General features: G+C 37.6%; 2 protein-coding genes across 3 annotated transcripts; one reads left to right on the forward strand and one right to left on the reverse strand.

Moving 5' to 3' along the window:
• Window positions 1-16,859: 16,859 nt before the first annotated feature.
• On the forward strand, window positions 16,860-37,958 carry stmn4l (stathmin-like 4, like). 2 transcript variants are annotated; one of them, XM_051924625.1, is made up of 7 exons: window positions 16,860-16,968; window positions 18,351-18,406; window positions 27,847-27,942; window positions 29,879-30,084; window positions 34,458-34,649; window positions 34,766-34,783; window positions 37,450-37,958. In XM_051924625.1, exons 1-7 carry the CDS (start codon window positions 16,862-16,864, stop codon window positions 37,456-37,458), a joined length of 684 nt encoding a protein of 227 aa, XP_051780585.1. In that variant the 5' UTR covers window positions 16,860-16,861; the 3' UTR covers window positions 37,459-37,958. The 2 variants fall into 2 exon arrangements, with proteins under 2 accessions (XP_051780585.1, XP_028654971.2); XM_028799138.2 differs by lacking the exon at window positions 37,450-37,958 and having other exon boundaries at window positions 16,861-16,968; window positions 34,766-37,072.
• Window positions 37,959-43,405: 5,447 nt separating this feature from the next.
• LOC127527067 (interleukin-17F-like) lies at window positions 43,406-54,434 on the reverse strand. The gene is made up of 3 exons (XM_051924627.1): window positions 54,335-54,434; window positions 48,585-48,730; window positions 43,406-43,866 (listed from the first exon to the last, which is right to left on the reverse strand). The coding sequence occupies exons 1-3, from the start codon at window positions 54,365-54,367 to the stop codon at window positions 43,647-43,649; spliced, it is 399 nt and encodes a 132-aa protein (XP_051780587.1). The 5' UTR covers window positions 54,368-54,434; the 3' UTR covers window positions 43,406-43,646.
• Between the last annotated feature and the right edge of the window lie 17,655 nt (window positions 54,435-72,089).

Raw genomic sequence — 72,089 nt, forward strand, 5'->3', positions numbered from 1 at the left:
TTGCATATTATCGAACTGCTGGAGGGATGACTTCATCACTTTGTCCTCAGTAATAATTTCAAAACATGAGTAACTGATGTATCATTCTGAAGGTCACTCCTCACGATGATGTCATTTTTATTACTGCAAAACATACTTGCCAATGCATTTATATTAATGTGTCAATCACAGTAATGCATTACTGTATAATTGGAAATCTACAGCAACTGTTTTCCGTAACTAAAAGGGAGATTTTTTTTTAGGTGACATCATTTTTAGGATTATTACTGTTGAACTAGATACACTGGAAAAAGAGTGTCTGGGCTAATGACTTTTTTCATCACAGTTATTAATTTAAACTATTGGTTAAACAACATCTCAGAATTGTAAATATCCATCCATCCATCCATTTTCCAAATTGTAAATATTTTTCAGATTAATTTCCTGTAAAGTTTTTCTGTTTGTTTTCATTTTCCACATTCCACTAAAAAATATGTAAAATTACCAATACCTCTGACCTATGCATGTAGTTTATAAAAGTTTTAAGCATTCATTTTCTTTAAAATGTAGCTCTAAAGATGTCCAATTCGTTAAACTTTCTATCTGCTTGTTGTGCTGAACGAAATGTGCTGAATTGGACTAAGTAGGCAGTTCCATCTCCAAAAATGGACTTCAGCTCCTCCTGTGAAATTCACAGATGCACTCAAATTAGCCATTGGATTGAATTTCTTTATCATGTCTTGAAAACCCTCCATGGATCCTTTCAATGGACTGGACCTGTGGGAGACGCAGTCCAAGCCATAACAAAATATTCTTCCTGATCCAGAGAATGTGTAGCCCCACTCTGAGATTCTCCCATTCTGTCAAGCTCTTCACCTTACTTCAGAGAATGGCAAGCTATTCTATTGCCAGTGGTTAAGCAGCAGCACAATGTTCTCCCATGGGACACATTAACTATGAACAGGCAGGATGGAAACCAACAAGAGTGCTAATTATGAATTGTGGCTACCCTGACTTTGGAACAAATTATCTATCTATCTATCTATCTATCTATCTATCTATCTATCTATCTATCTATCTATCTATCTATCTATCTGTCTGTCTGTCTGTCTGTCTGTCTGTCTGTCTGTCTGTCTGTCTGTCTGTCTGTCTGTCTGTCTGTCTATCTATCTATCTATCTATCTATCTATCTATCTATCTATCTATCTATCTATCTGTTGTGAGATAGATTGCCGAAACACGATTGACATATCTGTTGAGGGTTGCTTGTCCCTCAACTAGGCAACTGCAGGTTGTCTTTTTTGTTAATTTTGCAAGCTTGCTATTGACAAGACATGGTCCTTCAAGCTGACATATGAAGGATTTGTGGAACAATATTACATTGGAGTCCTGCGGTGGGTTGGCACCCTGCCCAGGATTGGTTCCCTGCCTTGTGCCCTGTGTTGGCTGGGATTGGCTCCAGCAGACCCCCGTGACCCTGTGTTCGGATTCAGCGGGTTGGAAAATGGATGGATGGATATTACATTGGAAGTGCTCCTGTGAAAAACACAATTCAGCAATTGATGACTAAGTTGTATAATAACTGGTTCTGTGAGCAATGCACAAAAGCCATGGTAACCTTTCTTTTATAATCTAGAGGTTTTTGCCAATATTGAGGATTATATGGAAAGAAGTTCTTATAAGTCGACTTAGCAATTATCACAAAAAAGGTCATGTCATGATTAGTGGGCTACTTTTTCTTGTGCCACAGGGTATAAGAAACAATAAACCCAAATGCTGTTCATCACTTACTCCTCTTACTTCTGTCCCAAGTTCTGTACTAAACTAACAGGAACTGTGGGGAGGAAAACAAAACACTATGGGAGCCACCTCAGAATATTAATGTTCTATGTAAAATCAAACAGAAAGGTTGGGGTAGAAGAATATATTGAGAAGATTTTAGTTGGGAACAGACTGTGTGGCTGACAAATAAAATGTGTCTATCATTAAGTATATCCTGATTAAAGAAAAGTAAACATTCATTTCTTGTTGATTTGACCATGATGTTAATTTATAAACTAATTGGTGGTCTTCTTCTGGGTTAATGTCATTTCTAAGAAGGAGAACACAGGTAGGTCATCAAGTTTCGAGTATAAAGACTTCACCCCTTATAATGTCCCCTTCAGTTTATTCCTTGTAAAGTGAGGATGGTGGTCACACTCCCAATATCTTATTGTTGCCATTAAGTTTGAAGTGGTTTGTTTTTCCTTGACTGGTAGATTTTATATAACAGATTGAAATTGGGTTTGATATATAGTCATGTACATCAATAGGCCACAATATTAAAACCACAGACATGTCAAGAGAATAACAATGACTATCTCATTGCAGTGGCATCTGTCAAGGGGGGTGGGAGGGGGGATTTATTAGGCATCAAGTGAACAGTCAGTTCTTGAAGGTGATGTTTTGGAAGGTTTGAAAATGGCCAAACTGTAATGGCTAGATGAGTGGGTCAGAGCATCTCCAAAACGGCAGGTCTTGAGGGGTGTTCCTGAGATTCAGTGGTTAGTACCTACCAAAAGTACTCCAAGGAATGACAACCGGTAAACAGCCTACAGGGTCATGTGTGTCCAAGGCTCATTGATGCATGTGGGAACTGAAGGCTAGCCTGTGATCTCACAGAAGAGCTACTATAGTACAAATCACTGAAAAAATTTATTCTGCCAATGAGAGAAAAGAATCAGAACTCCCAGTGCGTGGGGCTGCATAGCTGCAGACTGGTCAGAGTACCCGTGCTGACCCCTGTGCTCAGAAGAAAGTACTTACAATGGCCATGTGAGTGACAGAACTAGATCATGGAGCAATGGAAGAAGGTGGCCTGGTCTCTTGAATTATGTGTCTTTTATATGATGGGTGGCAGGGGAAGAGATGACAGCAGGATTAACTATTAAAAGAAGGCAAGTTAGCTTTGAGCAATGTTCTGCTAGGAAACCTTGGTTCCTGACATGTGGATGCTACTTTGACAACATACCTAAATATTGTTGTAGACGGCTCCAGCAGACCCCTGTGACCCTGTGTTAGGATATAGCGGGTTTGAAGATAACTGACTGACTGACTGACAATGTATACCCCTTCATGGCAGCGGTATACCTTGATTGTAGTATCCTGTTTCAGCATAGAAAATGTGCTCCGCCACACTGCAAAACTTGTTCATAAATGGTTTGAGGAACATTTTCAAAAAATTTAAGGTGGTGACTTGGCATCCATATTACCCAGATCTCAGTCCAACTGAGCATCTGTGGGATGTGCTGGAAAAACGAGTGTGATCCTTTGGACCCCACCTCGCAACTTACAGGACTTAAAGGATCTGCTGCTAAAATCTTGGTGCCAGATACCACAGGACACCTTCAGAGGTCTTGTGGAGTCCATGGTGGCATGAGGGGGATATCTACAAAATTAGACAGGGGAGTTTAATTTTGTAACTGTTCAGCATATGTGTGCACTGAAATGAGGACTGTTCATCAAAAGTTCAGTTAACATTGTAATAACTCATCTGCCAATGTGATGGGATATAGATGACAAGTATATATTTATAAAATATAAAAGTTTATATATATAAAATGCATAATGTGTGGCTCTACAATGCATAGAATGAATATGATTTTATTCAGTTCACTGCAAAATACTAGAAATTTGACATATTAGAACATTTCAATCGCATAGCGCACATAGCTATGGGGATTTTATTTCCCTAACCATGAATACAATCTTGTATTTGCATTTTTTATGGTGAATCTCTCATTCCTGCATTCTTATAAATGGTGATTTCTGAAACAATGTGAGAAGAGAACAGATTACCAGCTCCTTATATTCATAGTATTATAACTTAAGTTAAACTATTTTCAGTCTGTCATCTCAATACTGTACTGAGGACAAACTAAGGCAACTATTTGCCAGCTGACAGATTTACACACTGGAGTTAATCATCCATGACAACAAATGGCAAGTTCTAATGCTTACGGCAAACAGAAACAAATCACAGAATAACTTCATATTTAATGCCCTGCCTATTGGCTCAAATTAAATTTTGAGTTTGAGGATATAGGTTCAAAAGACCTGGACAAAATTAGCCAAAGTCCAGGACCATTTCAATAATTATCTGCACGTTTGTGATAATTTTGTTTGGGCTGCTGACTGTACAGCTTTCCTGCACACATGTGGAAACAGTGTGTCTGTGATAACAGTTAAAGTCAGATTATCTTGTTATTTTCTAGAAGTAAATATTGAATTGAGTTTGCATGTTCTCCCCGTGTCTGTGTGGGTTTCCTCCGGGCGCTCCGGTTTCCTCCCACAGTCCAAAGACATGCAGGTTAGGTGGATTGGCGATTCTAAATTGGCCCTAGTGTGTGCTTGGTGCGTGGGTGTGTTTGTGTGTGTCCTGTGGTGGGTTGGCTCCCTGCCTGGGATTGGTTCCTGCCTTGTGCCCTGTGTTGGCTGGGATTGGCTCCGGCAGACCCCCGTGACCCTGTGTTCGGATTCAGCGGGTTGGAAAATGGATGGATGGATGGAAATATTGAATTGAATTGACTTGAAAACTTTTATTGTCATTGTAAAATAATTACAACTAAATTACAAGCACCTGTCCAACTGTGTACAAAAAGCAAAAACGATACTACTTTTTGTGAAAAACAACCAATTTTACAACACATAATACACAAGCAAGAAAAAAAAACAGTAATATTATATGTAAAAATACAGTGTAACAGTAGGGGGCGCTAGTGCTCCCTTGAACCCTCAGGTACCACGCCAAACACCAGGTAAAAGTCCAAGACTCTTTATTTTTATAATAATTACGTGCACAAAGCACCCTCCACTCCACACTACTCATATAATCAATAAATAATCACAATTCCTCCTCTCCCAGACGCGTTGCCACCCTTCCTCCCAGCTCAGCTCACTCGTCTGGGGTTTCCAACAGTCCTTTATAGTCCATGACCCGGAAGTGTTTCGCCCTTCTGTCCATGTGACTTGGAACACCCCCGGGTCATTTAAAAACTCTTCTTCTTCACCCTGGAAGTACGTCATTTCCCCTGTCGCGGTTATTAAGACGCACTTCCGGGTTATAGGGCACATATAAGTCTTTGAGCCTCCCTGCAGCGTCCTCTGGTGGGCCACACGGTGTCCAGCTGGGTCAGGAATAAAAACTCCATTTTCCATGATTCCCTGCTGGTCTTCGGGGCACTCCCATGCTACAGGGAGAGCTCCATCTAGCGGCCTGGGGGTATTGGCCGGGATGAACAGCCGGCCATCTCCCACAACAGTTAAAAAGAAATGAGTGGACAATATCTTCCAGGGAGGACAGACAACAACTTGTGAATTTTTTGAGCCATGTTTATAACTCTCTGGAGAGCCTTCTTGTCTGTAGCTGTGCATCTGGTGTACCATACTATGATACAGTACTATAGTAAAGTATACTGTATAGTGCTGTTCTCGATGGTTGAACAATAAGAAACCACCAATAGTTTTTGCTCCAAGTTGTTTTTTCTGAGCACTCTCAGAAAGTGCAGCCTCTGTTGCACTTTTTTGACCATTGCTGTGGTGTTCTCAGACCAGAACAGGTTCTCTGAAATGTGGGTTCCCAAGAATTTGAAGATCTGCGCCCTTTCCACATGGTCTCTATTGTTGTAAAGAGGAGCTGTATCTGTGCTATTGCTGCTCTGCTTTCCGTTTGCACCAAACAAGAGCGGCTCGCAGTGACCCACTTTTTTATAGGCTGAAGGTGTACCAGAGGCTGAAATCCCAGCACAAAGAGGGAATGGGATGTCTGTGCACATCCACTGCTGGTGAAAATATTGACTATGTCCATACCATGATTCTGATGAACCAATGAGGATTCTTTAGTGGAAAAAAACAACAGAAATTGACTGATCAAGGTGGAAATGTTACCACTTTGACCACAGACACACCATGTTTCTATATGTGCATGGGGAAAGCAGTACAACTAACTCAAAAGTGTATATAATTATTGACTTACCCTCAAAGATGAATAAAAGTATGAAAGAAAGAAAATAGGCAGGGTCCAAGCACTGACACCAATGACCTCTGCTTGATTAACCATGAAACTGAAAGGATCTAAGATATAAGGTTATAAGACTGAAAATGGTGTGTCTGCATTTTTCTGATTTTGTAAATGTGTATTGATGCTGCGTTTTTCCTCCCATTGACTATTGTTCTATTGTATTATGAAAACACAATACATTTCTTTAATCCTTTGGAAAAACTGATTGAAGACATATATTCCAGCCAACCATATAGATTTCATGAGAACTACTAGATGGAAATGGAATCACTGAAGCGTCAAAATACAATGGATCATGTATAAAATGCATCTTGTGAGAATTCATATTTAGGGTTTTGCATTGTTTTTTTGCCTTTGTGGAAATCATATGTATAAATGTAGATTTTTTTTTTTGTGGAAACAGTAACCGAAAATTAGACAAGATTAAACCAGACACAGAGCAACCCAACTATTGAAACAAAATACTTTTGTACACTTTAGAGGCAGGAGGACAGTGTGGGCCCAGGCTGCTTTTTAACTTGTTATTGACAAGACAATGATTTGAGCAAAAATGAACTTGCAGCAAAAAATGTTATGCTTCTCAGAAAGAAATGTGAAACCTTGCTCTTTCTCAACCTCAGAAAAAAAGATGTTTAGTAGATATACAAGTCTTTCTCCCCCTTATTATTTCATCTCATCTGCAGTTGGCAGTGCCAACACAGGGACTACAATTCCCATAAGACAGAAGCAGTGTGCTGGGACTGATGGGAGGACAACTTGATCAGCATACATAAAGTTTAAATAGAAGCACCAGGAAAAGCAAGCAAGAACTCTTCTAAGACTAGAGCTAAGCATTTTCTTCTCAACCATATTGGATAAGAGTTTCATTTTCTTAGATTTTGCCTACTTGTGCATATTTTTGTTCTGCCATGGGTTGTCTGTTGCATTTTCAGAAGATCATTTTCCCCTGTGTATTTTCATATTGACCATTTTCTGAGTAATATATGAGTCCAAGAGGTGTGTGGTGTTGTCAACCCTTAGGGAGCAATGTTCCTTTCTTTCTAACCCTTAAAAACCTTTACAATAAAATAAAAAACTGTATTTAGTGAATCATATCATCGTGAAATCGCATGCAAAATTTAATTTAATGTCAATTTTGCATAACTTTACATAGATGGAAACTCGGCTCTTCCGCTCATCACTACTTATGATGTTTTTTGATGTTGCAGTTAACCTATGGAGTGAAATTTTGGCTGCTGGAGATTGTCGGTGATTTGTGTTGGTCAAGCATGCAAACAGGACTTTCATTGTATACACGTGATAATAAATTTGAAACAAACTGATTACACTACTTTCTTTTTATCAAAGCTAAGCCTTGAATTTTTGAAAAGCCCAATGACACCGTCCATCTGCATAGAATTACTAAGTTTGTTATATGAATTAACACTCAATGTTATGCACTTTTGGTGGAGTGTCATCTGCACACATGATTAGAAAAATACTGAGTAAATGAAAAAAAGCAAATTATATGATAAAACTAAGGCCACAAAAAGCAGAACGAAGCACAATATTTTCTATAGCATGTACTGAGCATTGTTCAGAATATAGTAGTAGGAGAATGACCGAGAATGTAAGAACAGGAGTAAAAGTAGTAACATTTGTTTCTTGATGGCAGACATTTATTCAGGATAAGGCAGGTCTAATTTTAGGCTTCTATACCAATACAGACCAGTAGTTTGCAGAAATCAACTCTCAATGAATTACCTTTGGTTTATAACATTAACAAATACCACTACTGGTACTGTCTCTTATACTGTAATACAGAGTCCTGCAGCAATTTCTTTGAAACAGCCTTCTATTGCAGATACTTTCCATGGTCCATATTTCTGTACACAGCAAGCCTGATAACATCAAGTTTCTGTTATACCCAGATCATTTTAAGTGTTTGATGTATTTGTACACTTTTTTACTTACCACCAGTCAAGTTTAAACTCTTTCCAGTCGGGCTCCTTTTCTGTAATTTGGCAGTGGTTCTACAATAGGCTGATGTACAGATATTGCTGTTTTTCATTTATGATAATTAGGGTCTACTTTGTTTTGGGATAATTCAGTATTTAGTGAGAAGTATAAGCTGTTCTTTCATCCTGCCTTGAGAGTTGTCATGGTGCTCTGTGCCTTCACTTGGTGAAGCATGCTGCGGACAAAAGACGTTTGTACTATTATGTTAGATCTCTGAGGTGGCAATGATAGATCGGCCATGTAACTCTGTGAAGAGGATTACTTGTGTTCTGTTTTGTATATTGTATTGTAACCCATTTTTTGACACCCATAGCACACCCAACCTACCTGGAAGGGGGTCTCTCTCTGAATTACCTTTCCCAAGGTTTCTTCCATTTTTTTCCCTACGGGTTTTTTTTTGGGAGTTTTTTCTTGCCTTCTTAGGGAGTCAAGCCTGGGGATGACGTCAAAAAAACATGGCCTGTTAAGGCCCATTGAGGCATTCCTTGTGTGATTTTGGCCTATACAAGAAATCAATTGTTATTATTGTAATTTCATAAACCAGGAAGTGCACACAACAGCAGGCAGAGAATCCTTCAATCTTGCACATAAAACATCTGTCATTTAAATTTCTATGGTAACAACATTTTCTTAATGCTATTAAAATGTGAGATGCCAGTGAGCTATTAAACAGCACTAAAATTTGAGATGCCAAAGAGCATAAACTCCTTCCTTACGATGTTAATGTTTGAGCTTAAAGCTAAATGGTTGAAAGTGAACGACTTACCTGGAACAACAGATATCAGATCAACCAAAGAACACACACATTATTTACACACTCCATAATCGTGTTGGTACTAGGAAAGATATCTGCAACTGTGGTGGCAGTAATTGGAAACCTCTATCTGTATTTTATTTCCTTATCTGTGAGTCTAGTCCCATTTATTTGTACCAGAAACAACAAAAAGAGTGAGGTATACATAACAGTCAATAACTGCTGTGCTGTGTTGCTTCCTGATAGTCACAGCCACCACTACACACATGATTACCAGACACATTGGATTCAGAAAGGCCAAAGCTGTTCATTCTAGTGTTTTCCAACTACACTTCGAGTCGTAACTGTTTACTGTTCATTCATTTATTCATTCCTTTACTTTTTAAACCTGCCTATCTATTATGAGGCCACAATGACCTGAAGCCTATTCCACAAGCAGTGAGTACGAGAAAGGCACCAGTGTTTGTCAAAGAGCCAATCAGATGCAGGACCCGCTCATTCACATAGGACCCCATTATGCTACTCTTGCATTAGTGTACATTTTTTGATTAATAATTAAAAAAAAATGAAGCAACATTACTCATTTCTTGAAAGATGGCATGAAGCAACAAAACTTAATAAAATCACACAGCTTCAGATAGTAAAAATAGTGGGATATTTCTGAAAAATCACACGTTTGTATTAATGAATGATGCCTTGATTTACTGAGTGTAGATTTTTATTTTAGTATTGCTTTTAAACTGTTTACTCCAAAAGACTGAAATCAGCCCCTTTTGATGTCACATGGTAGAGGAAATGTTTTAGCAAATGTTAAAAGTCCTTGGTGACGTCTGCTTGGGTGTTGAAGGTCCAATCATAGAATGTAAGAGATATGTTCAATGCGACCATTTTTTACAGTTCTTAAAAAGCCTAATGAATTTTATGATGGTCCATGAAATTAGGGTGATTTTACTATCTGTACTACTGATTAATTCATTTACTAAACCCATGCAGGTTTTCCAGGGAGCTGGAGCCTAACCCTGCAGCCGAAACCTGGCTTAGTAAATGTGACACTGTACCCCTAGCTGAGGCGTCACCAGATGGATACTCGTTCCTTCATAAGTCTAGAGATTCAGGTCGAGGAGGGGGCCTTGGAATAATTCATTGTAACAAAATGCAAATCACTTCTAAAAATTTAGCCAACTTTACATCCTTTGAAGCATTCATTTTAAATATTAAAACAGATTCCAACACAATTATAGTGCTAGTCTATAGACCACCAGGGCCGTATTCATTGTTCATGTCTGAATTTAGCAACCTTTTATCTGACTTGGCTATAAATTATGATCACGTAGTACTGATGGGGGATTTTAATGTACACATTGATGTGGAAACTGACACTTTTAGCAAATGTTTTACTTATTTGTTAAATTCAGTAGGATTTTGTCAGAATGTCAAAGGTCCAACTCATAATCATAACCACACATTAGATTTAATTATAACTTACAAAGTTGAAATTCAAAATTTAATTATTACTCCATTAAATGAAGTTATTTCTGACCACTACTTAATTACATTTGATTTGGTCCTGCCCTTGCGAACACACTCCCAGATTAAAACAAAGACAGTGCGGCATCTAGATTGTAATTCTGCTTCAAAATTTATAGATACTTTGAGTAAGTCGAGTGTAATTGTGGAAAACCATTTAGATCAGTTAACATCAAATGTAAACACAGAAAACAATTTAGATAAGCTAACATCACATTATAATGTGACCTTGAGAGATGCTCTGGACACAGTGGCTCCCCTTAAAACAAAAGTGATCAAAGCACATAGAAACTCTCCCTGGTTTAATGAAAACACTCGAGCTCTTAAATTAGAGTGTCGAAAACTGGAACGCAGATGGAGAACAACAAAGCTACAGGTCTTTCAAATTGCATGGACAGAGAGTGTTAATAAATATAAAAAAGCCCTCTTTAAAGCTCGGTCAGAATATTATTCTACATTAATAGATAGCAATAATAAAAATCCTCGGGCACTGTTTAGAACAGTGGCTAAATTAACAAATGGAAATTCAGATCAACAGTGCAAAATACCAACAGACATTAGCAGTACAGACTTTATTAACTTCTTCAATGAGAAAATTAAAAATATAAGATCCCAGATCTCTGCATCACAGTACAAACCAAATACTAGCTTAGCAGACCCTGTCTCACATTGCACTCAGCACTTTAGTAATTTTAATCCTGTAACTGAGCAGGAAGTCTTAAGTTTAATTTCTAAAATGAAGCCCACTACTTGTTCCCTAGATCCAGTGCCAACAAAACTAGTAAAAAGTGCAATGGATGTTCTTGCAGCGCCTATCCTAAACATTATCAATAGTTCATTATTGCATGGCACAGTACCTGATACACTAAAAGTGTCAGTCATTAAACCATTACTTAAAAAGTCAGACCTTGACCCACATATACTAAATAATTATAGGCCTATTTCAAATTTACCGTTTCTCTCTAAAATACTAGAAAAAGTAGTCGCCAGTCAGCTTCAGACACACCTTATGCATTACAATTTATTTGAGAAATTCCAGTCTGGTTTTCGCACTGGTCATAGTACAGAAACGGCACTAACACGGGTTGTAAATGACATTCTGATATCCTCTGATGAAGGAAACTCATCTGTAATTATGTTGTTGGACTTAAGTGCAGCATTTGACACCATCGACCATTCTATTTTACTGCACAGGCTAGAAAATGATGTTGGGCTTACAGGCACCGTGCTCGCTTGGTTTAGTTCTTACTTATCAAATCGATTCCAATATGTACAGAAATGTGCTGACAGTACTCCATCATTATACACAGAAGTTCAATATGGTGTCCCGCAGGGCTCAGTACTGGGACCTTTACTGTTTTCACTGTACATGCTTCCACTGGGATCTATCATTAGGAAACATAATGTTAATTTTCACTCGTATGCAGATGACACCCAGTTATACCTTTCATTTAAATCAAATGAAGTTTCTCCAATGTGGTCTTTAATTAGTTGTGTTAGTGAATTAAAGGAGTGGATGAATAAGAACTACTTGTCTTTAAATACAGATAAAACAGAGATGTTAATTGTTGGAGGGAATGATGCTGATCACAATAATATTTTGTCATCATTTAACTCAATGGGAATCCCAGTCAATTTTACTGAATCAGCCCGCAATCTAGGAGTTATCTTTGACTCTAGCATGTCATTTAAAGCGCATATTACAAAGTTGTCCAAAACATGTTTCTTCCATCTTAAAAATGTTAGGAAATTAAGGCGCTTTTTAAATAAACAGGATTCTGAGAAACTAATTCATGCATTTATCTCTAGTAGGATTGACTACTGCAATGCGGTGTTCACTGGATGTTCAAACTGTTCTTTATACAGCCTCCAGTTAATACAAAATGCGGCTGCGAGAATTATTACAAGAACAAGAAAATACGAACACATAACTCCAGTTCTTAAATCCTTACACTGGCTCCCGGTTAAGTTCAGGGCAGATTTCAAAATCCTTCTTTTAACATATAAATCATTAAATGGTCGAGGTCCGGCTTACTTGTCTGAACTTATCATGACTTACAAACCAGAGCGCACATTAAGATCTCAAGATGCCGGTCTGCTTATGATTCCAAGGATTAATAAAATAACAGTGGGTGGGTCGAGCTTTTAGTTACAGGGCCCCTAAACTGTGGAATGGTCTGCCTGCTACTATAAGAGATGCCCCTTCGGTCTCAGCTTTTAAATCCCGGCTGAAGACTCACTACTTCAGTTTAGCATATCCTGACTAGAGCTGCTGATTAACTGTACAGACTGCATCTCTGTTGTTAGTCATTAGCACTTAAACATAAGTAACATGACAGTTATAATTGGATACTAACCCTCACTTATTCTGTTTTTCTTCTCGGTACTCAAATGTGGCACTTGGTGCCACGGCCCACCTGCCAAGTTGTTTTGCCTGCCTAAGGAAAAGTCATCCCAGATGGAGGATCGCAGGAATCGTGGGAGAGAGGGGTCCTTTCATCGGATTGGCTGGCCCAGCACTGTTTCAGCTGTGGAATGGCCAAATGGGGGAGGCAGCTTGAAGGATGAGGTCTCCAGGACTCTATACAAATACAAATCTTATTATGGGATATATCATCTACTGTTAAATTCTGCTCTGTACTTCTAAAATTTATATATATATATATTTTTTTATTTCTTACTATATTGAGAAATTGTTCTGTGTACTGTACTGTATTGTATTGACCCCCTTCTTTTGACACCCACTGCACGCCCAATCTACCTGGAAAGGGGTCTCTCTCTGAACTGCCTTTCCCAAGGTTTCTTCCATTTTTCTCTACTAGGTTTTTTGGGAGTTTTTCCTTGTCTTCTTAGAGAGTCAAGGCTGGGGGGCTGTCAAGAGGCAGGGCCTGTTAAAGCCCATTGCGGCACTTCCTGTGTGATTTTGGGCTATACAAAAATAAACTGTATTGTATTGTATAGTATCAGATGCAAGGAAACAGCCCTAGGCAGGACCCCACTTAATCATAGGACACATTGAAACATATTCCTGTTTGCTTTGTGCAGTGTCTTCTTTGGAAGTTGCTAAATAAAATATTGATTTGTTGAAGGCTGAGTTGCCATTCATCCAAACATGCACATTTGTGTGGTGTTTGAGTAAAGGCATTCAATAAGTGTACTCTCCATAGTCTCAAGGTTGGAATTTTACCCAGCACTCCATCACTTGAAGGCAGCAGCACTAATCAGGGTATTGCTCGCTGTTGTTTTGCAGATATAACATTTTCATTCTGCAGTTATAAGCTTCCAAAGGTGTCATAGTGTACATATTTTTCTTTTAACATAGTATAACTACTTAAAATATAAATGCATTTAAATTGTACAGGCTAATGCATTTCCCATCTTTGGTGATGGGAAGCCATAAGGTGGTTGAAAGTTCTCACAGCAGTTAAGCTCACCTTGTACAAGTTTTTCTTTATTAACTACTTATCAAATGTGTTCACTAATCAGGTTCTGTGATCCTTGCTTTTTTGTAACATTTCACAACATCTTTCAAAAGGCATTGAATTTACTGTTGATGACACTGAATGAACTGCCATTGTCCACCTAAAACTTGCACATCTCATGGCTCTGTGAAGATTTTCCTGATTACACTGAAATGCAGAAAGGACTGATGTGATGTGAATGTGTTGTAGTACTGTGTGTATTACTTAACTGTATGCATTGCAATGAATTAAGCACAATAACTGTAAAAAATATTGTAGCGGTCGGGGGCCGCTAAGATTCACACCGTCAAAGATGACGGTGATTTATTTATTTTAATTGAAGAGATCCCAGGAACGTCCCCAGCCTTGGATCGACCCACACACACTCACAACAGAGACAATAAAGCACACTGGGAAAGGCAAACAATTACAAATATAATGACCCGAAATAATTAATGAAAACAGTAATACCACCCCTGACCCCTTCGGCGATATTACATATAAACACAAACACCACACAGCAAAGTCCATATAAACCAACCCGGATGAAGATGAAAAGTGACCAAGTTAAGTCCAGCGATCTGTATGTTGAAAAGGAGAAGGAAAAATACAGTCCTACCGGTAGTTACTGATGATGTGGATGAAATCAGATGGTTGATTCAGGAGCGCTCCACTCTTCCGGAAAACCAAATAATCCAACACAGTTCTCAGTGCACAGGTAGACAGACAATCCAGACCCCAACAAACGAATACAGTCCAGGACAAAAAGATTAGAGTTCCAATAACAGCAGGCAGAAACGACAGATAACCGCAACACACACCCCACCAAAACAAAACAAACTTTTTTTCTCTCTTTGCCCGCTGCCCTCCTTTTAACTACCTGTGGCCACCTTTGACCCCAGCAGCCCCAGCAAGGACTGCTAGGAGATGCAGTTCTTATAAAGTAGCACTGCTACAATATGAAATATATGGAGTTTTTATACTACATACTGTATATTTTGTGTAAGCTTATGTGTAAGATTATCTCTAATCATTGATGTTTGCATGTAGCTGTTAAATTTCTCCTACTTCAAGCATGCTGGTCTTATCAATGGCCTTCCATGCTATGTCCAGTTTGACAATGGGTAAACCTTTCAATCCCTCCAGGTTGGCTTTCCCTCGAGTCGGCAATTGTATGTATTAATTTAAAACTTAGGACCTCCAAAATAAGCCTAATGCCCATTATAACTTATGCTATATAAAACTTGGTGTAAAACTGAACAGAATTTAGGAAATACCCCCAAACGGCAAATGTACTCACCTGTCCTTAATAATCAAGCGTTGCTTTTAGTTGGTCTCCCAAGTTTCCTGCTTGTGTGCCATCAGTGCAGTGGGTGATCTGTTTGGGGATTCTGGCCTCAAATCTTTTTAAAACCTTCAGTCTCGCTTTGATATTCCTTCTTCCACCCTTTTCTACTACCTGCATCTTTGTTTAGCGCTTCAGCAGATGGTGTCTCCCTTACAACTCCTTTACCCTATAATCCCCTTTAACCACTTGCTGGTTCCTTGTCTCCTCTCAGAAAGCCTGTCTCTGTTGTTTACTCATTGTGATGTAAGGCTTTGTGTAACCCTTACCTCTCAGTGGTCTCAAGATGTCACATTATCTTCTCCTATTTACTGGGATGCAGTTTTTAAAAATGTCAAGGAATCTGAATCATCAGTTTACTGACTTTAGGTCTGTACACAGGTTATGTTTTACTCCTCATAAGCTGCATTTAATGGGTCTTAGCCCAGATTCCTTCTGTCACACATGCTCCTGCGATGCCCCTGGGACATTTATGCATATGTATTGGTTTTGTCCTCCTGTGTTGGCTTTCTGCTCTCTAATCGCTTGTTTCCTCTCTTCAGTGCTACCAGTTCCTAATCCTCTATTGCCACATATTTCTGTACTCTTAGATCTTTCAGGCCTCCAGCTCGAAGTCACATGTCTCAGTACGGTAGCTACTAAACTTCTTCTTGCCCCTTGGTGGAAGACCTCTGATCTAATCTCACTGGCTGTCAACCTTTTACAACCCGATTTTTTTAGAGCTGTCTGCATCATAAACTAATGGAGCATCCAGTGAATCCATTCATAGCTGGGCATCTGCTGCCTCCACAGTTAAATCCTTTATGGGCAGAGACTCCTGATGCAGGCATTCCCTTTATCATGTGTGGTGGTGTCGTTGGTTGATGAGGCCATGGTTTGTGGTGGTGTGGTATGGGACTGTGTGGGTTTTTTTTCCACGTGTTGTTTGTTTCTCATTTTCAAATATTATCTAATTTATGACGTTGTTAAATAAAATAAACAACTGATTACAATAAATAGTATGTTGCTCATTTTCCTCCATAAGAGCATTTAATTTGGGTTTTCATATAAAAGTCTGCATCCATTATTTTTAAATCAACTGCAATTTGTCATTACTGGAAGCTGTCCGTGGTATGTGGATGTATTCATCAATCCCACCATTTAGTAACCCATTTTTTTCTAGCTCAGGGTCACAGTAGAAGGGAATACAATTTTAATAACAATCATGGATGCTAGGGTGCTAGTAATCACAGAGATATAAAACTGGTGTTATTTATCTATATACTGTTTAATGTAAAATTTTAATTTCCCCTTGGGGACAAATAAAGCATAATCTAATCAAATCTAATGGGCATTGTTATTGTTTAATATATCAATTGTAAATAGCATCTGTCAAATCATTGCCTACCTTTTTTACAATAGAAATAATTTTATGGATCATAACATTATGTTATTATTTTATAGGTAATGGTTTGAAAATAAACAGGAAAAATAAGAGTCATTCATTAATACTATATTGGACAAAGGAAGTCATTACACTTGAAGCAAATTACATGCAAAACATACCAAATACTTGTGCGCTCTGAAATCTTAAACTACCAAAGCATTGTTAAGAAGGAAACATATGCCAGATAGTCACTGTCTGATAGTCACCAAAGTGTTAAATGGGCAAGCCCCTTTTTTTTTTTCCTTCTTCCCAAGCTGAAGGATGTTGGCCAATCCTAATGAGATAATCTGTCAGCCAATCAGAAACCTAGAAGATGATGTCATGCTGCAAGCCTGGCTGTGGTGCTGAGGCTGAGAGCCGTCTATTTGAACAGTCACTTAGAGCAAGTGATCGGGTGCATCTGTGGAGACTCACCAGGAGGTAAGTGTGGTCTGCTACAGAGGATAAGAGGTACAACCTGAATACATTTGTAACAAGCTATTATAATGAAAGCTTGATTTGATTTTAAATCATGTAGCATTTTGAATTCTCTATGCATTTTGGAAGGGATACATGATAAATTCTTATATTTTAAACAGTCAGTTGTTTACATGTAAATGTCATATAATCAATACAAACTAAATTGTATTGAATTACCTGTTTAAATTCATTTGATATTTATGGCAATTTTTATTTAAACAATTATTTAAAAACATGTGTAGTATTTGTCTTTTGAGTCTAGCCAGTTGGAATAACAAATGAAATGGCAAAATGTTTTAGGTATGGGGCTGGTGTTATCCCTGAATCGTCTCCGCATGAATTTAATATTGTTATTACAGAAACCCTAAACTGGGATTAAGCAGGTTTGGTAAATTATTACCATTATCATCACCCATCCACCCATTTTCAAGGAGCTGGTATTCTTCTCATTGTTATTATAACATAACAATGTAAGATTCTAAAAAATTCTTAATCCATTTTAAGGGCTAGTGAACCCTAGTATTATTTTTATTATTTATTATTATCAAGAGAAAGAAGAAAGAGAAACGTATATACAGATATATTAATTATAAAACATTTTCTTTTGTAAACTATTGCCAATTACAAAGCAGAGTTTGCTTTGAGGAAAATTAATGAAAAAATAATTAGGATCAGGGCGCCTCTCTAAATTGGTAAATAACTGAGGCAGTGAAAATAATTTTTTTGAGGACATTCCGTTTTCATTCTGGTGCATTTCATTAATATAACCATCTTTTTCAATAGCAATGGGTTGGATGATTGTTTTCAAGTCATTTAACTTTTGAATTTATTAAGAAAAAAATCTTTTTTTTTTTTTTTTTTTTTAGAAAATTGTCTAATTTTAAGAGCAACTGCTTATGATTATAGAAATGAATTGGATACATAAAGTAGGAGGGTTTAGGTGTGTTACCTTTAAAAATGCTGCAGTGGAAAGTGAATGGGAATGATGTCATCCTATATGAAGCACAAAGGCTTGGCTGCACTTCGTTTCTACATCTGTGGCACAAGTCTGCTATGCTTTTCTGCATCTAAAAAGATTGGGCTCTGCACAGAAATACACGAACTCTAGCTGCATTGAAGCTTCTTGTTCTGTAAGTGCATTTTATAAAGGCACGGGTGTTCTCTTGTGGTCTCCAATAATGCAGTGGCTGTGAATCCATTCCAGCCTCCGCCTTGGCCATAAAACCTGCCTACACAATACTTCTACATGCATTCCCCTAATGGAGGCGATAATCAATATATATTTTTGAAATTCTACAGGCGTCTTCTCTTATGGACATTTTCCTTTCTTTCCTGTTTTCCAGACCTCTTATTAAATTTTCATTAAGCGGAATCTCAGTTGCCACAATGACTCTTGAAGGTAAGTAAAGTTTAACTTTGAATCTTTATCTGGTAATAAGCTGAAATCCATTCACCTATTGTCAGGCCGCAGATCCAGTTATGGCACCTGTCTCCACACAATCTGGACACAATACGAGAACAAACCCTGTACTACATGCACATTACCAGGTCATCTGAGAAAAATAAAAGCCAAGCTGTACAACTTCATTATAAGTAGAAATAAAATGAAACTGCACTTTTAAAGTTCATTTTACTGTACCTCAGAAGCAAAGATTTGCCTTCTCATGATTCATCTTAAGTAAAGTTAAGAGGAGATGCTTTGCTTCAGTTCCTTGTGTGGAGTATCCATCAATCCACTGTGAAATATCATTAGAGTCACATGGGACCATTTTCAGGGGCAATGTAGGAATTATCCCTATACAAGGGTCCTAGTCCCTTGCAGAGAATTTGCCAATATGATTCACTTTTTAATTACAGTTTATTATATCAGATATGCTTTTGCCACAACCTTGTCACCATTTGCCTTTTAGTGCTCGGCTTGAATTTTTCTCTGGGTGCTCATTTTTTTCTCTGTTGTAAATGACTCCAAATTAGCCCGATATGACAAAGTGAGTGTAGGTGTGTGAGTGTGTCCTGCAATGGGTTGATAGCCAAGGGTATGTGCCCACTGCTGTAAGATGCTGAACTCGACATATTGATTTTGATGAATGAGCAATGGAAGGATGGCATTTTTTCTGATCACTTCATGCTACAAGTCACTCTGTGGAGTTTGCATGCACTCTTCATGTTCTTGTGGGATTTCATTCCACATTACAAAGACACACAGTAGGTTGACTAGTCAGGCATTAATATGTGAGCATGAGCATTATAGCCAGGTACTTCCCTGGCATCCAAAGATACGCAGGCAGGCTCCAACTCCCCACTAGCCTTTAAGGGACAGAAAGTGTGCTTCATATATGAATTCTGCTTTATGAACAAAAGAATCCAAATAATATGATACATCAATCTGAGCAGAACTTAAAATCAGAACTGACATGTGACTTTTGCCATTTTTCAGTAAATTACTGATCAATCTTGGTAGTTATTTTTTATTTTTTATGAAGAGCCTCATTGATTACTGCAAACATTCCAAATATTATTTTGTATTTTACTCTTTTTCCTATTTTTGCTTGCTTCATCTGTTTGATTGCTAAGTTAAAGGTGTCAGTTTTCTTCTCCTCATCTGCTATAATGCATACTAATACAGAGAGCACAGCTCTTTTGTCAATAGATTAAGGAACAGACAGCAACCTGAAACTGAAATCTTCTCTCCTAAGTGGGAGGCAGCTGCCATGTTGGGCTGAGTGAAGGTTTGCTGACGCTACCGCAGCTCTGCTTGCAAGGTAATGCTCTTCTCCTGGAGTTTCAGTCCAATCCCGGAATTATAATTTCCTCATTTTAAGCCCTTCCAATGCTTCTCTCAAAGCTTTTTTCCTGTAATGAATCTCATTTAGTGCCAAAAAAGGCGTAGGCTAAACAAGTGTCGCTTTTCTTGAATGCCTGCCGCCACTCATTACTCACCCTACTTTTTATCTGGTCAGGCATTGGTGAGGATCCTCTGTCTGATCCTGCACATTCTTTTACACACCACCGCCTCATAAAAACCTTTGTTTCTCTTTAATAAAAGAAGACTGAGCTTATTTCCAATTTTTTAAAATCTTTTTTTAATAAAACTCCACTGTGTGATCCAGTCGTTTGGAACTAACATGGGTAGTTTTTTTGCACTCCCAAAGCAACTTATCTTGTATGTTTTCTTATAAGCAGGCCCTATTCAACATCACCAGCCATTCTGTTAAGGCCCAGTCTACATGCTTACTGGCTCTTCTCTTCTTTTTTCGGACATGGGATTTCTATCCATCCATGTAAAACCTATTTAATCCAGTTTAGGGTTATGGAGAGCCATTTTCAATCCTGTCAGTATAAAGCAAAATGTAGAAAACAACCAACCCACACTTTGCACAGCAGACTAACACACACATGCACACCAACACACACACACACACACACCAACACACTCATTGAATCATCAATGAACATAACACATCTTTGGGATCTGATAGAAAAACAAGGGTGTCACAAAGATACAGGGAGAACATGCAAACCACACAGAGGCAGTGCTGCTCTCCAGGTTTTAAACTCTTGATTATGGAGCTGTGAAACATTAGCAGTAACTACTATACCACTGTACTTAAGTTAGTTTAATTTAATTTAGTTTTATTTTTGAAACTTAAACTGAACGTATTATCTAATCAACAGTTCAGCTTTGCTTAAATCTAACATACCAATACCCCACCCATGATCAGTTCCCAGCTTACAGCCCATGCTGGCAGGAAAAGCAGTGAATAATCCAGCTAGAAAACAAATGGATTGGATCAGAACCCCCTTTTTCTGTAACAGAGAGTTAGGCAGCTGGAGGCAGTGGATGGATGATACAAACCCTAGATGGCACCCTGCTTCCTCACAGGGCATAGTATTGGGGGAGAAAAGTAAACTTACAGGGACATGCACACTTCACATGATCTGGAAATCAAAATGGTATCACCCTAACCATTGAGGTATCAGCATGAACAAAATGTGGCAATATTTGGGTGTTTTTGAAAACATCTATGAAAGCTTTTAGTCTTGTTAGCTTAATAAATGTTATTTGAAATACCCTAAGTGCCTACATTATTATGAGAGTATAGTAATGTAAGTTTATAAATCAACTCTGTGAAAAAAATATTTTAAAAAATGGAAACGTTTAAATAATATCAATATATAAATCTAAAAAAATTATATTCTGTTATTTATTGTGTAAAAACTGCACTTGACAATAGTTTATTCAGAAGAAATCCAGTTGCATGGGAAGGACACAATTAGTGGCTCCCAGGATTTTTTAGAAGGCCTTCCTTAAAACTGCCTGTGGGCAGAATTCAACTTCTTTTACTGTGAGATGTTTAAGGAGCTTCCACCGCATCCAACCCACCACATTTCAATGAGATTTCTCCTTTACCAGTCTCATTGTGGCTTGAGTGTTTCAAATCAGGGCAGCACAGTGGTGCTGTGGTAGCACTGTTGCCTCGCAACAAGGAGACCAGGGTTCTCGTCTTGGGTCCTTTCTGCGTGGAGTTTGCGTGTTCTCCCCATGACCATGTGTGGTTTCCCCCCACAGTCCAAAGACATGCAGATTAAGTGGACTGACAATACTAAATTGTCCATAGTGTGTGTGTGTGTGTGTGTGTGTTCACCCTGTTATGGACTGGCACACTGTCCATGTGCCTAATGCTTGCTGAGATAGGCTCCTGTGACCTTGCTCAGGGTGCTGTGGATTTGGACAAAGGATCAATGAATGTCTTGTCTAATTCATCTTCAGCTGTTTGACAGATGGACTCACATTCCACTCAGAGTTACATTGAAGAATTCATGGTGAAGTACTTTTGAACTGTTTCTTCAAAATGGATATTTTACTTAGACCACATGGGCTCAGGTGGAAACTGGTTAGGGATTAATTGTAAATTGCCTATTCAAAATTATTCTTGTGTTCTTCTTATGTTGGCATAATGACCCTACGCCGTTTTGACACAACCTACTTTTTCACGTGCTGTGAAGTTATTCTGGCATTGTGGGAAACCAAAACTCGTTTGGCATTATTCTAAAAAGTCGATACCTCAAGCAAATGTCTGCTGTCTATTTATGTTCTTCCATGTATGCACAGTCTTTTGTATTCTTCTTGTCCAAGTTTGTTCACTTAATTTCTTCCTGTGGGCGAATTTTTGAATATTAGGCAGTCATTAAGTGGACTATCTGACTTAGGTGGAACAATCTGGCTTTTGGAAGACAGACAGTTATTTTTGATTTTTATCATTAATAAATAATCTATCATTGCATGCGAATAACATTATGATCTAAACTATATACATGAGCATCAACAATATTTTTTGGGGAACCTATGAAAGCCCTGCTGATGATGGCATGATGTTTCACTGCTTATTTGTATGTTTGTGACACAACTAGAAAAAGTTTCTCATATTTTTATAAAGCCGGGCATATCAAGTTGCTTGAATCATTTGCATATATGATTGACTAGCCGTCCCCTGCGGCTCCACCCGTTTAGTAGTGAAACAGGACAAACTTTAAAAATCAATAAATAAAAGGTATTGCTAACTAAGCGGAAGTAAGGCACACTCCAAAATGCAGAGGTAGACTGACTCTCCACTCCTGATGTCACCTTTCCCCCTCTCCTCGGCCCGTAGCCTCTGTCTCGGATTAGCGTGAATGTATCACTCCTGCAAGCAACCTATGATCTCAGCACAATGAGAGAAGTCGCAAAATGGACCGGAATGTTCAAGCAAATTCTAGAAAAAAAACCCAATCTAAATCCATTAAGTAGTTCTCTCGTTTGCTAGCTAAGAGGATATAAATTACGCTCCGAGGCTGGCGCGTTAGTGAGGAAGGCCCCGCCCCCCCTCCCCTCGGCCTGCTGCATCTCTCTCGGCTTTGCACAAATAAATTGGTACAGCAAGCGAACTATGATCTCAGTGCAATGAGAGAAGTCGCAAAATCAACCAGAATGTTCAAGTAAATTATAGGAAAAAGCCTGATCTAAATCCGTTAAGTAGTTCTCTCATGAAAAGCGAACAGACATACAGATGCTGGATTTTATACATATTTATATATATATATTTTATACAAGGATTCATGTAAAATTATTTTCTGCCCAAGGAAGCTGCTTTTCTTTTTATCTAAATAATTGTATTCTGCAAATGTTCAGTTATTTTTTTCTTAGGTCATTTTACACTAGTATTGATTGTAAAATAAGTAGACAAAGACAGATAAAGGTTTCGAGCACTGGCTGGTGGTCCCCGTATAATCTTAGCACAAAAAAAGTAGCAGTAAAGTCAAAAGATATTTATTTGGATGATGTTTTTGCTGACACAGGCCCATCAGTTAGACTGTTCAAGAGTGGTAATGTCGGCCTTTATATGGCATCCAGACTAGAAGAGGCGGGGCTAGGAGCGGAAGTGGGAGTGACCTTGACATGGAGCTTCTGGTCTCTAGATGAAAAAGGAGGAAATGTGAATGATAGTGCCCCCTCTCTATTTGGGGTGGAATTATAATCGATACACAAACCCCCACACATGTGACAAGGTGTATCATTATTGTCATTATTGTCACCTGCACAGAGTATAAATAAAAATTCTTACTTGTACATTCTTATCAACACACAACACATTATCACTTTCCAGTGCAATGATTATTGACTATAACTGCCATGGCTCAAAACAATTGTCTTCCTTACCTGAAAAATAATCAGACCATATTTTTAAAAATCGAATTCATCTAAAGAAGGCGTACTATGCACACACCAATTCCACGATTAATTCAGCTAATTTAGTATTTCTTCCTTACTTGAAACTTCCAATTTTCTTACCTGTAAATCTGAAATCAAAATTATTATTCTATTGCAAACAGAATTATGCAATTCTACGTAATCTGCTTAAAAATGATTACATTGTTCTGAGATTGTAATAAATCAAAATACATACACCATCAGAATCACTAGCAGTTCAGCAACATTAAACAATAGAATTTTATGTGGAACACGGCTGTTATAACTAATTTCGTTATAACAGCAATGCAAAAGAGCTAAATTTTGAGAGGGGGAATGATCGTGTGTGCTCTCTGTTTTACTGAAATATACTTTTTTGCCTACGTTTCATCACATCTTTGAGGGCATCATTCAGTACTAGTGCTGTACTGTTTTCTTGGGCTGCTTTCCTGTTGTGGAACACAAATTATGTGCACATGTGAATTAAATTTATTATGAGGGAATTACATTTTTTTCTTATCTGTACACTACTTAAAAAAATAAACATAAGGAAAAGAATTGAAAGTAAGTTTTGCTAAGAATTCCAATTTATGGAATCCAGCTATCTCTACTATACTTTTCATTTCATCCTATTACTAAATTTCCTGTGATAGCTGAACCCTCACTTGTCTTTAGCTTTTATTTTAAGGTTAGTGTATTTCAGCCTGTGCCACTTGGAGAGACATTGAAAGACATTGCTGTTGGTCACAGAATCAACTTAAACTAGTTATGGAGTGCACCACGGAAGAACTGGAAGCAAGGCGAGAAGTATCTCTGGACTTGCCCTTCAACAATCATTCCGTATGTTCAATTATAGTTAGAAATAGAACACCTTTCATTAGGTTGGCTTTAGGTTCCATGGTGACATTTGCTTTGACCTGCCTTTATGAAATATCTGTTATTATAAGACTCTGCTGCTTCTACACATCTCAGCACATTTTCACATGATAAGCTTTTTGCTATTTTAAGGCACATTTAATCCAATGGCTGCACTGCCTTTGGGATTATTGATGTTGGCTATTAACTTGCCCATTGCAGCCAGAGACTTGCTCATTTAACAGAACACAAAGAGCAAATCGAAATAACGTACACAGAATATTACAGAATTGCAGAGGGTAATCCTGGTCTAATGCTAAAGATAGGACACCTCTGCGAATGCCACCAATGGATAGCTGTGAAAGAGTAATGAGGAGCCAAATAAGATATGCTTATCTGTAAGGACTTGGCCTGCCTAACAAATCTTTCTTTTGAACTACATGATTTGTGCACTTTAGAACAGGTCATTCATCTGAATCTAAGCATGTCCAGGCCCGGCCAGTACTCGGATGGGAGACTATCCAGGAAAAGCTTGGGATGCTTCTGGAAGAGATGTTGGTGAGACCAGCAGGTGGTCTGAACGTGGACCCCCAATGCCCCAGTACAGTGATGGGGACACTGTACTATAAAATTAGCGCCGTCCTTTGGATGAGACATAAAACCAAGGTCCTGACTCTCTGTGGTTATTGCTCATCCTTCTTGAAGTTTAGGGTGCATCCCAATGTCCAGGCTAAATTGCCTACCACAGCCTTGCCATTCTGGCCGCCTAATCATCACCTGTCTCTAAATGGCTATCTGTCTCTCACCACTTCACCATCTAACAACTAATGTGTGGTGAGCATGGCACAAAAATGGCTGCTGTCACATCATTTTAGTGGATGCTACGCATTAGTAGTGGCTGAAGTGGCTCCACACTCACTGGAGTGCTTTGAGTTGTGAAAAAAGGGCTATGTAATGTAAATAATATTAATAATTATTATTATTATGTTTATAATTATATATAGTGCTCACATCTTGTCCCATGGGAAATGTTTTATGTGAAAAGAAAGTGAAATGGAGAAATGATGAAATTGTGCAAGGGTTTGTGTCCATCTGTCACATGACTACTCGTGGACCACCATTGATCTTGATCTTAATTAAAAGCTTCTGACATGATATGTGCTTGTGAAGCAAAAAAATGTGGTCAATGGCAACTTCTGTGAAGTCATCTGGGATCACGTCTTTAACTGTATAGGCAAACTGTTTGACAAGCTGACATGGAAAATGAAGAGCAGCAACATCTGCTGAGCATGAAGCAAACTGTAGAAGTTGATTACAGGATAAAAAGAAGAAGAGTAACAGGTCTGACATTCACTGTGCCATCAAGCACATGCGTGTGGCAACATACTGCTAAACGGCAACTACTAGAGCTGGAAACGTGTGCTTGAAGGGATCTGTGGTCCATGGGTTTCCTAGTCATTTTAGATGTGCTTAGTTTGCATGAGTGGCTTAGTCATTTATGCTACTGCCTCTCATGTATAGAGGAAAAGGGAGTCATTCCTACCCTGGGAGTTATTTATATCAACATTTTTATTATTCACATGAGTTACTTATCTTCCATTTGTCACAGTGATTGATTTTGCAAAATGCTTTCATTTTTAGCACTCCATTCAAAAATGATATAAATATTCTAAATATTGATATTGGTTCTGGGTTGCACAGTGATTAGAGGTGCTAAGTCACAGTTTCAGAGCAGAAAGTCAAATTTGTTATGTACTTTCTTTATAAAGCTTTCATATTGTCTTTCAATACTTCTATTTCCCTCCACATCCACATGTGCTTGGTAGATGAATGCTATGTTTTGAGTAGTTACAAAGATCAAGGCTAAATGTGTTGTGAATGATAGTTGGATCATAATCAATTCTGGTCAAGAATGAGTGAACAAGGCAACGATTTTAAAGGGCAATGATAAAAAGAAGTCAGCCAGACTAGGATCACTTTCAAAAGTTGTGAAATCAGTCACCAAATCATAAGGGCTAGACAATAATCAAAGTTAGGACAAAATTAAAAAAGCAAAAAGAAATTGCTAAAGAAACAGATTTGGTTTTACTCAAGTCTTTATTTGAGAATAAAGTGCAGATGCTTTCAGAGGGTCGCTCTTTTAAAGATGGTTGCCACTACATTATTCCTGCATAAAATAACAGAAAAATTCTTTTAGGATCGGGAGATGGTGTTCCATCAAACAAAGTGAGGTCTCAGAACCAGGAATCATTTACCTAAACTAAAACACTAATCCACATGGAAGATCCTTTGAAACTAGGCAAAAGTCTTACCCCCAAATTATCACTAAAAAACATTCTCAGAAACATTTTGTAAGTATCCACAATCTGGAACAAAGAGTCATCCATCACAGCAGCTTTTATATAGCATCACTAATGATGTCATCATACACAACTTCCATAACCACACCCCCTAGCAACAGGCAGGGGCGGACCTACATTTTAAGGGCCCTGAAGCTTGAATTGTTATTAGGGGCCCCTTCTCCCCCTTATATTTAAAATAAATTTCATAATGAAACATCCTTAGTTAGAAAGTTTTTTTGTTATGGCTAACCTACATGATACTTTAATAACCTTATACTTTTGAATTTAACTATTATTTTGTGTTGAACTGCACTAAATTATTTTAAAAATCCTTCTCATACAGTAGACACCTAAAATTTTTAAGCAATGTGGTCTAAAGTCACTTCTGGAGTCCCTCTGGGACTAGGGGTCCTGAAGTTTAAGCGTCATTAATTTCATAGTAGATCCGCTTTGGCAACAAGTTACTGCATCATAGCGATGGTTGAGCAAAATGGAAACCAGTCAAAATGGAAAATGTCCTTCTGGTAGATTTTCATGCAGTACATAACAAAAATAAAATTCAACAAAACTCAAACAACCAATAATATATTTGAATTCTTCAAGGTTCAAAACCTCCATAAAATTATTTTAACACCAAAAAAATGTATTGAGTTTAAAAGGAAAAACATAAAAGGTTTAATATATAACACTGTGATGTCATAAGTACACATATATAGGTCACGCCTTATAGCCTCACGTGGCATAATAACTACACGTTTCAAAATGGCATCACAAATAAAATAAATAAAGGTACAAAATAAAAACAGACACACAAAATGTTAGAATTGTTTACTAAATTATGAGAGACTCTGATTCTTGTTTTGTTTCCATAATGATTTAATTTGCATTGTCTAATATGGCTTTGTTTTTATGCAGCCTATAAAAAGAAGATGAAGGAACTGCCAATCGTTTCTCTATTTTGTTCCTGTCTACTTGCTGATCCAGTGGAGAAGATGAACTATAAAGAAGAGGGTAAATTAATGTTTTTTTTCTTTGTGTGTGATATCATTTATAATATACATTGCCCAAGGAAAGTTTAGTAAAACTCTTTACTTAATGTGACAAGATGGGTGTACCCAGTGTGACACCAAATCAGTCCAATTTTATTGTACCACATCAAATAAATAAGGGGGGGATAACATGAAAGGAAACCAATAGAAATGAAGGAAACAGCATAAAATAAAGATTTGGCCAAGCTAAACACTCTTGCCCTACTACACAACTACACAAAAGAACGTGATATATCCTATCTCCCTTCCAAACTTCCTTTTCCTTAACTCAGTGGACATCATCATCCTCTTCACCAGATAAGACTTTGCCACTGCTTCCCAAACTAAGCTTGTCTAACTCAAGCAGTGAAGATCCTCATAAGGGTACATCCAGGAGTTATTTTGGTGCCATTTTTGCTACCCAGGAAGCATGTCCAGTTATTCTCTCACACCACAGAGGCTGTTGCTAAAACTACACTTCTGGGTGAAGATGAAACACTGAGCTAAATATTGTTGCTGCTCACTACTAAAAAACAGCCAATAAAAACAAAACATAAAATAAAATAACATCCTATGCTTGTAAATTATTTTTTGAATTGTATCTCATTTCCATAAGAAATTCAAATGAGCTGTTTGCTATAGTAGCATACATGTTATTTGATTCAACTTAAATTGTATTGCATTGAAATTGTTTTTATCAGTCTACTACATCATGAAGCATTTTATAATTCTCAAAATATTATGATTAACATTTGCTGACTACTTTATGGGGGTGCCACCACAGTATGACCAATTTTCAGCCAATTGCATGTCCTCCCTGTGTCCAGATGTTTTTTTGTCCAGATTTATTTCCTCTCACATCCCTAAGACACATCTGTGAAGTTGATTGACGGCTCAATTATAAACCTTTTTTGAAGGTGTATAGATTAGTTTGGCAACATTTCCTGCGATGTGCTGACACGAGACACATCTTGCCCCATGACGTGCCCTATGCATGGCCCTCACTGATAATTTGCCTTAGAATAAGAGGATTTATTCTAAAAATTAATTAAATGAATAACATTCAACTACACATATTTATTTCAGCTAATACAGTAATGGGTGAGTAGAACTACTCCATGTTCCAGGACCTGGGTTCAAATCTATGTCTGATCACTGTCTAAGATTGGTTTCTCCCACATTACTAAGATGTGCATATTAGGCTGACTGTCAAATCAGAACTGGCAAGGTAAGGATGTCTGTTCTTCGTGGACTGGCATCTTGTCCAGGGCTCGTTCCTGTTTTGTGTTCCAGCTCTTGTCTGAAACAGAGATAATGGGTATAAGAAATGGGTGTATGGGTGATAGCGCATAGATTGACTGCAATTAACCAATTAGTGCTCTTTAAAATTCTTAATATCTTTGTTAAGCTACACATAAGTTATATCATTTTTAGAGAGAAGTCAGCTCCTATTAACTAATAATAATAATGCATCTATTGTTTGTGTTCTACTTGAATAAAATTAAGAAGTAAAGATTTGAGCATTTTATGATGAAAATGATATATCAATTCAATTCATTATTTTAATACATTAAAAACTTTTTTCAAAGCAGCTACTCTAATTTATGGTCCAAGGAGGCCTGAGTTTATCTCAGTATGGCTGGGCACAAGGACGAAAACAACTCAGGTATGAGTGTACAGTAGGATCTACTTGTGCATACTGTCACACTCACACTCAAATGTGGTTTGATTAATCAGTATGTCTTTGGAAATGTAGGAATACCTAGAAAAGAGTCTGCACTGACGTGGGCAGAATGTGCAAACACACAGACAATGATTGGTCATTGAATCTGAACCTAGAACACCAGGCGTATGAGGCAGCAGCTTTAACCATCTAATAGTTTTTGCCCTGTTCAATTAGTGTTTCCTTTTTTTTTCAGATGCAGTGGACTTAAGCTGGTGTGTTATCAAAGATGTGGAAGTGATTGAACTAAACAAGAGAGCCTCAGGACAAGCCTTTGAGGTGATACTAAAACCTCCTTCTTTTGATGGAATCCCTGAATTTAACAGCTCACTTCCTAACAAACGAGATCCTTCCTTGGAAGAAATCCAAAAGAAGCTAGAGGCTGCAGAAGAAAGAAGAAAGGTAATGTGATATAAGAAAAGCAACAAAGAGTCAAAATGACTAATTGAGGTAGTAATAAGGTCTATCTATCTATCTATCTATCTATCTATCTATCTATCTATCTATCTATCTATCTATAGGTTAATAGAATCATTATTATTACATGTACAAAGTAAATATACAGTATAAACTGTACAATAAACTGCATATCACATCATTCTTCTCAATCCAGTTCAGAGATATGGACATGCCCACTCTCACTCAAACACAGGTGAAAATCATGAATTGCCAATTAACTTAACTCTTTGAGGGCTGAATATTTTTTCCAAAAAACAATGGTTTCACACAGAAATCAACATAAAACATCTGTTGCTGCATGCTGTGGCTGTCAGTTTGCCAAGAATGTGCATCAGGCTGTCTTTGCGTGGCTGGGACAATGTCGCAGTGCATTGCAATCTGGTTTCTACCTCTTAGTGGCAGTCCTCCCTGGCGAACAATGTCAGTACAACGATTAACTGGGGACCAATCAGCTGAAGCTGGAACCTCACATTCGTTTTCAATCACTTGTATCAAAATCTGAGTCCAACAAGTCATAGTCCAGTTCAGAGATAATAGGCAAAACGTTGTCCACGGAGTATTTTGCTTTACACATTCGCTTTGATCTCTCGCCAGATGTCCGTGCCATTTCTGCCGCTGTTTGCGCCTTGCTACTCATGCGAGTGCAGGAAATCTCGGTCATAACTTTCCTTCTAGCAACGAGAGTCCAGCTAAAACATAACGGGTGGTTTTGTCACAGTTTACAGTTGATTAGCATCGTCAACTCCTCCTTTTGACAAAAGTCGACATCAGCCCTGAAAGAGTTAACTTGCATGTCTTAGGGAAAACCTAGAGTACTCAGAGGAAAAAAAACCAACTCAGACACAGCAAGGTCAGTCTTAGCCCAGAGAGACATGGTATGGTCACAGGAGAAGTACTGTATGCCTACTGTACAGATAGATAGATAGATAGATAGATAGATAGATAGATAGATAGATAGATAGATAGATAGATAGATAGATAGATAGATAGATAGATAGATAGATAGATAGATAGATAGGGCCAGTTTTGGTGTCACCAGTTAAGCTACATCACATCTTTGTACTACAAAGTAAGAAAAAAATCTACATGTGAAAATGAAATCAGGTCAGAAATTATTACATTAAAAATAAAATTTAATAATGTTAATATTTCATATTTGAAAACCGGCATCTGTGATGGGGCACTGCTGCGTATGCACCTAACGCAGAACAAAGAGAGCAAAAGTGCAAATTTATAACAAGGTTGGACTGATTACAAAGAGAGAGAGAATAAAATATGAAACCAAATATTGAAATGTAATTAACTCTTGCTATCCAACAAGAACTGACCAAACAAGGTCAGGTCTGAAACTATCAAGTTGGGTGGTTCAGCAATTTCTCAGGTGTCACTCACCTTCTAGATAGATAGATAGATAGATAGATAGATAGATAGATAGATAGATAGATAGATAGATAGATAGATAGATAGATAGATAGATAGATAGATAGATAGATAGATAGATAGATAGATAGATAGATAGATAGATAGATAGATAGATAGATAGATAGATAGATAGATAGATAGATACTTTATTAATCCCAATGGGAAATTCACATTCTTCAGCAGCAGTCTTCTAGTCCTTTATCTACATTTTCCCTATCTGTCCCTATCTGTTCACGATGTATGCTTCATTAGGATAGCTGTAAAATTGATTCAACTTAAATTGTATTGCATTGAAATTGTTTTTATCAGTCTACTTTACTCCATCATGAAGCATTTTATAATTCTCAGAATAATATGATTAACATTAGCTGACTACTTTATGGTTGTGCCACCACAGTAGGACCAATTTTCAGCCAATGGTCAATGTCTATTTGAAATTGAATGTCCTCCCTGTGTCCAGATGTTTTTTTGTCCAGATTAATTTCGTCTCACATCCCTAAAACACATCTGTTAAGTTGATTGACAGCTCAATTATAGCCTTTTCTGAAGGTGTATGGAGTAGTCTGGCAACATTTCCTGTGATGCGCTGACACAAGACACATCTTGCCCCATGACGTGCCCTATGCATGGCCCTCACTGATAATTTGCCTTAGAATAAGAGGACTTATTCTAAAAATTAATTAAATGATTAACTTAGATATATCTTTTTTTTTTTTTTTTTTTTTTTAAAGCTGGGTAGCATAGTACCACAGTGGCAACTACACAAATCAAGTATTTAAGTTAGAAACCCTGCCCCAGGATTGAATGTGGGGTATTGAGTTTGTAAGGCCTCCCTGTGGCTATGTGGGTTTCCCCTTAGGTAGTGTAGATTTTTCTTCCACATCCTCAAAGATGTGTATATTAGATTAATCAACAGTTCCAAATTGGTCCCTGCATGTGTGATTGAGCCTTGTGATAGACCTCCTCAGGGTTTGTACCTGCCTTGTGCCCAGCGCTGCTGGGATAGACTTCAATTCCCTTGCAACCCTTAATCTGATTAAGATGTTTTGTGAATGATACGAGATTAAATTCTGATTGATTATTTTTACAGGAAACTTACCATTATGCAAAACAATTTAAGAACAGCACATATTCAAAGAAAAGACATTAGTGTTACTCAAGCGAGAGTCAAAAGGGTTACTCAGTGATGTATAAGTTGGGTACTACAATCTATCCGTGGTGACAGATCCAGTGGAACCACAGTGCACAAAAACAACAAATGTTCAAAACAAAACTTTAAGAGTGGACATGGAGTATATTTACTTATGAAATGTTGTATGAGAAGGGCCACATATGGCTTGCTCATCACAGTTGATGTGATATCTCCCTTTCTTTTCAAACTTTCATTTGCCACCCAAAAGTAGCAAGCAATATTCTGTAAATGTCACATTTCCTGGCTGTTTTTTGAATTAGTAATGTAAATGATATTTTCTCCTGGTTTCACTGGTCCTTCCTTTTTGCACACTGCAACACCCCTTGACCACTCTGTTCAATAAATGTTTTTGGAAATCCAAGCCATGGTCAGTCCTCATATGCCCCGAATGACCTAGCCCAGGGGTACAATGACTAATTTGCAGCACCAAAGTATGTAGACAGCTCGGTAGCACCAACCTCATCCCGCACCCTTCTGACCTAGCGTGGGATCACTGAGCAGCTTTGTCATAGTATGTGTGGAGGCTCGAGTCACCATGTTGAGCGGAGGTCATATTGCTCACCAGGTCTGCTGCTTTCACTGCAAAGACGGAGAGGGGGATGCTAACGCCCTCAACCTGGGATGAGTTCCATGGCCTCTCAAGCCTCTTCTGTATTTGGGACTTACGGAATGTGCTTTGGTTCCCTCCCTTCCATCTCATTGATGCACCATTGAACCCCTTAGACAGATCCACGGTTGCTGTTAATGTCTGTGCTTCCAGCTTTGTTGGCAGCCTGGAACTTCCAGCCCTAACGCCGCTGGAACTGCCATTCCCTCAGCTATACCCACAGATAGTTATACACTCTGAACTCCCATTTTCTCACTCACCTCGGCCTGAGGACAGGTGACCTCATCAAACTGAGTGCCCTGTACCTCTACACTCAGCCCCAACTTTTCCACCCAAGAAATTTGGCCAACCTTCTTACCACAGGACATTATGTTCTTGATGTTCCAACAAAATTTCAAAATATCAGAAAATGGCATGGTGGTGTGGTGGGTAACATTACTGCTTTGGTGTCAGGAAATGGAGTTTAATTCTTATTCTGGTCAGTGTCTTTGTGAAGCATATTTATTCTTCTTGTCTCTTCATGAGTCTTTCTCCATGCACTCTGGCCACTCTAACTTAGTTAGCATTGCTGTTAAGTTCCTGCCTTGCACCTGATACTGGTAAAGTAGGCTCTGGCTCTGTGCAACCACAAGTTTGATTAAAAAAAGATCATATTGCAGATGCTTGTGTTTGGGTGAAAAATATATAGGCATGTATGTTTATAGGGTTATTTGGTCACTTGTATAGAGTGCAGTGGAATTCTTACTTACATGTGCTAATCAACTTGCAAAACATCACAGCTCTCTGGCACCAAGATACTCCGTACCCAGAAAAACGCAGAATAAAAATAACAGTTGTCCTTTCAGTTACATATTGATTGTAGTAATGTTTATTAAACTGCATGAAAAATGTCATTTTATTTTTGATACTGAACAGAGTGATAAAATTTTGAAGGACTCTTTTTACCTTTCCTTTCTTCATAAACAGATGTAAAAGAGTGAATATTGGTTTAACCTATGTAATGTCCCCAAAGAAGTCTTGTTAACAATCTGTAACAAGTGTGTGTATATTCTTATCATATTTACAAAGATGTACATTTGGTTATTTTCATCTTAGTGCCAAGAGGCAGAAATCCTGAAGCATCTGGCAGAAAAGAGAGAACATGAGAGAGAGGTGATTCAGAAGGCCATTGAGGAGAACAATAACTTCATCAAGATGGCAAAGGAAAAACTTAAACAGAAAATGGAGGCCAACAAGGAAAATAGGGAAGCACTTTTGGCAGCCATGCTGGAACGTCTGCAAGAGAAGGTTAGTAGAATTGCAGCATTTTACTTAAAAATGACTGCCCTATTAATCTGAATTAAATCAGACTGTAGATGTAATAAAAGTGTAACCACAAGGATTCCGCTTTTGGTTTCTTTCAGGACAAACATGCTGAAGAGGTGAGAAAAAACAAGGAGATGAAAGAGGAGGCATCTCGGTAAAAAGAAGAAAGCATGGGACTCATTTTTGCTAGCTAAAATTCAAAAGAAAAAAATCCAAATTTAAAAGACAAAAAGTTTTCTATGTGATGATTTGAGGGGGCAAAGAAAGAAGCTGTGTAGTCCAAATGAAAAAAAAAAGTGAGTTAGTGTTTGTCTTTGTGGCAATACAAGGTGCACCAGCTCTCATGTTGGGCAAAGGAGAGACGTGATGATACAGTCGAGACAACAGGCTGTCTGGTCATTTGAACGTTAGCTCGTGGTTGGGCTCTAAAGTCAGTCCCATGATGTTAATCGGACCACAACCGTTACCCTTTGCAGTCATGTGTTAGTCAGCCTTGCTTGAGTACAGTACTTTGTGATCTTCCTGCGTAAGCCGATTTCGGCATTGATAGAGTGTCACTAGCCATCTTTGCTTTTCAAAAATCCATTATACAATATAACAAAAGAAAAGTAATGATCATAAAGTTATTATAAACAGTACAACATAATAAGAGGTATACTTTAAATTCTAGCACTATCCACTTGTTAAGCTTAATTCGCATTTAACTGATGGGCCTGCTTTCTTTTAATTGCTCAATAGAAACCATTATTGTACCTTCAGCAGTTTCAGTAATGTACAGTGCATCATCAACATACTGCCATGAAAAAACGAAAGATTAGCATTGCAGAATATGTCAGAAAATTGAGAAAGGTAAACGTTTTAACAAAATCCACACATTCTGAAATGCAGTCCCTGAACTATTTTTGATCTGAAAATAAACTTCTTTGGGCTGTCTCTTGTAAAGTATATTCCAGTCAGCAAGCCTTGTTTATTATGGTAGCCATCACTAAGAAGCTACCAGTTTTATTACTCAGCTGTAGCAGATAGATAGATAGATAGATAGATAGATAGATAGATAGATAGATAGATAGATAGATAGATAGATAGATAGATAGATAGATAGATAGATAGATAGATAGATAGATATTGCTCAAACATCTTTAAATATATATTATGCTGTAATTAACATGATAATGAGAAAATATATCAAAAATAATTTGAACATCACAGCACAAAGTAGGAATGATAACAACAAAATTCAGGAATACTGTGAAGGCTGTTTACCAGTAACAAAACATTTTGGCAAAGATTTGATTCTTAAATATTTTGTATATGCTTACTTATAATTTTATATATAAATATAAATATAAATATAATTGCTCAGGTACAACAAGAAATTAGGCATTTCATAACCGGTAGCCAAGTTCTTTCTCTCCAATGGATGCAACAGAAAATTCAAAATTTTCTGCCCAATGCAATTTATTTATTTACATTTGTAGAAACACATTTATAAAAATTAAGTGCCTTTTGATTTTAACATTTGCTTGCTGAATTGTGTAATTTATTTTATTTAGTTTTATTTAAGGGAAAAATATCCTAAATCGCTGTAACATTCTACCACTTGCATAAATAACAGGATTTTAATTATAGAAAATGAGAAACAAATTTATCTTAATCACTTCTGCAACAGAATATCTTTAATGAATTATTCACTGAGTTGCCGTCCATTCTTGTGTTTCATATCTGAAAGTTAAAAATCGTCACAGTTTTTCCCACGTTCGGTAAAGCTAAAGACAGCAATTTGCCATGAGTCTGCTTCATAGAAAATATCCATTCATTCACATAACATGTGGCAAGCTAATCATTTTTTTGAAACAATATTTAAATATTTAATCATTTTACCCATTCACAAACCATTTTTTTTACTCAAGGCCTTAAGTGTATGTCACTACTGCATCCTACTTAAAAACCTATGCAACTTTCACTTCAAAATTAACAGATGGCTTTTGAAATGACAAAGTAGTTTTTGTTTTAGCTGATAAAAAAAGATTAGACCTTTAAATTTCCATCTGATTAAACAGTGACACTTACATGTACACATGACACTAAAAGTTATTATCTCTCCCATTAAATCCAAAACTTTTTTGCACAAAAATAAAGCACATTTTCTAAAACTTTACCACGATTTGTATTATGAAAAAGAAAGAAAAGAAAAAACTAAATCTGCTCCCCACAATCCCTCTATCATTCCAGGTGCACTTTGTCTTGGCATGACAATGTCTTTTCTGTTTGTACTTTGTGCTTGTTGATCATTTGTTTCTGGCAAAATGTTTATATCTAATAATGTGAAGATTCTGAGAAAAAAAAAACAAACATATGATTAAAGGTTGAAAAGCAACTGTTCAGTCCTGATGACCGCAACCTAACTTTGTGGTACTGAGTCATTTCTCTTTAGCATGATCAGTAAAATTATACTGCTGTCAGTAGGAAACCCACGGCTTTGGCAATCAGTACACCTTTATAGAGTAGCTATCTCCATTTTCATTCCACAACACTAAAGTTTTAAACAAATGTCTTCTACGAATACTGCGTTGTGTGTGCATTTCCATGCGTGCACATTGAAGAGAATGGTTAGACACAATAGGCAATGTAGTGGAAAATCTTACAGTTTATAATAAAGGCACTGTATTATACAATAGGAAATAATATTTGCTTTATTTTATACCTTCCATTTTTAAAAGTAATCTGCGCTGTTGTAAATTTTGTTTGCTAATTTCTTTATTTTTTGAAATCTATATTCCAGGTTCCATGAGGCCTGGTCACATTCAAGGCATCAAACTGGGAGGAGGCTCACCACTGGATTGGCTAGCCCAACATGTTAAATGGGAAATAACTTTAGTGAAAGAAATGGGTGGAAAAGCCTTGACTTTCAACCCTGGGGATCAGAGATGAGGTCTGGCTAAACAGGAATTCTCAGGTCTTTCTAAGACCTTCAAATTCACCATATGCCAAAAGACCCTCTCCTGAGTGTAGAATAATGAACAAACTGGCATTTTTTTTGTTTGTTTTATTTTTCTGTTTTTTGGAACATAAATGAAGGTTAAAGCAAAATGCGCAAGTGTTCTGTAAGATGAAATGTAGTGTGAAGATTTATAAATGAACATGAATGTGATCAGAAGTAAAACTCAGATTCATTAGATAAACACAGCCAGCTTCAATACTTTGCAGAACAAGCTGTTCCATGTGGCTGTTGTATTGTATTGAGAAAATGTATCATTTTCAAATGCAAACTTATTAAAGGTGTATAAATCAGCAGTCTTAATGTTAATGAATGACATACAAAGTTTTATTATGATTGCTCCAGGTATTCCACGGGTATACAATATTTTGCAAAGTTGCAATCTTCTGGGAAAAACAGTGCCAACAACCTGGTGGTCACACTCATTCTTACTGCAATAGAGGACACATAAGTGGGCTATCCTAAACGAGAGCAAAAATTAGTCAAGATTTAATTTAATCGTGTTAATCAAAAAGTAAAGAAGGGATAAACACATGGAGAAAAAAAAGACAGAGAAAGGTGTTAGCTATCAGTCTGGGCCTGGCTGTGATTGTTTTCACAATGCTTCTCAAGTTACATCACTTCCATCTCATCTTCTGTTGTCTCCTTACTATACTCTGGTCAACGTGGTTTCCTGCAAGTTGAGTCCTTGCTTCAGCTTATTACACAACTCAAGTCTCATGAGTATCCAGCAATATCCTGGAGCATTTCAACGATGGTCTAAGAAAATAAGAACACTAACTAAACGGAAGTCCTCTCTGATTCCTCTCCATAGTTAATTAAAGGGTAATGCACACAAGGGACTTGTAGGTTCTGAGCTGCCTGCATTTCACAGTAGGCAGAAGGATCTCATGAGTCCCATGTGCCATTAGTGTGATCTACAACCTACTGACCCTGTTATTTATCAGTCCTCCTTGGCCTACCTTTCACCTTGGTGCTCTTGTGGTATCTGGTATTGAGCCACCCCATATATGAAAGCAAGCCAAAAAGTATCAACATTAATATTTTATCTTTTTGTGTTCATAACAATTACTTATGAATGCTTTAAAATCACTTAATTTGTCTTCTGCCTCCTGATTCTCTGGTACAATAAAACCACAACATATGACATATTGCTCATTGTATCTTGATGTCTAGCTATGCAAGACATCTAGCTTTATGGGGTTCCTGCCCATTTTTAGCCCACTAGACCCAAAAAACCCCTCATTTGTAGACATTTTTGGAAATTACACCCTTATGGTAAAGAGTAAACCAATAAGTGCCTTCAGCAAAATTGATCAGAAGGACTTGAAGTTGTACATGTCACATCAACTGACCCAGGGTCAGCCTTGGTATACAAGAGGTCAAAATTACTCCTTCACACAAAAATTTGAAAAAATGGGGATCGGTAGTACAGGCATGTGGAGTGTCATTTTATGCTATTTTGAGGGTGCTGATCACAAATATGATAATATTTTTGATATTTGATTCTTTACCGGTGGTCCTTGCCCCATACGAGCCACTCCCTGATAGTTAAAAATAACAGATTTCAAACATAAGCATGTGGTGTATTATTTTAAGTCAGTCAGTCAGTCATTTTCCAACCCGCTATATCCTAACACAGGGTCATGGGGGTCCGCTGGAACAAATCCCAGCCAACACAGGGCACACGGCAGGAACAAATCCCCGGGCAGGGTGCCAGCCCACCGCAGGTATCATTTTAAATTATTACAAATTACATTTAGTCAATGATCACAAATATGATATTGTTTTTGAATTTTGATCCTTTACTAGGGATATAGCCCTCTCTGGATCTCTATCAGAGGGTAAAATATGGCAAATTTCTATTATAATCCACAATTTTTAGACTTTAAATTGAAGCATATGTTTATATATTTCAAATATTTGACAAAATTATCCTTCTTTCTGATGTACTTCTACCTCATGAAGTAAATCAATAAATGTCTTATGCACACTTCAAATTCACAATTTGTGTACTGTTGGCTGAAATGGTAGCTGTACACACATGTATGGGCCTTGCTTGTCTAAACTGCTGCCTCACAGGTCCAAACTGATCTGGTTAATTGCACTGTATTATAATATTAATATGGCCACTACCCTTTCCATTTGATCAAAGACAAAGTGTGCTGTTATCCATTTTTGTGAGCTGACAGAGTATCTGGAGAACCAATCTATCATTGACTTCAAGCACGACAGGGAAGCAAAGCGTCTATGAATGGAATGGAAATTTCAAGAATGGTCACATGAATGTTAGAGTAGAATGATCTAATCTCGTTTCCACATCCTCTTCTCCTGACAGCGCTGAATGTGCCCATAAAATGGTGTGTTACTGTATTAACAACCTTAGAGACTTTCCAATCCTTCTGTTTTCATTTTTATAAATATACTAGCAGGAGTACCTGGTGTTGCCCGGGAATCTATAACTGGTGAATTTCCCAAATGAAAGAAACAGAACATAGAAATCAAATCAAACATTTTTCTGATTGACATATTATTTTAATAGGTAATATAAGTGGTCATTTTAGAGGCTTTGGATACAGTATATTTTTTGTGTTGTCCTGGGGTTCCAAAAATGAACAAATTGTGAGGATTTCCCACTGTAGAACATGTAACTTAGACTTGTCCATGTGAAAAGCATGGATTTTCCAAATTGATGTCTTTAACTTGGAGTGATTGCCCTTCAGCCTTAGTAATTCACATAGCAAAATCCAAACGAACAGGAAATTCTAGCCTTTTGAAATCAAAGGGTAAATCATTCGGAATCAGTGGGAATCTTGGTATGAAAACATCTTGATGTCTTGCGCAATGTTTAAGATGGCCTTGAAATAGACTTTTTTGTGGCATCGGAAGTGGATTTTCTAATGCCATGTCATTTTTTTGGTGGCATGGGTATATTAGCGAAAAGCAGGACAATTATAATGTGTCACATGGTATTACGTACGGAATAAGTACCAGAGTGAGATGAATGTACGTTATTTACAATACGTCAGAAAGCGAACAAATAGCACCAGTCAGTCAGAAAGACCAAGACTGAAATCTTACTGTGAGTCGGAAAGCGAGCAAATAGCACCACAAATACACAAAGCCAGTCACGCTCACTAGGTCGTTCACGTTTTACATCCATACGGCAGTTCCCCTTCACGCGATGAATGCGGTCGACATTCTCATACTTGGACACTTCTGCAATGTCTTGGCAATTTAAAGAAACATTGGTAAAGAGAGATGCACAGAGACCAAACGTACCGTTAGATGGTGCCGCCATTAACGTCTGTTGTAACTTGCGGCCATCTTGTCGATGATGAGTACGGGGACTTTTTGCAAAAGTTGTGTCGGTCAAAAGGTTTTCTGTGCTTGACCAAGGACATTTTTCCCAACCAAACATACCCCATGACCTTGTCCTGGTCACAGAGCAGCCCCATGCCCAGTTTGGTGGCGATCGGACGCCTGGTGCAGATTTGTATGGCAGACAAACAAACATAGACTCTGCTTTATATATTAAGATTCTGGATACTCTTTCACTCACATTTGTATTAAAAGGTTCACCTACTCAAATTTAAATGGGATCTCATTTTGCAGTGGGGCTTCTGTCTTTTATAATGACTCATGTCAGGACTGCCCCTTGCCCTGTGCTTGTTACATGACAGTTCTTCCTCTCTCAGCCTTTTTCCGAATGCAAAAAGCATTACAAAATGAAAACAGGGCTGAAAAACAAGAATACTAAGTGTTATATGGTTCAAAAATACAGCACATTTATAGACATTCCTACTCATAATTCGGGCTTGCAAAAAGATTGAGCTCATTCCAGGATCTCAGGGCACAAAGCAGGAAACTATCCTGAACAGTGCGTCTGCACGTCTTTCTTGATGTGGTAGGAAAACCTATGCAGAAAATGATCAGGAATGGGATTCGAACCCAGAATTCAAGAGGCTAGCCACTGTGCCACTCCTAAAAGACCTTTAAATCACAGACGAACTTGAAAAAATAGCTCAAAAATATGTAGTTCATCAAAGATAGCAAAACATTAGCTGCTTTATCAATATACATGCTAGATACAGTAAGTAAAGAATAATCAGAGGCCATGTGTTGTGTACTCTCCTGTCTTTATTGAGTGCTGAAGTTTAATTTCCTCATTATCTTAATCATTAGACTGCTGCCAGAATCCTCATACCCCAATCAATTGCAGTTATTTTCTTAAATTTATGACAAATAGAGGCACACATATCGAAAAAAGCAAGATAAATGATTAATTCGGCCTCATAATTGTGTAATCTCAATTTAGGGTCATGGGAAAATGATCATTTCGATCTGAAAAAAGAAAATCTGATCAATTTTAAAATATTGCAGTTTTTAATACCATATATTTTCAAAATATTCTTCAAATTGTGATTTTTAAAAGTGTCTGAGGGAGACTAGCAATTGTTAACATAGCAATTTCCATTACCACGATGATCAATGATGCTGGATGTCAAAATTTTACAGAATTAAAGTGCCATTTAGAAAGCATTCACTGTTTTCACATTTTATTGTGTGATAGCCTTATGCTAGAAGCATTTAAATTAATTTTGCTCCTCATCAAATAACACATAATACATCAGAATGACAATTATTAAAAATAAGCTTAAATATCACCTTTGACACAAGTATTCAGACCCATTGCAGTGACACTTGAAATATGGCTCAGGTGCATCCCATTCTATTGATCATCGCTGAGATGTTTCTACACCTTGTGTGGAGTCCTCCTGTGGTTATTCAATTGATTGGACATTATTAGGAAAGGTCTATAGAAGGCCCCACAGTTGGCACTGTATATCAGAGCTGAAAACAAGCCATGAGGTGCCGAAGGAATTGCGTGAAGAGGTTCGGGACAGGATTGTGTTAAGGTGCAAATCGGGGGAATGCTAAAAAATTTCTGCAGCACGGAAGGTTCCCAAGAGACCTAAAAATAACCATCCACTGACGGTCTCCATTCAACCCTACAGGTTTCGAGAAGATTTGCCAAGAAGAGTTGCAGAAAATGACCAAAATAAGGTGTGTGACGTTTGACATGTCATACCCAAGATGACTCCAGGCTCTAATTGTTGTCATCAAAGGGTAATTACACCCCTAACCATGGGTTGGCACAGTTTTTTAATGCCTCTCCCTTTCCTCCAACCACAGATCAGAATATTGACAGCTCAAAGATATCTGATGTTGCTCCCAGTTTCTGATTGTATGGACCCACCGCTCCCTGACTTCATACTTGATAACCACCACCACCACCATCTTGAGTCATTCTAGCAGTAGATTAATGTCTGGAAAGACGTTACTCTGACGGATGTTAAATCACTTTTGTTATTTTTCTGCCAACAGTTAAAGGATGATCACCTCTGGTAACCCAACCCTTTATGATCTCTCTTTGTCTTTTGCTGCATGTGATATTTCACTTGTTTATTCTTTTAAAATTTGCAAAACTGTCTAAAATCCTGTTTCAGCTTTGTCATTCTGGGGTACTGACTGTTGTTTGACGAGGGGAACAAATAATTTTAGCATAAGGCTGCAGCAGAGCTAGTTAAAAATGAGAAGGTGCAAAAATACTTTATGAAGCCACTACTTCTTAATTCAAATTTCAAAATATAAATAATATTCTGATTTGGAACATTTAATTTTCCAAGCATATCTCACTTTTGTCATAAACAATGAAGGGACACGTTTCACACAGATATGTTAATTCACTCATTTTAATAGTTAATGATTCCCAGCCAAAGCCCCATAGTCAGAATGTCAACACAGAACTGTTTGATAATGTGGGTGTCAATAGTTGTACAAAAGCTACAAGGAAACAAACACTTGGACCAATACAGAATAAGAGAACAGGAGCAGGAGGGTGTCATTCTGAATTACCGTGATTCTTCCAAGTTAAAATGTATACCTCATTTAACACAGACTCTGTAGTCAAAAATGAGTTAATTCTGGATACGTGGTCTAACACAAGTGCACCCAACAGACACTGTCTTCATTTTGAGCTTGAAACCTTTCTTCACTTTATGTAGAAAGATCATTTTCCGTTTTATGGGGAGGGAATAAAACGTCAAGTCTTCTTTTCCATTCTGTCCAATACATCCCTGATGCTGACACTTTGCCACGTGGATGATTTCAGGAACGCGTCGACTTTCTTGGTCAATCCTTTTAAATGAAAAATCAGTACCATTATAGAACTTTATTTAGCACTTTTTTTCAGTTCCATCACTTAGTCATTCTTAAGCTACTTACTCCAATTCAGGGTCATGGGGCCTAGAGTCTATCCCAGCAGCACTGAACATAAGGCAGGAAACAGACTGGAAGCCATTTTTGACATACAGTATCAATTAACTTCTTAGTCTGTCTATAAACCAACCCAGGGTGACACATTTCTACTATAGTTAGTACTCTTGCCTCATGCCTCAGGGTATCTGGATTTAATTCCATCCTCAGCATTGTCTCTTTAGGATTGTATGTTCTCCCCATGTTTATGTGTTTGTTTGTTTTTTTTCCTTTCTAGTACTCCAGTTTCTATCCACACGTCAAAGCTGAATATGATGGACTGCTTTTCAACTCGAAAATTAGCTGGTAAATAAAATGTATAGAAAAATCAGAATTTGTAGGCATTGTACCCAACAATAGGTGAACTGATTTGAAAGAAGTTATTTGAGGTTGAGCACACAACTATAAGTTAAACTGTTGTAATGGCAGCTTTAGCAACAATCGCCATTGGCACCACTGGAAGTTGTTACTTTTTTGGAAATAGTTTCCATCTACCTTGAGTCAAAAGTACTCAGGCCCAATTCAGCGAGCATTATATGTCAGGTAGGAACAAGTGCTTGATGGGATTCCAGTCCATCCTTTTCTGGGGGACTCTGGCTGAAATAATTACATAACCAAAGAGGCCATCTGTCATTGGGTAAACAAAGAGGTCATCTGTCATTTTTCTCAACCTGCTTTTTGCAGGTAGGTGGCCAGAGCTTACTGTCTCAGCAACAGGACATGAACCTTCCCAGGCCATATTAGATTTGGGCTGATTTACAGTCATTGATGAACTTAACCAGTGAGGTTTTGGCGTGATAGAAGAAACTGGAGAAAGCTCATGTACAGTGGACATGGCGAGAACATACAAACCTTACAAAGGCAATGCAGGAATGAAACACAGACCAGTGAAGCGATGATGGAACAACCATATCATCCATTTTTGTAGAAAAAAGCAACAAAATAAAAAAAGCAAAATAAATTAAGAACAAAATGATTGCTGAAAGACATTAGTCTTTTGTATCATATGTTTTTTAAACTGTAATTCTTGCACAATTTAATCACTCTTTGAGGAGTAGAAACTGGGCAACTTCTTAAAGGTTAAATTAGTAAAAGGAAGAGGCCTTTGCTTGTTGTGAAAACTAACTGGTAAAATGGTCCCTGAGGACTAGATTGGTGATATTTTATTTATGTTCAAGGCCAAACAAATGCCTAACCTACTGTAGTGTCAGAAATTCAATGTTTAGTTACGAAAATGTGCTCACAGCGTCTGCTCTCTATCTCCTGGCCGCCACATGTTAGAGATGATGGTCTCAAAAAATATTTTTTGTAAAATACAGATATTTGAAAATAACACTAGCTCTTCATTATTGCAAACAAAATAGTAAAAAAGTTAAAAACAGATCTGCTTCTCAAGTGTTTTCATTTACATGTTTCTCCTGCTAAACCCATTTTTTAAAGAGCTGTACAAAATAAACTTATATGTATTACATATATAACTTATATATAGTTTATATACAGTGTGTGTATATATATCTATATATATATATATATATATATACAGTATATATATATATATATATATATATATATATATATATATATATATATATATATATACATACATACAATGGGCGTTCATTTATAAGCAGGAATTTTCATGCTCTGTTCTTATAAAGAGTGCAAGGTAGACATGACTTCTTGGACAAATGCATGTTTGACTTTGTCGTTAGAACTGCTAGCTGCTCTTTCCCCTCTTCCTGTCAGTTGTAATCAACTTGTCAGAGCAAAAGGTACACAGCAGTGTTGCACTGCAAATTATTATTATGTTTTTGACAAATGAACGGGTCACTCCATCTCAGAATTATTTGAGACTTAAAACTCAGTTTGGGAATGAGTGTCTCTCCCTTAGTCTAGAGTGTATGATTGGTGTAAGTCATTCAGAGAGGGGCTATCATCTCTTCAGTCCACTTAAAGAATTTTTAGGAGGACAGAAATTCAAGTCGAATGAGGAGGTCATTGATGCTGTGCAAGAATTGGTCAACATGCAGTCAAAAGACTTCTACTTTCTGGGATTAAGAAGCTTCCTGAGTGCCGAAACAAGTGTATTGCAGTGGCAGGAGACTATATAGACAAAACAGTGTGTAAGTCGTTTGTTTGTATTCAATAAATAAAGTGTAGCTCATAAATTCCTGTTTCTATTTGAACACCCCTAGTATATATACATGTGTATATATCTCTATATATTTAAAATCCAACGTTTGTCTGTATGTCTGTCCACTTTTCATAAGAGAACTAATTAATGGATTTAGATCGGGTTTTTCTCTATAATTTGCTTTGACATTTTGCAACTTCTCTCATTGCCCTATATATCATAGTTCGCTTGTGGTACCGATTTATTTGGGCGAATCCAAGAGAGATGAGGGGGGCAGAGGGAAGGGGGCGTGGCCCTCCTCATTCATGCGCCAGTCTGAGGGCGTTCCTTACCTCTGTTTAGCTAGCGAACAAGAGAACTACTTGAAGGATTTAGATCTGTTTTTTTGAGAATTTACTTCAACATTCCGGTTGATTTTGAGACTTCTCTGAATCGAGCTAAGAATCATAGATTGCTTGCAGGAGTGATATATTCATGCTAATCCGAGACAGAGGCTGCAGGCTGAGGGGAGGGGGAAGCATGATGTCAGGAGTAGGGAGCCGGGCAGGGACCTCCTCACTGTCTTGTTTCATTACTACGTGGGCCGAGCCACAGGGGACGGCTATTGTGTATATATACTGTATATATATATGCATACAATGCCTGAAGTAGATACACATAAGTGCCTCTACTTTTTGTTTGAGACTGATTCAATTAACAAGGGATTGGAGTCTGTCTTGGTGTTTCGAGCACCATGATACACTAACATTCAATTGATGAGCAGGGGTAAGGGGGTTGGTTTGGAGACTGGATATGAGTGACATGTAATGCATGCCAGTATAATCAAAAACACCACCTGTATGCAACTGCTAAAAACTGATAAGTATTCCGTACTGGTGCAAACCAGCCTACTTCAAGCACTATATACTATATACTGAACACCATTCCCTTACCTGGGATGCCAGTTTAATTGAGGGTGATGAAGTGAGGCATGGTATTTGCTATCTCAGACAGGAGGTTGGCATGAAAGGCCACTGTCACAGAGGGTACACTGGGTCTGGCCTCCTGGTAGCAATGAATAGAAAGTGAAGCCATAATGGAAAGAGTGCATATTTGGAGGTACAACCTGTCCAGGAAGATCCTACATTTCTGTTCCAATCAGGAGGAACAATTAATGAATTGGCAATTCATCCCCCAGAACGAGAAGTGGCAGTGTTCCTCTGACCAGGTCCCGGTTTTGACACCTGCACAGTTGCCTGGGATTTGTAGTACAGAAGGACAACCCTGTTGGGGTACCAGGGTGCCGCCAGAGGGCACTATCAGGAGTGGACCATGGTGTGGCCCAGTAGGGAGAGTAGGGAGTTGTTCTCAAGCCCAGTTGGAATGCCAGTCCACCCACTCCTGTACTTACATAATGTGAAGATAATGTAGTATTTTTTTTAATGACTTTCTAATGAAAGTTATTATAAAGTGTTATCAATATATGAAATCTAATTTCATTGCATTTATAACTATTTGAATGTGCATGAACTAACACTCTGGTCAACATTATATAATGCTTGACTTATTAATGAAAGTTAATATAAAGTGTTACCAAAATCTGAACTAATGACATTTATAACTATTTGAATGTGCATGAACTAATAATCTTTTATACATTACAATGTTTGTGTGACTTATTAATGAAAGATATTAGAGAAAAGCCAAGCAAAATGACACCTTTTATTGGCTAACTAAAAAGATTACAATATGCAAGCTTTCGAGGCAACTCAGGCCCCTGAAGAAGGGGCCTGAGTTGCCTCGAAAGCTTGCATATTGTAATCTTTTTAGTTAGCCAATAAAAGGTGTCATTTTGCTTGGCTTTTCTCTACATTCATAATGGCTAACATGGTACAACACCCTAGTACTATGAAAGATATTATAAAGGGTTACCAAGAAATGTAACATTTTCAAGTCTAAAGTATGTCTTTTGTTCACCAGTCTTCATTACCCATGTAAAGTAGCTCTGTGCAGATTTGGATTTTATATTAATATTATTGGTGACACTTTAGTTTAGGCATTGCAAAAATCTATCAGTCATTTACGCTTATGTAACAAGACCTTAACAAAGGCTTCTTGTGGTTTTTATGACACTAAGTATCAGTGAAGTGGTTATTCATCTGTGCAACATGGCCTACTAAAGTAACGTCACTTTGGAATAGTCAGAAGTGTGTTAAGTGACACATATTCCTCTTGATATTGCATACTTCAGTATAAGACCTGTAAATCCTTCACATTCATAAGTCGTTTTACCAGCATATCAAAAGTCACACTGCGCAATATGAAGATGAGGTGAATAACCACTCTACTGGTGCACCAAAAGAAGTCTTTGTTAAGGTCTCGTTACTTAAAAGTAAATGAGTAATAAATGCATTTCTGCACTCCTTAAACTAAAGTGTTACCATATTATTTAATGAAGTTATAGAATAGTGTGTTATTGCATCCTTACTTGTAAGTCCATGGAGAACGAGAACGTTTGGCAACATCTGGGTATTCATAAACGTGGAAATCTCTGGCAACCTGCAGACTGGTTTTGATTAATTTATTTTTGCATTCAACACCAAGAATTATCATTAGTCCAAAAATAGAAGCAGCCTAAGGAAAAAAAAAAAGAAATTTCAAATTACTTAGATACTTCCAACCTCATCAAAGCATCAAAAAATCTGATTTTTTTCATTAATTACTGTATCATTTGTACATTTTAATATTAAATACAAAATGCAGCACATTATATGATTCACACCTGCCTGACAATTCCATAACTGAGGCTGATGAAATTAAAATATTATCTATTACCACAAGGTTTTAGTATCATGTTATAATACTACTACTATAATGACTAAAGAGTTAGAGGAAGGAAAATGGCTCAGGAAGTGACACATTTGACTGCTGTTTAAAGGATACCTCCCATCATTTGAAAAACCTGTAGTCACGGCTGGTTCACATATTCAGGGAATTGCTGTGATTTAATATTAATTCCAGTTTAGTTATAACAGGAGTACTCACCTTCTGGTCTGGACAGACACAATGGCTTCAGTGCTTCAGTACAGGTCTACTCCTAACCGGAGCCTGGTGTGTCTCTTTGTGTGAACTCCTGCTTTAATTAACACACTCATTTCTGCATGTCCTCAACAGATTTAAAATAAAATGCACTGCACATTGAGCTGTTCCTCAAAAACTTGCAGAAAGCGACACAAGATTAGGACGGGCACATTGGCATAGCGGCTACCACTGCAAGTCTACAGCTGGAAAGTCCCCGTTCAAATCTCGTACTATCAGTTGCAATGTGTAGGTTTTCTCACTTGGGCTGCCTTTCGCATCTCAAAGATGGGTACATTCAGGTCCATATGTATTTGGACAGTGACACAATTATCATAATTTTGGCTCTGTACACCATCACAATGGATTTAAATTGAAGCTATGATTATGTTATTGAAGTGTAGACTTTCAGCTTTAATTTAAGGAGTTTACCAAAAATATTGTATGAGCCGCTTAGGAATGACAGCCATTTTTCTGCATAAAAACACACACACACATTTCCAGGGGGTCAAAAGTGACAAGCTGTCCCATAGCCGGGTGGGAGGAGTTCCCTCATTATGTCATTAAGCAGGTAAAAGGTCTGGAATTTGCATTTGGAAGCTGTCACTGTGAACTCTCAATATGAAGTCCAAAGAGCTGCCCATGCAAGTGAAAAGAGTCCATCATTAGGATTAGAAAACAAAACAAGCCCTTTAGAGAGATAGTCGAAACACGAGGAGTGGTCAAATCAATCATTTGGTACATTCTTAAAAGGAAGGAACATACTGCTGAGTTCAGCAACACCAGAAAGTCTGGAAAACCACAGAAGACAACTGTGCTGGTTGACTGCAGAATTTTATCCTTGGTGAAAACCGAACCTTTTCACAACATTTAGCCAAACCAAGAACACTCTCTGAGAGGTCGACCTATCATTGCCAAAGTCCACAATCAAGAGAAGACTTCACGAAAGTAAAGACAGAAGGTTTATCACAAAGTGCAATCCACTGGTAAACCTCAAGCAACGGAAGGACGGAATGAGAATTTGACAGAAAACATTTTTTTTAAATCCTGTCCAGTTCTGAGACAATGTTCTTTGGACAAAGGAAACTAAGATCAATATAAACCAGAGTGATGGAAAGAGAAGAGTATGGAGAAGAGAAGAAATGGTTCATGATCTGGTGAATACCACATCATCTGTGAAACATGGTGGAGGCAGTTTTATGGCATGATTATTAATTGCTGCGAATGGACGCCAGTCACTAACATTTATTGATGATATGATTTTCAAGCAGAAGTAGCAGGGTGAATTCTGGAGTGTACAGGGCCATACTATCTGCTCAGATTCAGACAAATGCTGCAAAACTAATAGGACAACACTTCACAGTATAATTAGACTATGAACCAAAACATACTGCAAAAGCAAACCAAGTGCTTTTCATTTCAAAGTATTGGAATATTCTTTAATGGCCAAGTCAGTCAACAGACCTCATCACAACTGGACATGCATTTCACTTGCTGAAGACAAAACTGATGGCAGAAAGTTCAACGAACAAGCAGCAACTGAAGACAAGCTGCAGTAAAGGCCTGGCAAAGTATCACTAGGGTAGAAAGCCAGCACTTGGAAATGGCTGTGGGTTTGAGACTTCAAGCAGTCATTGACTGTAAAGGATTTTCAACCAAATATTGAAAATGATAGTTATATTTATGATTATGTTAGTTTGTACAAATACTTCTGAGCCCCTGAAAATAGGGGTCCATGTATAATAATGTCTGTCTTTTCTAAACGGCTCATACAATATTTTTTGTTAAACCACTTGAATTAAAGCTGAAAGTCTACAATTCAATCACATTTTGATTCATTTGTTTCAAATCCATTGTGGTGGTTTACAGAGAAAAATTAAGAAAATTGCGTCTCCTGACTGTAGATGAGGTTGACTGGCATCTCAACACTATCCTGGGGTGACTGAGTGTGGGTGTACCCTAAGATTGGCTTGACTTGATATCAATGCTGCCCAAATAAGCTGCAGCCTGGTGATCCTGTGTTGGAATAAATAGCAGTGAAAAGTGAATGAATGTTGCACATTTACCTTACAGAATTTTAAGGACTGTCATTCTTTTTGAACGATTTCTAAATAATAGATGATCAATGCAATAAGATGCTGCAGATGTTCTATCAGACGGTTGTGGCGAGCGCCCTCTTCTACGCGGTGGTGTGCTGGGGAAGCAGCATTAAGAAGAAGGACGCCTCACACCTGGACAAACTGGTGAGGAAGGCAGGCTCTATTGTAGGCACGGAGCTGGACAGTTTGACATCCGTGGCAGAGCGACGGGCACTCAGCAGGCTCCTGTCAATCATGGAGAATCCACTGCATCCACTGAACAGTGTCATCTCCAGACAGAGGAGCGGCTTCAGCGACAGACTGCTGTCACTGTCCTGCTCCACTGACAGACTGAGGAGATCGTTCCTCCCCCACACTATGCGACTCTTCAATACCACCTGGGGGGTAAACATTAACATTATTCAAAGTTATTGACTGTCTGTATACCTGCATTGTTATCACTCTTTAATTTAATATTTTCTTTATCAGTATGCTGCTGCTGGAGTATGTGAATTTCCACTTGGGATTAATAAAGTATCTATCTATCTATCTATCTATCTATCTATCTATCTATCTATCTATCTATCTATCTATCTATCTATCTATCTATCTATCTATCTATCTATCTATCTATCTATCTATCTATCTATCTATCTATCTATCTATCTATCTATCTATCTATCTATCTATCTATCTATCTATCTTCACACCATGAACTTGCTGTCATGTTCTGTTTGGTCTTTATTTACTGTCAGCCATGGTTATGCTTAACAAACTGCCCAAATTAAAACATCTTTTTGGGAAGAATTATTGATATGCATTGAGCAAACAAGTTAGACTATGAATCTGTCCTGTGTGTCAAAAGATAAGACAATAGTGAAATAAAATAATTCTGTACCCATGCTCAAAAAATACAGGCAGTAAACAACCTAATTCAGTAAATCAGATAGTTGTTAGGGCTTTGGACTTAAAACCCTGAGGTTATGGGTTCAAATCCTACTATTGTCAACAATAAATGCATTTCTTGTATAGCCCAAGAAACCACAAGGAATGCCTCAATGGGCTTTAAAAGGCCCTGTTTTTTGGCCGTAGCCTTGACTCCCTAAGAATAAAAGAAAAAACAAAACAAAACAAAATAAAAAAGTTTGTAGAGTGAAAAAATGGAAGAAATCTTCAGAAAGGCAATTAAGAGAGACAAACCCTAAGAGGTAGGCTGGGTGCTCAATGGGTGTCAAATAATGGTGCAAATACAACATACACAACAGAAGACAAGTAATCCTTGTCACAGAGCTAGATTGCCAATCTATCATTGCCACCACAGACATACAAGACGACAGTACAAACTACTTTGTTCTTGTACAGCACTCCTGACCAAGTGCAAAATGCTGAGCACTGCAACAACTCTCAATGCAAAATGAATAGATTACACAACTTCTTAAATACAGATCTATCTCATATAAGGATACAGATTTGTTAAAATAGATCAAAAATAAAGTACACACTAATTAACATAAATGAAAAACAACAATATCTATCTGTCAGCTAATTGTAGAACCGCTGCCAGATTGTAGAAAAGAGTTGGACAAGCAAGACATAGTCAGAGTCCTGGAGACCTCAGCCAATATGCTGCCTCCCTCCTAATGCTCATTCTACAGCTGAGTCAGAACTGAGCCAGCCAATTGGATGAAATGATCCCCAGTGCTTCTTTATCTGAGATGACTTTTCCATGGCAGGCAAACAACTTGGCAGCAGAGCAGTGGCATCAAGTAACAAATGAGAAGAGAAACAGAACAGGCAAGGGTTGGTAACAATTTTTAAATATCATATTACTTATACAGTTCTAATGACTAATATATAAATAATACAATATTTATAAACTGACATTGTGTGACCATTTCACCTGCCTATGCTCCAATCGAAAAAACTAAAGAAATGTCACCAACTGTTTCTCAAATGTTGTAAGTCGCTTTGGATAAAGTCATCAGCTAAATAAGTAAGCAAAGTAAATAAATTATTGTTTATTATTATTAATTAATTACATTAATTTATTTATTTAAGTTTGTTTGTATTTATTTATTTACTTATCGATTGATTGATTGCTTGTATTACCTGTCATGTGAGTCTTTACTCTTCTTTTTTATGTTTCTGCTGCTGTATGCATGTCAATTTCCCCATGGGATTAATAAGGTTTGTCTAATCTAATCTAATCTAAATCAGCCTGTAATCTACAGGTGTCCCAGCGAGGGTTGGCTCCTGCCATGCACCCATTGCTGTAGTGATAGCCTTCAGTACTCGTGTCCTTGATTTGGACAAAGCAAGATCAGATGTTGGATGGAAAAACCATTTGTTTCAGTTACAATCAGCAGTCGGTATGGCTTTCCATGACTGAGATGGGGTACACTCATTTCAGAAGTTCACCAAGTAGCCTTCAGTTCACCAGAATGTAATAAAAAGACAAAAAACAGTCTCTGGCTAAGAGAGTATTTACACTGCGGCCTTCCACAACCAGAACTGGGTAGCAGTCACCAAGAAACAAAATAGAAATTAGAGTAAAAAAGAAAAAAATATTCTACATCATTATAGTTAAAAGCCAAAACTTTTTTCTAAATGCATCAAAATAGTTGCATTGTTTATATCCATTCATTTTATGAGATTAAACAAGTAAAATGATACATATGGAAAGGAGTTTTTCAAAATTTTAATTTCAGTAATTTCATTTTGATGTGTCATAAATATGAACAAGGAAATTTGCTTTCTGAGAGTAGGTCAGATTTATTATCAGATTTGACACAAAAAGAGACCTGTGAAAGTCTGCATGTCTGTACAATAATTACACTCACAAACTACTTTTTTTTTCTTTGACCCATTTGTTAACAGTAACAGTGAACACATGAGTCTAAAAATACAAACGTTCTTCACTGAAATATTTTGCATAATAATATTTCTTGCAAAATATGCTTAAGGAACAACCGATTTTCACAGCTAATGTTCATCAAAAGACACACTTTTTTATGGAGTTGCATCTCACTAATTGTAAAATTGTATGCTGATCAAGTAAAAAAAGTGCTTTTATTTCACTTACCAGCATTGCCCTTAAATTTAATTTTAAAGGCATTTTCTAAAGAAGGAGTGACTGTCCTCTTTTCAGCTTCCAGTTCAAAAATGTTGCTTCATTTGATGGACTCTGGTGTTTCTTTCATGATCATAGAGTATATATCCTGTGTATAAGGGTGTGCCCACAGGGGTTGGCTCACCAAGTGAATTCGCTTGTTATTTCCTCCACTCTTCAACTTTAACATTTGTCATTAATAAACTTTCTGCTTCGATATTTCTTTTTATCAGTGTTAAAGCATGCAACGATAGATAGATAGATAGATAGATAGATAGATAGATAGATAGATAGATAGATAGATAGATAGATAGATAGATAGATAGATAGATAGATATTGCTCAAACACCTTTAAATACATATTATGCTGTAAAATTAACATGATAATGAGAAAATATATCAAAAATAATTTGAGCATCACAGCACAAAGTAGGAATGATAACAACAAAATTCAGGAATACTATGAAGGCTGTTTACCAGTAACAAAACATTTTGGCAAAGATCCATCCATCCATCCATTATCCAACCCGCTATATCCTTACTACAGGGTCACGGGGGTCTGCTGGAGCCAATCCCAGCCAACACAGGGCGCAAGGCAGGAAACAAACCCCAGGCAGGGCGCCAGCCCACCGCAGGGCACACACACACACACACCAAGTACACACTAGGGACAATTTAGAATCACCAATCCACCTAACCTGCATGTCGTTGGACTGTGGGAGGAAACCAGAGTACCCAGAGCAAACCCACACAGACACGGGGAGAACATGCAAACTCCACACAGGGAGGACCTGGGAAGCGAACCCGGGTCTCCTAACTGCGAGGCAGCAGCACTACCCACTGCGATTTTGGCAAAGATTTGATTCTTAAATATTTTGTATATGCTTACTTATAATTTTACACACACACAGTGTATATATATATATATACTGTATATATATATATATATATATATATATAAATATAAATATAATTGCTCAGGTACAACAAGAAATTAGGCATTTCATAACCAGTAGTCAAGTTCTTTCTTTCCAATGGATGCAACAGAAAATTCAAAATTTTCTGCCCAATGCAATTTCTTATTTATTTACATTTGTAGAAACACATTTATAAAAATTAAGTGCCTTTTGATTTTAACATTTGCTTGCTGAATTGTGTAATTTATTTTATTTAGTTTTATATAAGGGAAAAATATCCTAATTCGCTGTAACATTCTACCACTTGCATAAATAATCATCTCTTTGATGTAAAACATTAACAAATCTTCACTTTGGGGTGGCTTAACTGAGACATATTTCTTTTGACATTACATATTTGGTATAAGACCTACGAATCCTTCATACTAACAAGTCATTTTACCATCAAGTCATTTGTAATTTTATAATACCAAAGCTAAATTACCCAATATTTCTGTTCTGTTTATGTATATTTGATTGAGTGGTTGTTTGAATCGATATTTAATTTATTGAAAATTCTTATTTCCAAATACCTGGCTTATATTGTATCTACCAGCAAAGTAAATTATCACTCTGCTTTGTCTGTCGTAACAGTCGGAAAAACTGTTTTGTACATCATGTTAAACCATATGGATGGAGCAGTGCTAACGCTGCTGCCTCGCAGTAAGGAAACCAGAGTTCACATCCTGGGTCCTCCATGCATGCCATTTGCATCTTATCCACATGTATGCATGGGTTTCCTCTTGATTTTGGAAGAGAAACAGCCCCACAGCATCACAGATCCTCCACCATACAGTATTTTACAGTGGACATGAGGTGCTTTTCCGCATACTAATTCTTGGATTCATACCAGACCCACTTAGAATGTTTGTTGCCAAAAAGCTCAATTTTAGTCTCATCTGACTAAAGCACATGGTCCCAGTTGAAGCCCCAGTACCACTTAGCAAACTCCAGACGTTTACGTTTGGGATTGTAGGTGAGAGAAGGCTTTTTCCTTGCATGTCTCCCAAACAGCTTGTTGGCATGGAGATAGCATCTTATGGTTGCCATGGAGACTTTGTGACCCCCCCACTATACCACTCTTTGGTGCAGTTCTCTAACAGTGAGCTTTGGAGAATTATTTACTTCTCTCACCATCCTCCTCACTGTGCGTGGTTGCAAGATAAACTTGGGTCCTCATCCAGTCTTGTTTGTTTTACACTTTTTTATTATTCGTCTGACTGTAGATACAGGCAGGTTTAGGCGAGTAGTTATTTTCTTGTAGCCATTACCTGACTTATGAAGGTCGACATTCATCTGCCTTACTTGAACAACATGTTCTCTTGTCTTTCCCTTGTTGAAGAGTGGCTAAGAGCAATAGGACTCTGTGTCACGTCATATTTCTACCCCAGGGACACAGGAAGTGATTAATTACTAATTGAAAGTTCCAATTTACTCTGTTCAACTTTAAAATCTAAACTAGAAATTACAAAAATGCTTCAATTACATTTATTTTATAGGAATTGTTAGGGGTGCCAATAATTGTGGCACGCATGGTTTCATGTAAAAAAAATTTCTTAATATGGGATTTTTTCCCAATGAATAATTGTACTTCAATTAAAGGCTGGATTTTTCTCTTTTTTGTGTTGTGAGCTTATATTTTTGGGAAAAAAAGAATTTATTAGAAGCCTAAGAACACATTTTAACCAGGGATGCCAATAATTGTGGAGGGTGCTGGCCCGGGGAGACTGCTGGGTTATTGTTTGTGTTATATCTTCCCTTATTCAGTCTCTTCTTGTGTACTTCTTTTGTTAATAAACTATTTTTACTTCATGCTAATGCACACACAGACACTCCACAGGGTTCTGTGCTGAGGCACTGCTGTGCTACATGTTCATTTCTGACTGTGTAGCCACCATTGTTTGCCTGAACACCAACAATACCACCATTGTTTACCCGAACACCAGCAATAATGACACTGCTGGCAGAGAAGAGATCTGTATTCTGAAACAATGACGTCGGCACAGCAATCTCTTCCTAAAAGTAGGCAAAACCAAGGAGCTGCTTAGAGTCCTTCAGGGCAGTGATGTGCACAGACTTTTGTGTGGCAGCGACTTAAAAGGGTCGAAGGGAGATTTAACAGAACAGAATTTCTTACATTTTAATTTTGTGTTCTTTAAAATTTTCCTTAACATATCTTGAAGGGCATTATAATATTCATAGCCATGGCTTAAAATGTGTGTCCATGATTGCTGATTTGTGTTAGTTTATCAGAAGAGGCACGACACCCTTACTACTGTGTGCATACTTTATTTTCTTAAGAAGAAGAAGGAGCAAATTAAAGTTACATGAAATACGAAGTGCAGTCTGTTTCCGTCATTACAGTAAGAGTTCACATCATAGCACATCAAATCAAAGATTTTTTTTCCCTCCATGACGTACCTCTCAGATTTTCAGAAAGCCACTAGACTTAATGTCCTGATACCATAGATCACAATTGTTTCTCTGCATTCAACTTTCAGCAAGGGAAAGTAACATTTTTATGATCCAGACTCCTGAAGTATAATGTATAATAAATGTATATATACTGTGTGTATTAAGATCTCTCAGTTCCAAAAACAAGACAAAAATAATAAACGTAGGTGGGTTTTAGAGCAAAATCTTCTTTTGGGCCAGATGCTTTGACAGACTGCAATGACTTCATTTTTGTTTATACAGTAGCAATATCTTCATCTACTTACAGAAACAGAAGATCAGAGAGCCATTATAGTCTGCTTAGGTGTCTGGTGTAACACACGTGAGCGTGGGAGACAGCTTAAAGGCTTCGGTGATGGTAATTCTCTGCTAAGACAGGAAATGGAGCTGTGTAATAATGGATTCTCTTTTCCTCCCTCCACAGAAAGAAAAATCGATGGGTTTCCACCTCTGACTTCACTTACGGAGTCCGTCTACCTGGACCCATCTCTTCCTTCCAGATTGCCTGATAACCAGAGGATCTGCCATCTTGTGCAGTCATCCTGAGAAGACAAAAGTCAGAGGAATACTCGATTAGCACTTTATACGTGTTTCTTTTGCTTGTTTGTTTTTAATCTTTTCAGTTGTACAGGATTGGCTGCAAGGTGCCCCAAAACACTGATGTTGTTTTGTCCTCTTATTACACTGGGCTATACTTAACTCCAGTGAGTTTGTAAAGGCTTCCTTTAGCAGTGAAGTGTAGAATTGCAGTAATTTAAGTAGTGCTAGAAACACTAAACTAGCATAAAACTCTTTGAATATACCCAGCATTGCTCTGGGGCACAACACTTTGGGCTGGTATATTCAGAATGAAATATTCTCAGCTCTGTCAGTAGACTCAACTCACCCAAATTTGAATAGAACTGACAAAATCTGAACTGTAAAACTGAAATCAGTCCCTTTCACTTCCCCTTAGAGTCAGCAGAAAACCATACAGACATGGAGACAGATTCTCACAGCTGCCTGTGGTTTTATAATACTTTGTTCAATTGCAATATGCTGAAGCTGGAAATGCTGAACCTTGTAAAAAATTATATTTTATAAATAAGTTATACATTTATTTAAAGTGGTAGAGGCTAAAAAAGGTGGCATTATAAGCACAGTGAATATGTGCCACTTGAGCTCATACATTACAGCTACCTGGCTCCTCCTAAGATCATACAAATCAACATGACCGGCACACAGATATGGAGTACACATTTTTTTGCAACTAATAACAATAATTATCTCTTTCCACATTTTAATTCTGTTATGTCAGTAAATTGACAAGTTAATTTTTGAGAGTACCAGGAGAGACGCAAACAGGCAAAAATGGGTCAGCACCAGAACATCAAAACAACATCAACAAAACCAGAGCGTGAGACAAAATTGAGGTCAAAAACAAAGCAGGTGGTCAAACCAAACAACAAGTAACTAGCAAAGGTCTGGAGGAGGCTTCATATCTGCAGATCAGATGAACAAATGCACCTGCTGCCAACTTTTAAACCCATTATGCCAATTACCAATGGGTCACAACCTCAATAGAGGACATGAGCCTAACGACGGGCTGAGAAAGTGGTGGTGATTGTTAATAATTCAAAATGAAGAAAAAAAGATCCAAAATATTAGGAGAACGAACAAACTAACACCATAATTGAATGCTCTGACTCAAAAAAACCCCAAAGCAAGTCCAATATCAAGCATAACTATGCACAAAAAGTTACAAAAAAATGATTACAAAATCTATATAATAACAAATTCTATATGGGACAACAAGCAGTTGCCTTCCTAGTATTAAGAAGGCACACTCTGTTTCTTAGGGCACAGTTGAAGCAATCTACAAAGGGCCAATGAGGAGATTATAACCACCTCTATGTACACCTCCCTGCTTCTGCTGGTAAGTGGCAGGCCAGATTCCTAAAAATATGTTAAGGTTCAGCTTTCATTTCTTTAATGTCACCATCACTAATGACCTGGAGTGTTTGCAACACATCTTATCTATTGTTCAAAAAGCTTACCCTTGCATTTACATCTTTAGCTATGTGAGGACAGCACAAATATCTGTTTTTATGCCCACCAACTTCTACAGGTGGGACTTTCTCAACTCAGCACTACAAAAGAACTACAGAGGGTGGCAAAGACGGCACAGAAAATTAGACGCCTCTGCCCAGGACCTTTATAACATACACCATCTTAGAAAGACAAAACCTAAACTAAAACAATGAATTTAATGTATGGCAGAAATATTATTAAAGAGAAGTCATATTAAAGAGTCATCAACATTAAAATTAATCAGATCATTTATCCAGGTTTAAGAGAAGCAACAAATCTTGCATTCGTCAACAAAACTAGATTCACAATCAGGAAATTCTAATCAAAGTAATGCTCAAAACCAAAGTCTTTCCCTTTTTAGTCAACACTTTTTGCATACTACATTTAACACAATCACATCAGAATCAGAATCCTTTATTGCTAGCATGTGAAACAGACCAGAATTCACTTTGAATAGGCACAAAATATGGAATATAAGACACTACCTACTCCAGACAACACAATTTCAATCCACCATTAACCTGACAGTATGCAAAAGACTATACAAATACAATCATTTCTGGAAGAAAACATTTATAAACTTCAATAGTTAACACAAATAAATAGAAAAATTATACAAAATAATATAGATATCAAATAATACAAGTTGAACAATTATGAAGTATGTACAGTTAGACAAACATCACAGCTACCAGTTATATGTTGCAAAAACAGTTAGGAGTAACCCTATGTAAGTTGTTTTAGGATCTGAATAATTAAGAAGCTGCAGAGGTGGCATGCAGTATGGGTCACAATCGACCTGTACCTCCTCTGGGATGGCTGCTGGGGTGGGTGGATTGAGCTGCAATCTTTCCTGCCCTCTTTCTCATATTGGTGATGAACAGATCTTTTACTGCTGGGAGACAACAGTCAATGACTTTCTCAGCTGAACAAATCACCTGCTGCAACCGAGTCCTAGAAAGAGGGGAGGCAGAAGGAAACCAAATGGTGATGGAGGAGGTCACAATACTCTCAATGATGGCTGAGTGAAAACTTAACAATATATACCTTGAAGAACAATCTCTGCCTGGCTTACTTGATGATGGAGGTGCTTGTTTTCCTCTAGGGGGCACTAGCTCCCGGGTTGGAATAAGTCTTAAGTAACCCGAAACGATATAGATATAATATTAAAAGGCGATTAATATTAAAACCCCTCCCATAGTGATACGGCGGTAAGAAATCACATGAGAGAAAATAACTTAGCTTTCTTTAATGCCGATTTACATGGCATAACAGACGAGGAAGCCATAGCAAGGCTATTATCGAAGTGGGATCTCGAATGTACGAGGGGGGACCCAAAAATAACCAGAATTTTGTTGTTGTTAGGTTGGTACTTGTAGTTCGTGGTTGGGCCGCTAAGGCGATCTAATTACACTCCTCACAAGTCAGTCTGCCAAGTGCCATCAGTCTGGAAGGTTGTGCTTGTGGTTAGTGAATTTTTTTGTAAAAGTAGGTTGCGCAACAGTGTGAGAAGGAAATGCCCTGATTTGTGGGAGTCGGGCGATTGGTTCTTTCATCATGACAATGCTCCATCTCACACTGCTCTCAGCATTCGCCAATTTTTGGCAAGAAACGGTATGACAACCCTGAACCACCCACCAATGTTCCCTCTGAGGAGTAGCATATAGTGAGCAAAAAACATTGTTTATGAGCGACATTTTGTTTAAGCCAAAAATTTATGAGCACCAACTCCAACGGTCGGAGTGAGCGATCATGCGATAAGTACGAGCAACGCCGTCGGAATGAGCGATCGTGCGGGAAGTATGAGCGACGCTCTGAATTCATGTGAGCAATCGCTCACGCGCTCAGCTTAGAGGGAACATTGCCACCCACCCTACTCACCGGATTTAGCTCCGTGTGATTTCTTTTTGTTCCCTCAGATGAAAAAAGATTTGAAAGGAAGGCGTTTTGCTGACGTCGAAGAGGTAAAACAAGAAACGACCAGAGCATTAATGGGCATTACTTCAGACGAATTTAAAAAATGTTTCGAACAATGGAACAAACGGTTAGATAAGTGTATTTCTGCCAATGGAGAGTACTTTGAAGGAGACTAATTGTAGTTTGTACAGAAAATTAAATTAAACACGTTTCAAAAATATTTCCGGTTATTTCTGGGTTCCCCCTTGTATACAGTCTGCCATTTTCATCATTGCGCTGGAAGGATTTTCAGGATCGGATGACGTTATCTCCCATCCATCCATCGGCTTCAAAGGTGTGCCAGGCAATGTTCCAAGGCTTTATACTCTTTCTCCATGTGCAGGCCCTTACTTAGGTAAATCATGCCATTCCAAACAAGGCAAAGAGAAGATCCAATGTCATGCTGACTATGTCACACAGAAATAGTGCACGTTGCCCATTTGTCTTTGTCTATCTTATCCTATGCTTGGCCTAGCAGTTCTAAATGCAGAGCCCCTTTGTATTAAATCTGGCTCAGCTGTGCATGTAGAAAGAAAATAAAAACAGGTTTAAAATATTTATACAGAGCATAGTGACATATTAAACATATAAACTTATTACAGTGCATTTCCCATTTTAATGTATTAGTAAAAGTAGTCCCCAGAAATTTAAACGACTGAACCACAGACACAGTCAAGTCATTAATTTGCAAAGGTGGACAGTTAGTGACTTGTTGGCAGAAGTCAGTCCTCATTTCCGCTGTCTTAATAGCATTGAGCTCCAAGTTGTTACAAGAAAACCATTTTACAAAATGGCCCACCTCTCATTCAAGGGAAGACACATTATTATAAAACCCACTATGCATGTGTCATCTGCAAACTTTAGGATTTTTACGGATTTGTCCATGGAGCTGCTGTCATTTGTATAAAGTGATAACAGGAGGGATGAAAGAACACAGCCTTGTGGGGAGCCTATGCTAATTGACATTGGATCCGACATATAAGGGCTTAGTCTCACATACTACTTCTTCCCTGACAAGAAATTCATAATCCACTGGAAAACACCATAGGACACACCTAACTGAATTATTTTACTCTGAAACAGCTCCGGAACAATGGTATGGTAGGCTGAGCAAAAATCCACAAAATCACACCCTCACATACCTTATCAAAATAGCTGCAATAATGTCATGGGTCAAATGGAACAAGCAATATGTATCATCACAGCTGCCAGACATTCGAAATGGTGGTGCCCATGAAAATATACTGGTCGATGGCTTTATGTTTTATTTCTTCATTGGGTGCTTGTACTGAACCAATAAAATAAGCCATCAAGCCCGCACTCAGGTTGATGTTAATTTGTCCCCGAACGTGCTGGAGCCCAGCATTGGTACCTCTGATTTTTCTCCAGGAAATCCAGAAGTGCTTTGGGTTACCCAAAACTTGTATGAAATATTTATTTTCATTATAATGTTTAAATAAACAAAGTTTATTACATAGACTTTTTAAAAACTTTTTAAAAGTAGTCTAGTTAAAATTGCGCCTATCTATTTTTCAACAGGTGGTGACAAAAACACTGGAAGTCTCACTAATCATTATGTCAGAAACCTAGTTATGGTGCAGTGGGTGTAGATGCTGATCTGGAAGCTGCAAATATATTAGGAACAGGGGGTCAGGCAATGGGGACAAAGATGCATCAGACCAAGGTCAATGAGAGTGAAAACTCCATTGCTAGTGTGTTACAGAGAGTGTAGACAGCAAAGCAGCTTAAGATTGCCAAATATCCAAGTTTGTGCGAATATTCGTGTATTTATAATGCTAATAACGCAATTCAATGTTAGCCCGAATTGCAGTGGTCGATGCACTCATGTTTCGTCACTATGAGCTCTGGCACCCCATGAGTTAAAAATTAAGCATTTAATGTAGGATTATACTTGATCTTCAGTTGGTCATTTCATTTACTATGCCTCATAAATAAACAAAGTGCACTAGTTCTATATGCACCAAGATTTCCATAATTCAACTAAAGACCTTGCATCGATCATATCTGTCTCACTTAAAATTGTTCAAAATATACCTGGTCAAGGCCTGCTGCCATCTAGCTCCCGTATTACTAGGTCATATGTTCTGGGAATATGACCCAGGTTAGAAAATGGATGGATGGATGGATGTTCTGGAAAAGCACTAAATTCACATTATTTTGGATGAAAATCTTTACATACTTCTCAAACAGCCTTGGTGTCACAACTACTCCAAATCCACAAATGGTGATATCTGGTGTATTTCTAGATGGCACTACAGTGCATAGGGAGAAATTCATTGTAATAGCCTATACCTCATTTCAAGCACACAGCCTTATTTTTTCAGCTGGAAAAATTTTAACTCAACCTTCTGTTGTTCAGTTGGTAAGTGATGCTCTATATTATCTCAAATTAAGAAGAATTCTCTTTTAAAGGATATGTCTAAAATATTTTTAAAACATGGCAAGAATTTAATTTATTAATATTGTTTTAAATTAGCATTCTGGGCCTGAGATTGACTTTCTTATGTTATTAATTGTCCACCTTAATAAAAGGTTATGTGTCTGTGTGTCTGTGTATTTGGGCGTTCGTCTGCTTGCTATGTCTCTCTCATTCCAACAGATGGATATATTAACACAATTCCATATCAAATCGTATACAGTATGTCAAAGACATATGCATTGCATTTATCTTTCCTACAGATGGCACACCCCAAACTTTTGTAGTAGTGCATTTTATTCTACAATTTTTTGTGATGTGCTATCTGTTGGAATGTCAAATGCATTGCATTGTATTCCTTCAGGAATTACCAAACACATTCTAATAGATGACACACTGCAAATGTTAATGACATTGTGTACGTTAATTACTTAGATTTCAATACATCTTATATGATGAGTTTGAGTTTTTTTCTATCTCTCTTCTTTTCTCTTTCTCTTGGGAATGGTTGAATCTTTTTTTGCTTCTTTTTTTTTTCTTTGTATTTATTTTGACGTCTGTTATGTCATGTTATTATTACAGGTTGTAAGCACAAGGGGGCACCTTTGACCACCCAAACCACAGACACAATGTCACCCAACACAACTCTGGGTTCAAATAAAGGTATCTTCTTTTTCTTTTTCTCTTGGGTGAGGAGGGGGCTAAATCTTTTTTACTTTGTTTTTCCTTTGTATTCATTTTGAAGTGTATGATTGTATTTGTTATGTTATGATTACATGCGGTGGGCTGGCGCCCTGCCTGGGGTTTGTCTCCTGCCTTGCGCCCTGTGTTGGCTGGGATTGGCTCCAGCCAATCACGGGTAGGACAACGGATGGATGGATGGATGGATGTTATGATTATAGATTGTAACCACAAGGGGGTACCACAGATACAATGTCAACTAACACAACTCCGTGTTCAAATTAAATGCTCCTTTCTCCTCCTTCTGACCTCTTGGGAAGTTTTGCCCACTGCCTCCCAACTCTGATTCCCCGAGGTGAAGCTGCAAACTTCTTTGAAGACAGACCCAGGAATTCTTCCAGTATCATGGCATTGGCACTTTCAGGTCCTGTGGAGACCAGGGCAATTCTTCTCCGGCAACAGCCCCTAGTGGCACACAAAGACCCTGACAGAGCTGGGCTTCTGCACTCCAAATCCCATGAAACCCTGTGGGTGTCCTAACTTCGATCCGTCCAGAGAAACACTGCCACCTTCTATTCAGGGGTATGAACTGCTCCCAGCATCCACCTTTGCCAACTCCATCCATTGTTCTTTGTTCTCAGTCAGCATTAGGAATTATTATTTCTCCACTCACACTCTCTGTCCATTATGGCCACCTAGATGGGCAATAAATCATCCTCCATCCAGGCCAGGATGCCTGTTCGTCCTCCATGGCACTTACAAGGTATATGTCTGGTTGAGTAGAATACCATTGTATAGTCCTGGTTTTCAAAAATATAAAAAAATGGATAGAGTGCAGTGTCTGCATAAGTTACATACATGAGAAATTAGTCATGTATAAAATGGTGTAGAGCGTAAATTGGAAAACCTGATATGTTGAACTTCCATTGAAAATTGGGATATTTGGTAGCTGTTAATTCCACATTAAAAGAATTAGAATGTAAAGTCACTTTACAAGTTATCATTTTTTAAATGTATGCCTTTGACTAGACTGTTGTGTGCTGTTATTGTGCGCACCATAAACAGAGGCGAGGGTGTCTTGCCAAGCACACATTTAGTAGATATATAAATGATTAATCGATAGTGAACATTTGTGTGGGTAGTAAAGTTTAAACCGTCATAAACCTCAGTTCTGTTTGTCTGAACTCTAAAAAGAGATTTAGTAATCAAAATATATTACATATCTACCTGCATTTTGTGGCATCTCTTAATTGGAAGTGGCTCTGGTTCCTTATGACATAAACACAGGATTAAGTGGGCTTGGAAAAAAGTGGATGGATGAGTGGCAGTTTAGCCAATCTGCAAACTTCCTGAAGGCATACACATTTGATTATTGGACGGCAGAAGTCTGCATTAGACATCAAGCAGGCATCGGCAACAACTGCAGAAAAATACATGAGAATTTTTCACAAAAAATGACCAGTAAAATCATTTCTGTCTTCATATGTATTTTACGTTCTGATGTAGCACTTCACACTGCAAATTATTTTTCTGAAATGATATTGGTAATATTTATATAATATGACATTGCTTAAATGAGAGCAAAACGAGCAAAAATAACATTTGCAAAAAGCAGATCGTGTTGTGTGGAGATGCTATAAATTGAATTAAAGAAAACAGCGTCTGTGGAGGCAAACTTTCACCAAACTTCCTTGTCCTCAGTAATTCACAAAGTTGAAACAATTACATACAGTTTCTGAAATGGGACTTTTTGTCATTCACACTTTACAAAATGAATTAAATAAGTTTAAACAAATCACACACATACACATTAAAGCACATCCACTAGAATTGTGTTTAAAACAAATAAATTATATAAGCAAATGTACTTGACTCCAACTGCCTCAAAATCAGCTCCCTCTGTCTCTGTTTTGACTACAGAAAGCTGGAGGAGGCTTTCCTCTACACTGAAGAGATGAATTGATTACTAATCAACAACCACAATCAACTAGGCAAATGGAAGAAATGTGTCATTCACATCTCTAGAGCGTAGCTGAGGCATGACTGGATGATTAATAATTCGTCTGATCTTGAATCATGCTTAAAAATGTAAATTTAAAATGTTGCGATTAGCCATTCACATGAACAGTAATCAGAATGAGGACTACATGCTGAACTATAACTGTAGTGGCACTGGATGTAAAAACATCCTGTACAGATAACAACTGGCAGCAGGAATCACAGAAATATGACAGACAAAGTTCAAAGCAAAAAGTTCAAAATGCCTGCACACAAAAATCAAAACGTAAGGCAAACATTATTGTCATGTCTCAGCCAGGGTTCCTCCTGGCAGGCTGGGATTCAAATTTATGCTATGTTAATTTTTGGTATGTTTAGCATCAAAGGACAGTTTTGCATCTGCATTTAAGCTGCCTTTGTTATGTTACATGTGTTTCGTGGCTGTTCCCCCAAGAGGTGGGCCCACCTGCCAATCACTGCCAGGAATTGCCCTTACCCTATAAATCCAGAGGGTCTCGCCTGGCAGTTCTTGGCAATTCCTTTTGAATGTGCTTGAGAGTAATAAATTTAATTGTTTTGCTGTGCTTGTGCCTTCATGTTCTGTGCTTGCATTTCTGGGTTACTGTATTGGGATTGCCTTAGTGTTTTTGAGCAATTCCTTTGCGTCTTATACTGCACAGAACTTCATTATTATACAGAGCATTTTGAGAATAAACTTTTAATTCTATCAAGATTCACTACTTGTCCTTATTACTAGCTGTTGGTTGACTGTGATATCCCCCTCTACTGAGCATTTTATGTAAGTGCTGTTGGAACTTATTGGGACTTGTGTGCTTTGAGACTCCAAGTTCATGGCAGTTTTTAATCAAAAAGACCACAAAAAAAGGTCCTACCCATTAGTAGAAATTCTTTCCCTAATTAAATTAATCTGAAGATTATTGATCAGAGTTTTGTTTTTTTATCCAAAAGATATAAAGCACATTGTAAAAGATGGTGACATGGGGGAATTGGCACCATGCTACACTCTGGGCACGTGTAGTTCATGGGCTGAATGTGTTGATGGCAGGAGATTTAGCAGACAAGAAACTGTCAAATGTTGAAAAATGTGTGTATATTTTTATTTACAGGCGCTTCCAAAACAATAAGTGCAATTATGACACCCCAAAAACAAATTTCGGCAATGTGTCTTTAAATAAAACACAACCCAATGACACACAAAAACCAACAAAAATGACAAACAATAATTATTCACAAAAATGTAGCCCTCTTCCCTTTCTCCTGCTCCCAATTAAACTCAAGAAAAGCAAAAAGACAGACCTGTACAAAACTCTGCTTATAAAAATCAGTTTGGTTCATTTCTTCTTCCATCTAAATAAAACGGACAAGGAAAAATTCCCCTATCCATAGATTTTCAGAACAAGATATTCCATTAAAGGAGCTGCCTCTTCTCCCAGTTGCATTGGCCAAAAGGCAGGAACCTGCCCTGGATGGAATGCTAATAACAGATTGTTCTGTTTGATGGCTGAACAAGGAGAATAGTAGTGTAATAAAAGGGACCAGGAAAATAATCATAGTCAAGGACAGAAGGAAAAAACAAAAGAGATTGAAACTACAAAGTCATGATTGCAAATTAAACTTGCAGTCAATATAGGCATGCAAAGATTCAAAATAACCAGTAAATTAAGAAAAAGAAGCATGAAACAAAGGGTTTGTTTTAATGACGAATCCAGTAATTGATACCGGGAGATGCATGGAGTTGGTATTTAACATGATGTGCTAATGATGTCAAACATCATGTCATGCAAAACCACCTCCCTGGGAACCTGGAGTGATAGACTCAGAAAACTGGGGTACCTGATGAAAGAACTAAATTGTAACAAAATACACAGACAACATTATAGTAATAAAGGTGTGTTAAAACAAAGACGTGAAATGTGTTAGATTTTTAAATATTGTACCTTCTGAAATTCTTCTAGGGTTAATAATAATAATAATAATAATAATAATAATAATAAACTGCCATGCTATTCAGCTCCATTCAAAGATTTAAGGTCACAGAGAACCAGGCAGCAATGGGCAAAAATCAGGAATCAGCCCTGGATGGAACACTGGTGAATGAACTTTCAAAAGGTTGTGCAATTGATTAATTAAATTGGCATGGCAAATGTGAGTGTGAGTTTAGAAGTAAGGTTAGAATTAGAAACCAAGAAAGTGTCAAAGCTAAGAAGCGAAATTACTAGAATAGATGAAGAACAAGCCAGGCGTCCAAGTGATGGTCTTCACAGGAAAAGGCAGGCCCTGCATACAGAACTCAACATCTTAACAACTAAAGAAACTGCACAACTTATTTATAAGTCAAGACATCATTACTATGAACACAGAGAAAAAGCTAGTAAGCTTTTAGCTCAACAAATTCATAAACAAGAATTTTGCAATACAATACCAGTAATCACCAACACGAATGGAGAAGAAATCATTGACCATAAAAATATAATGCATGCATTTAGAGATTATTATAAATCCTTATATTCTACTGAGTTCAAAGAAGACAACACACAATCTAATGCATTTCCGGATACATTACAGACACCACAAATAGATGCTTTAAGTGCTGAGGAACTGGAAAAACCTCTAACGCTAACAGAATTACTAGATGCTATAAAGTCACTTCTAAGCGGGAAATCAGCAGGCCCTGATGGTTACCCCATAGAATTTTATAAGAAATTCTCCACTCAGCTAGCTCCCCTCTTATTGGCAACATTTACAGAAGCTAGAGACAACCAAATACTACCTCAAACATTTCGTCAAGCATTAATCACCATCTTTCCTAAACAAAATAAGGACTTGTTACAATGTGCATCATACAGACCAATTTCACTCCTGAATAATGATGTTAAGATACTCTTAAAAATTCTAGGTGGAAGGATGGAGAAAGTGCTGCACTCTGTAATATCACAGGATCAAACTGGATTTATTAAAGGCCGACACCTATCTTCCAATCTCCGACGCTTGTTTAATGTTATATATTCACCAGCAAAATCAAACACCCCAGAGATATTACTATCATTAGACGCAGAAAAAGCATTTGATATGATTGAATGGAACTACATTTTCACTGCATTGGAGAAATTTGGGTTTGGCACGAATATTTGTGCATGGATCAAACTACTGTATACCAATCCAGAAGCTTCAGTTTGTATTAACAACATTTGTTCAGACTACTTTAAGCTAGAACGTGGTACCAGACAAGGATGTCCCTTGTCACCATATTTCTCTATATGCAGATGATATGGTTTTATATATATCAGACCCAGAAAACACTGTGCCTGCTGTTTTAACAGCACTCACGGAATTTCAAAAGATATCTGGTCTTAGAATTAATCTGAATAAAAGTATACTATTTCCAGTGAATCCACAAGCATATAATATTAGATTGGACACCCTACCTTTTACCATAGCAGATCAGTTTAAATACCTATGGGTAAATATCACAAGTAAACATAAAGCTCTTTATCAACAAAATTTTGCCGTCTCTATGGAAAAAATTAAGCAAGACTTGCATAGATGGTCAACCCTTCATCTTACTCTAGCCGGAAGAATTAACGTTGTTAAGATGAATATCCTTCCTAAACTTCTTTTTTTATTTCAAAACATTCCAATATATATCAATAAATCATTTTTTAAAAAATTAGATTCAACAATAACCTCATTCATTTGGAACTCAAAACACCCACGTATCCAAAGAGCGACCCTACAAAGACCTCAGGCAGAAGGTGGCATGGCTTTACCTAATTTCCAGTTTTATTACTGGGCAGCAAACATACAAGCCATAAAAACCTGGACCCAAAAAAATGAACATACACAGACTTGGTTCGCAATAGAAGTAAAATCCTGTAGTACTTCTTTATACTCCCTGCTCTGCGCTCCAATAAATGCAAGTTATCGCAAATATACTAATAACCCAACTGTGCTTTACTCACTCAGAATATGGAACCAACTTAGAAAGCATTTTAAGCTGGAAAATCTTTTATCCATGGCACCTCTGCAAGAGAACCGCCTCTTTCAACCCTCGCAAACATGATCCAGTTTTTAATACCTGGAAAAGTTTGGGATTAAAATGCTCAGAGATCTTTATATAGACAACATATTTGTATCTTTTGAACAATTACGTTCCAAATTCAACCTCTCAGCTACACATTTCTTTCACTATCTTCAAATTAGAAATTTTGTTAAACAGAAACTGCCCGATTTTCCTCACCTCGTACCCTCCACCATGCTGGAAAAAATACTGCTCAATTTCGAGGAATTAAAACACCATTTCCTCATTATATAAAATCTTATTAGAGTCCCTACCTTTCAAAGACCCAAGAGGACATTGGGAAGAAGATCTGTTAATCAATATATCAGAAAAGGAGTGGAAGGTAGCAAAGCAGAGAATTCACTCGAGCTCCATATGCGCAAAGCATAGAATTATTCAACTAAAAATTATATATCGAGCTCATCTGTCTCGCTTAAAATTGTCCAAAATGTTTCCAGGGCAAGATCCAACCTGCGAACGCTGCAACCAAGCTCCTGCCTCACTGGGTCACATGTTTTGGGCCTGCACTAAACTAACATCATTTGGACCAAAATTTTTAAGTGCCTTTCAGACAGCCTTGGGGTCACAATCCCTCCTAACACATTAACAGCTGTGTTCGGTGTTCTTCTTGAAGTGGAGAAGGACAAGCAAACGGTGATTGCATTCACTACACTTTTGGCACGCAGACTTATTTTGTTAAATTGGAAGAATCCTAACTCTCCTCTGATAACTCAGTGGGAAACTAATGTTTTATATTATTTGAAATTGGAAAAAATCAAATTCTCAGTTAGAGGATCTGTACAGAATTTTTTCAAAACCTGGCAGGATCTAATCAATATTATTTTAGAATAAGAGAAATAACTATTACCGCATTTACTTCCCTTCTCCATTTTTTATTTACCTATATATATTTCTTCCTTTCTTTTGTTTATTGCTGCCTTATTAAAAAGCCCTAAGCAATTCTCCTTTGGCTAAGCTCTCCTTCTCAGGGGTGGGGTTTGATTTGTCTTCAGTTTTTTTTTGTTATAAATTGATCTATTTGTATGGAATGATTACAATAAAATTAATAAATAAAATTAAAAAAAAAAAAAAAACGAA

The sequence above is a fragment of the Erpetoichthys calabaricus genome, chromosome 3 (genome assembly GCF_900747795.2).
Source record: "Erpetoichthys calabaricus chromosome 3, fErpCal1.3, whole genome shotgun sequence".
Taxonomy (NCBI): domain Eukaryota; kingdom Metazoa; phylum Chordata; class Cladistia; order Polypteriformes; family Polypteridae; genus Erpetoichthys; species Erpetoichthys calabaricus.

What these genes read in the sequence shown, in the direction of transcription:
- stmn4l (XM_028799138.2), top strand. Translation starts at nt 16,862, where the DNA reads ATGATGTCATGCTGCAAGCCTGGCTGTGGTGCTGAGGCTGAGAGCCGT. An exon ending in TGCCACAATGACTCTTGAAG is followed by an intron (nt 18,407 to 27,846) that starts GTAAGTAAAGTT and finishes GTTTTTATGCAG; the next exon opens with CCTATAAAAAGAAGATGAAG. An exon ending in CTGCAGAAGAAAGAAGAAAG is followed by an intron (nt 30,085 to 34,457) that starts GTAATGTGATAT and finishes TTTTCATCTTAG; the next exon opens with TGCCAAGAGGCAGAAATCCT.
- LOC127527067 (XM_051924627.1), bottom strand. Translation starts at nt 54,367, where the DNA reads ATGCCTTTAAAATTAAATTTAAGGGCAATGCTG. An exon ending in TAAATTTAAGGGCAATGCTG is followed by an intron (nt 48,731 to 54,334) that starts GTAAGTGAAATA and finishes TTTTTTCCTTAG; the next exon opens with GCTGCTTCTATTTTTGGACT. An exon ending in CGTTCTCCATGGACTTACAA is followed by an intron (nt 43,867 to 48,584) that starts GTAAGGATGCAA and finishes TTCATTTAAAAG; the next exon opens with GATTGACCAAGAAAGTCGAC.